Source organism: Glycine max, chromosome 13, assembly GCF_000004515.6.
Source record: "Glycine max cultivar Williams 82 chromosome 13, Glycine_max_v4.0, whole genome shotgun sequence".
NCBI classification, from domain to species: Eukaryota; Viridiplantae; Streptophyta; class Magnoliopsida; order Fabales; family Fabaceae; genus Glycine; species Glycine max.
The window spans coordinates 41,723,692-41,795,426 of record NC_038249.2 but is presented as its reverse complement, the minus strand read 5'-3'; the positions used below and the strand labels follow the sequence as shown (position 1 = coordinate 41,795,426).

General features: G+C 33.0%; 5 protein-coding genes and 1 long non-coding RNA gene across 15 annotated transcripts; 3 read left to right on the top strand and 3 right to left on the bottom strand.

Annotated features, from left to right (window-relative positions):
• The first annotated feature begins 141 nt into the window (after positions 1-141).
• Positions 142-4,600, top strand: LOC100777102 (ethylene-responsive transcription factor RAP2-7). 3 transcript variants are annotated; one of them, XM_003541960.4, is made up of 11 exons: positions 171-520; positions 636-1,369; positions 1,540-1,565; positions 1,677-1,707; positions 1,839-1,926; positions 2,012-2,157; positions 2,479-2,523; positions 2,639-2,742; positions 2,856-2,980; positions 3,275-3,388; positions 4,008-4,600. In XM_003541960.4, exons 2-11 carry the CDS (start codon positions 906-908, stop codon positions 4,293-4,295), a joined length of 1,431 nt encoding a protein of 476 aa, XP_003542008.1. In that variant the 5' UTR covers positions 171-520; positions 636-905; the 3' UTR covers positions 4,296-4,600. The 3 variants fall into 3 exon arrangements, with proteins under 3 accessions (XP_040864445.1, XP_003542008.1, XP_006595001.1); XM_041008511.1 differs by having other exon boundaries at positions 142-1,369; XM_006594938.3 differs by lacking the exon at positions 2,479-2,523 and having other exon boundaries at positions 172-520.
• Positions 4,601-13,338: 8,738 nt separating this feature from the next.
• LOC100805811 (uncharacterized) lies at positions 13,339-24,333 on the bottom strand. Of its 6 annotated transcripts, none has more exons than XM_006594934.4 (13): positions 23,459-24,333; positions 20,677-20,776; positions 20,060-20,187; positions 19,548-19,701; positions 19,291-19,400; positions 18,766-18,849; positions 18,617-18,665; positions 18,441-18,532; positions 16,556-16,685; positions 16,299-16,375; positions 14,733-16,207; positions 14,076-14,189; positions 13,339-14,000 (listed from the first exon to the last, which is right to left on the bottom strand). In XM_006594934.4, the coding sequence occupies exons 1-13, from the start codon at positions 23,557-23,559 to the stop codon at positions 13,495-13,497; spliced, it is 3,120 nt and encodes a 1,039-aa protein (XP_006594997.1). In that variant the 5' UTR covers positions 23,560-24,333; the 3' UTR covers positions 13,339-13,494. The 6 variants fall into 6 exon arrangements, with proteins under 6 accessions (XP_006594997.1, XP_040864444.1, XP_006594998.1 ...); XM_041008510.1 differs by having other exon boundaries at positions 13,345-14,000; positions 20,035-20,187; XM_006594935.4 differs by having other exon boundaries at positions 13,345-14,000; positions 16,556-16,682.
• Positions 24,334-25,872: 1,539 nt separating this feature from the next.
• Positions 25,873-32,428, top strand: LOC100812765 (protein NRT1/ PTR FAMILY 2.6). 2 transcript variants are annotated; one of them, XM_006594933.4, is made up of 6 exons: positions 25,873-26,267; positions 26,413-26,597; positions 28,903-29,030; positions 29,126-29,343; positions 29,812-30,359; positions 31,205-32,428. In XM_006594933.4, exons 3-6 carry the CDS (start codon positions 28,955-28,957, stop codon positions 31,986-31,988), a joined length of 1,626 nt encoding a protein of 541 aa, XP_006594996.1. In that variant the 5' UTR covers positions 25,873-26,267; positions 26,413-26,597; positions 28,903-28,954; the 3' UTR covers positions 31,989-32,428. The 2 variants fall into 2 exon arrangements, with proteins under 2 accessions (XP_006594996.1, XP_003543478.1); XM_003543430.5 differs by having other exon boundaries at positions 25,873-26,271.
• Positions 32,429-38,606: 6,178 nt separating this feature from the next.
• LOC100776572 (DDB1- and CUL4-associated factor 8) lies at positions 38,607-41,987 on the bottom strand. Of its 2 annotated transcripts, XM_014766066.3 has the most exons (5): positions 41,601-41,987; positions 41,051-41,302; positions 40,127-40,270; positions 39,352-40,041; positions 38,607-39,140 (listed from the first exon to the last, which is right to left on the bottom strand). In XM_014766066.3, exons 1-5 carry the CDS (start codon positions 41,733-41,735, stop codon positions 38,895-38,897), a joined length of 1,467 nt encoding a protein of 488 aa, XP_014621552.1. In that variant the 5' UTR covers positions 41,736-41,987; the 3' UTR covers positions 38,607-38,894. The 2 variants fall into 2 exon arrangements, with proteins under 2 accessions (XP_014621552.1, XP_014621553.1); XM_014766067.3 differs by lacking the exon at positions 40,127-40,270.
• On the top strand, positions 41,938-43,577 carry LOC102664666 (uncharacterized). The gene is made up of 3 exons (XR_417757.4): positions 41,938-42,076; positions 42,254-42,378; positions 42,805-43,577. It is a non-coding gene; the product is annotated as an uncharacterized lncRNA (long non-coding RNA).
• A 1,212-nt stretch (positions 43,578-44,789) lies between these two features.
• On the bottom strand, positions 44,790-60,560 carry LOC100776037 (V-type proton ATPase subunit a1). The gene is made up of 19 exons (XM_006594931.4): positions 60,471-60,560; positions 60,115-60,384; positions 58,751-58,795; positions 53,243-53,365; positions 52,961-53,068; positions 52,529-52,642; positions 52,247-52,420; positions 51,932-52,069; positions 51,198-51,305; positions 50,941-51,048; positions 50,701-50,849; positions 49,856-50,009; positions 48,817-48,977; positions 47,655-47,861; positions 47,383-47,566; positions 47,205-47,288; positions 46,645-46,841; positions 46,498-46,557; positions 44,790-45,629 (listed from the first exon to the last, which is right to left on the bottom strand). The coding sequence occupies exons 2-19, from the start codon at positions 60,256-60,258 to the stop codon at positions 45,425-45,427; spliced, it is 2,463 nt and encodes an 820-aa protein (XP_006594994.1). The 5' UTR covers positions 60,259-60,384; positions 60,471-60,560; the 3' UTR covers positions 44,790-45,424.
• Between the last annotated feature and the right edge of the window lie 11,175 nt (positions 60,561-71,735).

The window sequence follows — 71,735 nt, the reverse complement described above, 5'->3', positions numbered from 1 at the left end:
GCTTGCATCTTTATAATATATATTCACTCTCTTTCTCTAAATGTAACTATTGCGGTATTTTAATTTTAATTTTTTCTGATCCTCTCTTCTATGTACTTGTTTTTAGTACATTTGTCTCGTTTGTAAAAATATCAGCATATCATCATTCATTCCTACCAAAAACGCCCTTATAGCTCCCTCCCCATAACAAGAAACTCAGCGGTTAATGGTGGACGGCTGTTTCCGTCGATGAGACCACAACTCCACTGTGTAACAAAATAAAATAATAAACTCCTTCCCTTGACCGGTGACCGTACCAACCGGTTCGAAGTTGGAACCATGAGAGAGAAAATGTTTATATATTCCATCATCTCATAAATTGGGTCTGCACTTTATGTTCCTTTTGGATCCTCTCACATCTCTCTTTCTTTCTCCGGTGTCATGGAATCCGGTAGTGCCCGATGTTTATATTCCCTCCGGTTCTGAAATCATCAAATGCAACTACCAAACCTCGAGAAGCTTCCTTCACACACTTCCTTCTGTGAGTTTCCTTCTCTTCTTCCTTCTCGGTCGCCGGACAACTTCTCCGGCGTAACCACGGTTACCGGAGTATCTTCTAATTATTTTTTCCCTCTCTTTGCTTCTATTCCGCGCAGTTTCCTTGTTCTTCGAACAAGCTCTTTCTCATTCCATCACCACAACTTCCGATATTGCATCTTCAACTGTTTTGGTTACATTTTACGCGTAATAACTGATTGTTTCTTTCGATTGGAACCATCGCTCGAAGAGAATCTCCGGTGACGTCGAAGCAATATTAGTTTACTGTATGTATTAGTTCGGATTAATAATAATAAAGCGCATAAGTGATAACAACAACAAAAAAAGAATATCTGAGTTGAAAAATTGCTAGAAGAAGATTAAACGCGATGTTGGATCTTAATCTGACTGCCGAGTCGACTCAGAACGACGAGTTGCTGGTGCTGTTGGACAAGTTTCCTGAAGCTTCGTCGGGAACTTCGAATTCCTCCATCGTGAATGCGGAGGGGTCGAGCAACGAGGACTCGTGCTCCACACGCGCCGGCGACGTGTTCACCTTCAATTTCGGAATCCTTAAGGTGGAAGCCGCGAATGACGTCGTTGCCGCGGCGACGAAGGAGCTGTTTCCGGTGAGCTCGGAGAATTGGCAGGGGCAGAGTTCGACGTCGTTGTTTCAGGCGAGGAAGAGTTTGATGGATCTCTCACTAGATCAACAACACGGGGAGGTGAAGGTGGTACAGGTTCAGCCACAGCCTAAGGTGAAGAAGAGTAGGAGAGGTCCACGGTCTCGGAGCTCTCAGTACAGAGGAGTCACCTTCTACCGAAGAACCGGAAGATGGGAATCGCATATCTGGTTTGTTCACTTCACATTGTTCAATCAAGCGTTTCTTGTATATTTCACTATTTTGCCTTTTTTTATTAGGTTTTTGTTGGAAGGAATTTTAATTTTCTGTGGAATTTGCATTTGGTTAATCATATGGTTGAATTGAATTGCATCTGACCTTAATTTGTTGTTTGGTGTAGGGATTGCGGGAAACAAGTCTATTTGGGTATGGATTTGTATTTTTGACTAATTATTGTTTCCATTTATATTTGAATTTATTATTCTGCGATTTGCTATTTTTAGCGTTTTTTTATTAGATTGGTATTGGGCATTGTAGGTGGATTTGACACCGCTCATGCTGCTGCTAGGTAAAACTTTTTGGACATATTTTAAATATTCTTTATCGTAGTTTTATTTTATTTTTTTACCAATTAAACCTGTTACCTGTCCTTCGTTTGATTGGTATCTTCCTTAATTGACTTGGAAATTTCAAATTTAGGGCCTATGATCGAGCTGCTATTAAATTCAGGGGACTTGATGCTGACATCAATTTTAATCTCGTTGATTATGAGGAGGATCTAAAACAGGTTGGAACACGAATAAGCTTTTGGTGAATTTGAATCTAGATGGAGCTTGTGATTGGTTTTTTACTGGTTTGTTAATGATGGGCAGATGAAGAATCTTTCCAAGGAGGAGTTCGTGCACATACTCCGCCGCCACAGTTCCGGTTTCTCAAGGGGGAGTTCGAAATACCGGGGAGTGACACTTCACAAATGTGGCCGTTGGGAAGCTCGAATGGGACAATTCCTTGGGAAAAAGTGAGGACCTACTTTTTTTTATGTTAACTATAACTGATGTTATGGTTTGTCATGTTTATAGGATTAGATATTAGTACGAATTATTAGAGATATTAGATATTAGTACGAATTCAAGTACCTATTGATTTCAGTTGTACCAATACCTATTGGTACAACTGAAGTACGAATTCAAAGCGAATTGTTTTCGGTTTGGTAGTCAAATGGGTCTTTACTCTTCTGGCTTTTTCCATGTTTGGAGGAACATGTCTAGGATGCCTGTTTCACAGAAACAGTTGGCAGAGGTGTTTTTGTTGTTATAGAGATTGCAATGCTTTCGTGCAGGTATATATATCTTGGGCTATTCGACAGCGAAGTAGAAGCTGCAAGGTCCTAATTATACATGAATTTCATTCTACCTGCACTGAATTTTTTACCCTGAATTATCAAAGCTCTTTACGGTTCCAACCAACATATGTCTCCCTTTTGATTTTCTGGAAATCAGGGCTTATGACAAGGCAGCTATCAAGTGCAATGGAAGAGAGGCTGTGACTAACTTTGAGCCAAGTACATATGAGAGCGAGATGAAACCCGAAGCTATTAATGAAGGTAGTACTTCATGGCATGATACTCTAGAGATATATTTTATTTACAATTGATTGTCAGTGTTAAAAAGAAATATGTTCAATGTGAAATGAGGTTTGTATTTGTCTTCAACACAGGTGGCAGTCACGACCTTGACCTCAGTCTGGGCATAGCGACCCCAGGACATGGTCCCAAAGAAAACAGGGGGCATCTTCAGTTCCAGTCCATCCCTTACAACATGCATCCTGGAAGAAGTTCAATGGTATATAATTAAACTTTACATCTTCATTTACTTTAAGCACGGAAGCAAAGGTTTATATCACATTATAACTCTTCATAGGTCATGGATGATAGTTATTGGACATATTTTTTAATGGAAGCAGTGTTCTTTTGTCCTTTGTGGGTTCACTTGTAGCTAATTACCGCCTACTTACTTTACTTTGACATTGTTGATCTTTATGAAACATGTGGATTTTGGAATTGTTTTGTAATTGTAACTACCTCACATTGATGTCTTAATAGTGGTCATGATAGGTTGGGTTCTCTTTGTTTGCAGATGGAGACTAATATTAATTCCGTTATTGGTGATCCTTCTTTGAAAAGACTGGTTGTAACTGAAGAGCGTCCTTCTGTGTGGAATGCCGCATATTCCACTTTCTTTCCCAATCTGGTTAGTTTCAAATGCCTGTTACAACTGATTACTTATTTTTTTTACTAAATGCTTCAAATAAACATTCAAGATAATTTCCGTTTTTACTAAATGCTTCATATAATGCGTCCTTCTGTATGAAGCATTCATGATAATTTGCTTTTGATTTTGACATAACATTCGAAGTTGAGTTTTATGCTCTGCGAATCCTCTTTACATACTGATCTTTATCAACTTTTGGTGCAATCTAAGTTATCGGGGAATTTGTCTCCATTTAGTATATATTTGATGTTCCATGTCACTTACTCTTTTTTGACATGATGAGTTGTTCCCAAATATGTTAAAAAAATAGATCTTAAAGTGGTGAGTCTATAAATAGGTCCTTCTAATACATAGATATATTCTTGGTAATGAGCTGAATTTGGAATATGGCTAATAATTCATTGACAAAGACCACGAGTCCATGACAGAATTAGGATAATATTTCGGTCAACATTCCTTTTCAAGTTCGTGTGGAGGTGATTCTGGGGGATGATGTAGCATTAACATTAACATTGTGCATCAATACAACTTGATACCACCATTGGCGTGTTTTCTTGTATAGGAAGATATTTAATTATATTGTTGAAATATTTGACAGGAAAGAGCAGAGAGAATGGGCACAGATCCTTCAAAAGGAGTCCCAAACCCCAACTGGGCGTGGCAAACACATGGCCAGGTTACTGACACCCCAGTACCACCGTTCTCTACTGCAGCATCATCAGGATTCTCAATTTCAGCCACTTTTCCATCAACTGCCATCTTTCCAACAAAATCCATCAACTCAGTTCCCCATAGCCTCTGTTTCACTTCACCCAGCACACCAGGTAGCAACGCACCTCAATTCTATAACTATTACGAGGTGAAGTCCCCGCAGCCACCGTCCTAGCCTATCTTGTAATACAAGTACAAATGGTTAATCGAAACAACCTTTTGCGCTTAAAACTCATCGTATAATTCTGTTACTGATTGATGTATACTTAGATACGACATCTGATTGCACTTCTTGGTTTAACAAACCATTATGCACAAATGATGTATGAAGGAAAAAGCTCTTTTTGAGTGCTCCAGTTCTCTTAGGATTATTTTTTCATCAAAATTAGTATCAAGTTGTCAGAATTCGTGTATTCACCCACCAATTTTGTGAATATATGCCTTTGTGTATGCAACCCTGAAAATGGGAGGAAACCAAAATATGTTGCATTTTTCATTGAATATTTCACAACTTGATTTGACTAAGTCTTACATATTGCTACGATATTTGGGAGTGTAAGTGGTAATCCCACCACACAAGTTCTGAAGTTCAATTCTCAAAACGACAGTAAAACTTTTTTTTTTCTTTCCTGTTTGCATGCTTTAGGGCTCGGTACTTTGTTGTTGCTCGTGGAATGTTTGGATGTGATAAAAGAAAACAGAGGAGAAAAGAAAAAATACAGATAATTCTTTTATTCTACAGAGAAAGTGAAAAGAAAAAAGAGATGTCTTTCAAAAGAACAATCCGACTCAATTTCTTTCTACTATATTCGTTATGACTTCACTCCCACTAAATTTAGTTTTTATATTTTTTTAATATCAATTTTTTTACCTGGTGGTCATTTAGATTTTGGTTACTACCATTAAGTGTATTGCTAGATTTTTTTATACTCATTATATTTTAGAATTTTTACTAATCTAGATAATCATTTTTTACTAAAGATTAGCAGTGTGTTTAGTGCATACTTTTTTTAAAAACTAGTATTTTTTAAATAGCTGTTTTTTAAAATTACATCTTATATATTCAGTAAAAATATTGAAGTGATGAAAATACTTATATGGTAATTTTTTTCCATCATAATTCAAAAGTAGAATTTTGAAAATTATGATTAATTTACCAAATTCTTTTAGCTTTTCCCCCTAATTAAAATTTACTATAAAAATATTTTTTTTAAATAATTAACATGAAATATGTTACCCTAAAATCACTTTTTACTTAATATATCCAAACAGAAAATTTATTTTAAATAATTAACTATAACCATAATTAATTGTAATTTAAATATTTTTCGACAATTACTTTATACACTCATTATACATTAATTCTTATGATTTTCAACATTTTTTTAAACAGAAAGTAGATAAAAGAAGATTGAATTGTGTTTATGTGGAGTGAGAACGAGCAGTGGGTGACAGAAGTCATTGCAGATCACATAACATACTTGATATTGGTCAGAGAGCAGCATTATAATTATTATTCAAGTAATGAACGCTATAAAAAAAAAAGTAGATGAATGGATCAGAGCAGAGCAATGCATTCCAATTACTGTTGATGTGCTATCTCTGTTTTTATTGTACCATCGGAACAGAGAATCAATCAGAACAGAACAGGCTCTATCATTGTGTAGGCGATAGTAGTGAAGTGAGAGGGAGTGGGGACCAACCTTTTTCTTGTCTTTTTCCTCCTATTAACTACCAAGTACGTGTTCTTTTTTAGTAATTTTCACAAATAAACATCAAGTATCCTGCAAAGGTTTCAATTTCCAGTACTATAATAATAACAGCTACAACCCTATCCCTATAACATACTAGGTGGTAGGAACATACTATAGTTGAACGGGATTTTCTTTCTTAACGTACTTCTTGCATGGCGTAATTATCATTGGTGACCGTCTCAGTCCTCTGTCACGCAAGTCAAACGCATTTTTTTTTCAACTAGAAGATTTCAAAAGAGAAACATTATTATTACTATTTTTTTTTTTACTTTCACTTTACTTTTTTATTTCTTTTATTTCTCATTATACTATCCTCCATATTATATTTATTATTTCTCTCTTTTCTTTTCAGTTAACTATATTCCAAAAATGCGTGTAAGTTGAGCATTTTCCAAAAAGAACCCCTCTATGAAAAGTATTATTCCGGTCATGTCAAGTTTGGCAATGAGTCTTGTCAAGTTAAGAATGAGAAGAGAAGAAGAGAAAGCTACTGGGGCAATCCTACGTTAACCATGATCCATCATCTGCATAACAATTAGTGCTACCTGTTCCTTTTCTGTTTTTTCACCATATTCCACGAGACAAACTTTTCCAACACCAATCTTTACTTTTACAATATATATATATATATATATATATATATATATATATATATATATATATATATATATATATATATATATATGTATATTCACAATCATAGTCTGTCCTCTGCCGCCCATCGGGTATTTTTAATTAAAGTAATATTTAAAAATTAAAAAGGAAAAAGTAATAGTACATAATTAAATTGAATAAATATAAGTGATTATATTTAAGTATGAAGAATAAATTGTAAAAATAGAAATTAATAAAATAATATAAATAACTGAGATTTAAGATAAACAATTAAATATAAAATAATACAACTAATTAAAACTGTTTTTTTTTAATATATGGGCTTTAAGTTCAATATATTCCAAGTAATCACGATCCCCCACAATCAGTAATGAGAAATAAGTAGGTATTTCTCTCGTAGCTCTACAATTTGAACTCTAAATAAAAAAAATTATCAAAGTGAAAGAATAACAAAAAAAATTTGTTGGGAGAAAATGTCACCTATCCTGGACAATCCGGTTTGGGTACCCTTATGGCCTTATCCAAAAAAAATCACATATGGTCCAATGAACAGAGAGATAACGTTGAATACCATATTTGTGAAAAATGATCGGACTGACAATTGAATAAAAAACCCGTTTAGTAATAATAAAAAATAACCAGTTTTGTAATAAGTCTGAATAGGTTATCCGTTAACAGTTAAAGAGAGAATGGACTAAAATAGGGTAAAAACTAGTGGTAAAGAACAACAGTTCAAATCGTCACTTTATTTTTACTTTCTAAAACATTAGATTTTCTTAAAAATGTATTTAAAAATGAAAAGAAAGACTAATATACGAATTTTTTACTCGAATTACTATCATTTAATACTAATTATGAATTTTATAGTTTATAATTAAAACATAAAATATAATTATTTTATAATAGTTTATTGGGGTACTATTTAATAATTTGTGGAATGCTAAAATAAGTTTAATTATTAGCAATTTGATCACGAGTTAACTATAATTAAATGAATCAATTTAAAATGAATGTAAATTATGTAATGTTCGAAGCAATTAACAGTTTGGTGTTAGAAATATAATAAGGATTTATTTTTAGTCGGGGGTTAGATAAGTGTTGGGGGGAGTTGTTTAACACCGACACAAAATGAATAGGGTCTTTGGACTTTGATATCAATGTATAATTTGTTCACAAATATATCACAAAAAGAAATATAAAAATATAAAATTTAATCTTTAAAAGTGTAAAAAATATAATAAATATATCTCATTATTTTATTCGTTACCATTAATAAAATAATTTATGTGGTATATAGAAACAAATTTATCTCTAAATTACACATGACACTAATAACTCTTTATCCTTAAAAAAAACTGGTGGCTCCAAAGAGGACAACCCGATTTGTGGGATTGGAGGACCAAAGCAAAGCAAAGGTTTTCTGATTGTTTTTATTTTCATCTCTCTTTGGGTGGGTGGTACAGGTGATGGTAGGCCTTTGTTTCCTCACATTTGTTTGGTTGCTTTCTGCTTTGTCTTATAGTTGATGCACATGTCATAAAGAGTGAGGGAGATGGAATATAACATGAAATAAATTAAATGGCATATGCATAACAAGATGGAATAATAAATGATGATATTATTGAAGTAGTTCACGGTGAAAAAAAAAATAAATTAATCACATTCTTTATATGATCGGTTAAAATTAATTGAAAAACCACTCATTTTAATGAATTTTACTTTTTAATCAATAACCATATTTTATGATTTATAAGTATGATTCGTTAAAATTATTATTTTTTAATAAATTATAATGAATCATAAACAAAATGTTTGAGAGAATATTGATATCATTTTAAAAAAATAGGTTTATTTAATCAGTTGTTTGGATAATCAACATGATAATAAGGGTATCTTTGTAGCTAATATAATTATTGGATGTTTCCATTAAGTACCAGCTCTTAATAAGATATAACTGTTGAAGTGCAATCTTGATAAGCACATGCTGCTTCTATAAGCACTGAATTCTTATTTATTTTTGTGTGTCATATGTTATGGTAGCATATGTCAGTTTTTCTGATAAAAAAATTGAAAATTATGATATGTAAGGATGTGGGACCAATTTAATAAAGTTTTTAGAGTTGGATAAAAAACTGTGTTACTTAAATCATAAAAAGTATATATATATATATATATATATATATATATATATATATATATATATATATATATATATATATATATATATAAAGTGATTTGTAATGGTGAGACTCATTTGAAAATCTTCAGAAATAAAAAATAAGTCTTTTGTATGGAGAATGACCCAAATAGAAAAAAAATTGTCCCATATTCCAAATTTAAAAAACAAAGGTATATATACATATAAGATGAAAAAACTGGAATAAAATTCAAATAATAATTGTTTAAAATAAGTTTTTATAAAACATTTTTTCCTGCAGGATAATCTCTTTGTTGTTAGTCTTTTTTTGTATTTTTTATTTTATTTATCGATAAATGTTAATTGTTAGTAAGATGGATTCAACATGCAATTTTTTCATTTTTTTACTTTTTCTTAATCTCTCAACAAACCTATATGATCTCCATGTATTTTTTATTTGTTCTCTTTATACTAGAGTTGACAATAGACTTAATGAACTACACTTATAAATATACACGTCAAATGAGTTTGAATCCAAGTATAAACGGGTAATTACCCATTCTAGGCATTTGCTTCTCACGTATGCACATGGATGCGATTAAGGACCACTTTCCTAAAATGTGGATATGGATATGATAACTCTAATATCCTGTCCAAATCTTATTTATTATCATCTTTGCTTTGAAAGTCACTACTTTTCTATTTTAGAGGGATTGACCGTAAAACTTGTGATGTTTGGAGTAACTAAAGCAAAAATTGTGACATTTAGAAGGGGAAAAAATAACAAAGAAACGGTTCTTGATAGGAAAATAAATAAATAAAAATTTATAAGAGGAATGAAAAAAATATTTCATGAGATAATTTATTTTGAAAAAAGAGGCTAAATGAAAAAGTAAGAATTATTTAAAAAATTAGAAAATTTAAAGTAATTATGGTGTTGCCAGTGTTATGTTAAATATTTCATGAGATCTTCTATTCTCTCTCATTTTTTAGTAGGAAAAACAACTAATAGTTATACATCATTAGTTCATTATATTATCACTACGCCAACAGTCGAAGCCAATAAAGTCAATCCAACATTACTCGATCCGTAACGTTGTTATGACAACCGAACAACAACATGCCCCTTGCTAAAAATCTACTACACAAAAAAGGAAAGCATGGACCATGGTAATTGGTAGGTGAAACATTCAATGCCCAACTTAACAAAATGGACACTAAAACTCATCAGAGAGTGAGAGAAGGAAGAGGACGGCACAATTTGCATCATGCAGCATTCCGAATCCATAATTTCCTCAAAATTATGAACCTATACTCAGTTTAATCCATATAGTTATACTTATTTGTTAGTTAATATTTCACAATTTTAAATTATACTAAATACATTAACCCAATTTTGAGAACAAATAGGAACATAGATATGATATAGAGATATTTTAATATTTGAGACTACCTAACCTAATTTCTAATAGTTGAGATATTATATATTATTCCTACTGAATTCCGACGAGTTGTGACTGAGTTATGATCGAGTGTGATCAAGTTCTGACTGAGTTGTGGCCGAATTAAGGTGAATTGTGACTGAACGGAATCTTCGACATCCTAACCCGGTATCGGGGAAAGTACCTGTAAAAATACTTCGATGATCAAGTTAGTTAAGTTTAAAATACTTATGTATCAGTATATGAAATGATTGAAACGTATCTTGCTGTGTTTTCTTTGGATGTGTGTGTGTGTCCTACTTTATTAGAGATCCATTGAAAAGTGAGAACTTCAAGCTATTAAGACGGATTTTTTCAGTGTGACACTTAATAATTTGTAAATTTGTTCTAAGATTTGTATTAAATTTTAATTCTTATTGTATTGGATTTTTTTTGGAAATTAGCAGATATGGTATTAAGCTTTTTGAAATTTCACTTATTATTTATTTTTTATTATTTTCTCTTTATTTTTTTAGTCTTTTTATCTCTCTTACTTTCACCTAGGTTATTTTATACAACCTGAAAAAAATCAATGAAATAAAATAATATTTTTATAAAATTAACTTTATTATCATTATTTTTTTATGATTTTGCCACCCATATCATTAAATTATAAAGGATATAAGTGAAAAAAATTAATACTTCATTAAAAAATTAAAATAATAATTATTTTAGTATAATTTTTTTTTCTTACTAACGATTATTATTAAATGAAGGGAATAGTAGTATCATGGCCATTTACTTTCTTAGGAGAGACAAAGTTAGTTGAGAATCGACACAATTAAAATGTTAGTTAGAGGTGATCTGTTAGTTAAATAAATAAAGAGGGTAGGAGAAAGGTAGATTCATTCCATCTTGTATCATTCTATTTATAAGCATTTACTCTGTGAAAGGAAAACCTTTGTGAAGGATATTCATTCAAAACTTTTGCATCTATCAATTTCACTCCTCTCTTTCCCTAGTTCGTAAATAAAAATTAAAAAAAAAAATCAACACGGTGACTGGAAGCCACACCTACAGTCTACAGATATGCAGAGTGTTATTTGCTTTAATCCATCGTCCCTTAGTCTAATAGTCTTGTAGCCGGTAGTTATAATTTTTTCCCGTGGCAACTTCCCTTCTAATTGTCTTCTATCATTCTATGTGCTACCCGAAAAGAAAAAAAAACAGACATCTGTTAAAGAGTAGCTGCAGCTTTATTCTCTTATGCATCTGTCAAACCAAGGAGAAAAAAAATGTCAAACTGAAAATTTATACGTTTTTCCTTTATTTCCTTTTTAAACAATTCTTACATTCGCTATTTTAAACGAACATACAAATGTCTTACTGTTTTATTATTTCAATTATCACCGTTGAATTGTGTCAAATTTCTAGCAATTCTAGGTCTTTAATATTGACTAAGTAACTTTACCCCCCTAAAAAAACAATAGATTCTCTCTCATTTCCTTGTGCTTACTAAAATCGACCCTTTGCAAAATTATAGTTAGAAACACCATACTTGCAGTTGTTGGAGTATTACAGTAGAGGCTATAAAAAAAAATTACACAGTAAGAATGGAAGATACTCGACTCAAGGTCAATTTGACAAGACAAGAATACCCGACCTTTCCATTAAGTAACCTACCAAGCGTCACGACTACAGCAATAGGCATAGGTGACCGTTGACAAAAAAAAAAGAGAAAAACATTGGTGTCCTTTCCCATTTCTAATTTTAACTATTGTCTTATAAATAGTGAAATATCCCTACACTTCATAGTTTTAGCTAATATACACAGAATACCACGATCTCGGATTTGGCTGAACTACACCGGGCACACTAAACTCAGTTATCAAAAGCAGTATCTATCATTACGAGAACTTCCTGATTGCATTGCAATACAACACAAGAAAATACTAACAACGTTAGACCAAGTTTGCATAAAAATTGATACTTTATACCCAAATGTAAGATCTAAATTGACAGCAAATTAATGACCCTATGCACAAAACAAATGTAAACTTCGTGCAGCATAAATAGAGCTGTTGCTTCTTGCACCTCAAAGTTACTTCCAGCATAAACAAAGGGATGTAGGAAACAACCCATAAATAGTTGTCAGGAAAAGTAACGGGGTATTACCTTAGAAACAGGATTTTAATAGAATCGCATTGTTTAGACCGCATACGAATAAATTTAATATCCTACCTACCATAATATTATTGCAATGAAGTGTAATCAGAGGCCGTGAAAGTGAAATTGTTTTTTAAAAAAGGCGCCAAAATATTAGTACGAAATATACTCATCCCACGACACGTGAGTTTGTACTAGTTTGTAAAAATAAACAAACCTTCAAACATATAACACCTTAATACATTAACCACCCGAAATCAATCCTTGGGAAAATACTAATATTTATCACCAAACTCAACATTACGTAAAAGTATAGTTGCGAAAAATAAAACATGCATTAACAGAGCCATGTAAGAAGTCATTCATCAAGTGGCATGAGTCACACTCCAGCCATGCTGTTATAAATCGCCTGATAACCAGTTGCAAGATCACAAGACAGGACAATGCAAGGGAGATAAACAAAGCAGCGGGACAATTAGCAGAAACCATAAATGAAACCATATATATATAATATAACCGGCATTATAAAAATTATGCACAAAGAACCAACATTAGTAAAAGATCTCTTTCATACACATATCAGAAGGGATTTCCAACTTTAAAAAGTGACGTATTTCATACAAAATATACATATTAAAAAATAATCAAACCTCTATCTATATCCACAATATCGGTAAAAGAAAAAATATCATTAACAAAATAGGAGAGATTATTTGATAGTCGATCGATCAACAGGTTTCCATGTTCTGTACTAAGAGAAACCACTCAACTAAGATCTACCTGCCAAATACTTTCCGATCCATGATTGATTTCTTAAATCTCAACGCAGCTTGCTTCTGCAAATCAAGAACTACAAGAAGAAGGGATGGAGATTGAGAGCTTTACATTTCAAAAACCGAACAGCAAAGTCTAGAACAAGTAGTTGAAGACAATATTTCACATATGATAAGATAGAGTCTAGAACCCTATGGAGGACGATATTTTTTAATCTAGTATTGGAGGACAAGTAGTTGAAGACATTTTCGTACACAATGTACAATGCCTTTTAGGAGGAAGAGTAAAATCAAGAACTAGACCATAAAAATTAAAGCAAGAAAAGAGAAAGCTTGAGATTTGAATGATTACCAGTAACCAGCTGCAGCTATAAGCGAGAGTTTCATCCTTTCGTAGCCCAATAGACAGGTTATGTCATGAGCCATCCCCATCACCTTTGGCAATGCAGAAAAATTCTGTTTGTTTATTTCTGACTTGGCTTTACCATGGCCAATATACCCAACAATCTCAAATCCCAAATGTCCTGTTGAACACATCCATAGAATTAGGCATCCGATATTTTGAATCATCATATCCTCTATAAAACTTGTTAAATCCAAGTCTTTCATTTCTCAAAAGCTCTGCCACACCCAGACCATTTCCATTCCGCCCATCCAATTGGCCATTTGACAAGACTGCATTTCTAGACTGCTGCAGAGATAACTGAGGAAATGAAGCCAGATTACTAACTTGTGATTGATTTAACCTTGAAGAAATGCCATAAGAATCACCAAACTGAGAAAAGGAATTCCCAATTTCAGAAAATCGAAGGTCTTGCTGTGGTGAGGGAGATCTTTGCATCAATAATTGAACTCTGGCCTCATTTTCAAAGTAGTTAAACTGTTCAGGGCCTTTACTAACTGCCAAAATAGCAGGATCCATAAATTCAACGTCACCTGGACCACCAATATTTCCATTTGAGGGTGTTTGATAAGAATTTCTCAGTAAGAAAGAAGGGTCCAGCAATGAATTCCCTGTAACGGGCATAACATTAAAATGAAACCAATATGCAGAAAGACATGTAAAAGTAGAAAGAAACAATAACTAACCAGAGAGGGAGTCAAAAGCCTGCCCCATTCTCTCAACTGAAGAGAAACCAGGAGGTGGTGCCCTGTTCGGAACAGAGAATCCTGGCGGTGCTGAAATTTGTGCTCTTGAAACAGCTGAAAGTACATGATAAAGGAATGTCATTACATCTCTAAACGAAGAAAAGACACTTCTATAAGCTGTCATGCCACTTTAACTTGGTGACTTAACTCTCAAAGTCAGTGATCTACAATAAACCACCACAAAAATTGAAAAAGGTATGTTATCCAAACATTTAACTTGAGTAAAACCTGAGAAGTGGACCTTTCATGGGTTTTTTGGGCAATACAAGTGTACTTAAGCAAATTTTTATTCTCCCAAACGTGATAAAAACTCAATTTTTGTTAATCTACACACAAGTTTAATATTGAAATTTTGTGCAGAGTACCATTAGTTAAGTCAGCTCTTGACTATAGACTTTTCCCTAGTTATTTCTGGCAAATCTCACCAAAAGTAAGACATTTTTCAAAATACAGGTTACTTAAGAAGAATATTCAACAAGAATAGCACAAAATAAGACAAGCATGGCTATGAAAAGAGCAGCAAAAGTACCAATGATAAGAAATGCTTCTATAAAAGCTACAATAGCCAGTTTAAGTAAGCTATTAATACTAACTAACCTGAAAGCTTATTGTTTGAAGCAATGAAATGACCACTGCCAAGATTTCCAGATTCCTTGAGGTTATTGGAGGGGAAGCCATTTGCAAAACCCAGCTTGTTCAAAGAAAAGTCTCTTTCCACAAAATCCTGGATGAGTGAGCCATTCTTTGGAAATGGCTGGGTAGCACCAGAAGATGGAGGTACATTGGCTTGGAATTTGGATTCCTCCTGCCATGCAAAAGAAAATCTTGATTGATTGTTACTTTGAACTTTCCTAGAACTAGATTTTTTTAACGGACCATTCTGGCTGTCAGTGTTGTCACCCAACAACTTGGTCAAACTCTCATGTGATGCCAGCGAGTCATCCCAGGCATCAAACTCCATCGATAATATATTTGAAATTATACTACTCTCACCCTTGTCCATAACAGCATCACTTCCAATATTAACTGCATCACTAACTAATCTTCCAATGTGGTGCTCATTGCTTGCATCATGGCGGAACCAATAAGAACTGGTACTGATCTCATCAGAATATCCATTGCATATGTTATGTGCATGTAATAGTGAGTTATCCTCAACTTTATCATTGGCATCTAAAAAACCAGCATTTACAACATTACATGGGTCACCACGCTGCAGAAGAAGAGGACTAGAATGATTTGAGACATGAAGGAAACTGGCTGACTCGGGCAAATAAGAACCAATAACTTCTGGATCCTTAAGTCTCTGATTATCAAAAGTTGTTACATCATCTTCCACTTCAGTATTAGCTGATACTACTTGAGATTGAGAATCCAATGACAAATCACACTGTTCCTTTAAATTACAAACCTCATTATATAATGCAGCAGCTTTACTGTCTGCATTTTTAATCATTAAATCTTTCAATTTGTCAGTATTATACTGCAATTCTTGAGATTGCATAGATTTAACCAACACATTATCAGGTGAGCTGCTAGGTATGGATAGGCTGTAGTGTTTATTTTGGGCATTTCTATCAATGTAAACAGAAGAAAACTCGCAGGACAAATTCTCAATCTCTTCACAGGTAGATATAACTGCTTCCTCAGGACCAAAGCTTAATGGTTGTCGAGTGATGTCAATTGAACTAGTTGTGTTAGTTGCAGTAAAGCTGCCTCTACCACTATCTCCGGCTAATGGTAGAGAAGACAACTGGTTGTTCAATTTAACAGCTGAAAGAGAAACATCAGAAACCAAAGTTCTTTCACCAGCACTATCCAGGATATCCATGCTTCTATTTTGTTCAACAGGTTTCAATAATTCATTTTTTATTTGAGGTGTCATACTACGACTCCCATCACTCAACAGTGGCCTCTTTGTCACATCACTATTTAATGAAGCCTGAATTGTGCATGCAACAGCAGAGGAAAAGGGTAGGCTGCTGCTGATTGTATCAGGTTTAGGCCTGGACAGTCCATTTGGACATAATAAACCATCAGCAGCTGGCTGACAATTTGTAGCCCGTGTACCCCTAGCAAACACATTGATTGGAAATTTTTAAATTATAAATTTAAATTACTTCAACCTTCATTGCTGAATACAATTATACAAATATAAATTACCATGCAACCGCAGAAAGAGCTATAGGTCTCCCAGAAGTTCCATTAGGAGGTGAACTTCTTACAATGCTAACAGAGGTCTGCATATGATAAAAATAGAAAGTTAGTGCCTACATATTCAGATGCAGAATGCACAAACTAAAATTTCCATGCACAAACTAAATATCAAATTAGCACACAATAAAGACATGGTAAAAAAAAACACTAAAAAAAGGAGGCATTATGCAAGAGTTAAAGAAAGCATGAAAAAAAGGCCCTACACTTGATGAATTTTTCACAATTGGTTTTCCTGATGAATTATCCATGCAATCATCCAATGGAGGAGGCAATACATTCCCTGCTTGTCGTTGTATATTGTTTGCAGCACCAGTAATTTGTTGAACATGACTTCTTCAAAACAACAAAGCAAGTGACTAGACCATTGTATGAAAAGCACTACATGCATTTCACAGTAATTTGTTGAACATGACTTCTTCAAAACAACAAAGCAAGTGACTAGACCATTGTATGAAAAGCACTACATGCATTTCACAAGAAGAGATAATATGCAACAAAAAAAAGACAAATTAGGGAAATCTAATTTGAAATGGCTCATGTATAGTGAAGCCCATTAGAATTCATCTACTCCTATATTATAAATTTTTTACACTCTCTTCTCTCCTTGGGAAGTGCATTTCACACACATTTGCAACTAACCAAAAAATATCTCCTTTTATCTTGATTTATACTTAATTTTATTATCCTTTCAATTTAAAAATGACAATCTATTAAAATCTAATTACTTATTATAACTCCAAAATATTATTTCAAATATTTGCTTAATATGAATTTTAACAACAATAGATTTATAAATTTTAACAATTTATTATGAATTATAATTATATAAAAACAAATACATATCCTGCACAAAGCACAAGCTAAAATACTAATTTCAAAAGCAAACGAAACCTTTAATTAGATAGGGTAAAAAAGAAGAAACTATATGCAATCAATCAGAGCAATCTAGAATTTAACGATTCCTATGAACGGATTCATCCCTTTAAACACCATATATTAAAATCTAATTACTTATTATAACTCAAAAATATAATTTCAAAATTTAAAATATTTACTTATTATGAATTTTAATAATAATATAATTTATAAATTTTAATTTTTTATTTATTATGAATTATAATTATATAAAAACAAATAAATATCCTGCACAAAGCGCAAGCTAAAATACTAATTTCAAAAGCAAATGAAACCTTTAATTAGATAGGGGAAAAAAAATTATATGTAATAAATCAGGGCAATCTAGAATTTAATGATTCCTATGAACGAATTCATCCCTTTAAACACCATATATTAAAATTTAATTACTTATTATAACTCCAAAAGATAATTTCAAATATTTACTTGTTATGAATTTTATAATAACATGATTTACAAATTTTAATTATTTATTATGAATTATAATTATATAAAAATAAATATATATCCTGTGCAAAGCGCAAGCTAAAATATTAATTTCAAAAGCAATTGAAACCTTTAATTAGATAGGGAAAAAAAAAAGAAATTATATGTAATAAATCAGAGCAATCTAGAATTTAATGATTCCTATGAACAATATAGAATAGGGGGGAAAAATGAATGGTCCAATCATGTATCAACTGCCAAGCAAAACCCATTTGAATCAATTTAAAAAATACATGCAGCCTTTAACAAACTGCAGGAAAAAAAAAAGTTAGCCAATTGCCCTTGAAAAAGATAATGCTTGGGGAGTTTCAATTATTTCAAGGAACGGTTTTATCATTTATTACTTCCTCAATTTAGAGCGTTGAGGCATAAGGTTTCATGTTCTTATAAATATTTAACTAGAGTCAACATGATTAAGCAAATAAAAGTTTCAGCTATGAAACTCATAATTTAGTATCATAAAAAAGGTATGGCAGATAACAGATCCATCAATGTTAATTTAAAACTGAAAGCTAATATGTAATGCTAACATGACCAGGACAAGAAACATTCTTCTTAACAAGATAAGGTAAAGTACTCTCCTTTACTTTATCCAATTATGGCTGGATCATATAAGCAATAGATTCTATCTTTCAACAGAATCATAACAGGCCTTGCATGAAAGCTCATTTAAGATTAGAAAAATACCTAGTGTATGCTGAAATTATTTCATCTTTTGTGAAACTATCCTCTTGAGAGCCAATCTCATGAAGATATAGACAATCTGGATTGCTGCAAGGCTGGTCATCAAGATCTATCCCCAATCAAGCTTTAACTAGTGAAAGAACAAGTTATAATTCATAAGGAATTAGTAATTTTCAAACCATGTTTCTGAGCCATGCATGACAATATTTAGTGGTTCCAAAACAAGCCCTGCAAATGCATAAACCAAAAGCATTGAGAACTGATAAGATAGAATTGGATTACCACAGGCTAATCACCCTGAATAGCTTCAGTAAATCCAGATAGGTACCTTAAAGGTCTACCCTCCAAAACGAATCCATGCACATTTTGAATGCATCGAATTGCTTCTTCTTCCTTCGAGTAAGTAATATATCTGAGGCAAAAAAAAATTCAGGAACTGCTACAGTTTTATATTATAAAGAAAGGTAAGCAGACATAACAGTCATGGAGAGGGTGAAGGCCAGAAATCCTGTTTAGGTCTTCTTTTAACAATTGAACTTTAGAATGTAAGTGGCTTTTTTTATTTCTTTTACTCAAGAAAAGATATTGGCTTTGGTGAAGTCTTTTGCTCGTCATTTCCTTCCATCCAGTATAGATCTTAAGGGGTCAGAACAAGGAATTTGACTCCTGATAGAGTAGCAGTCAGCCGGCCACTATGGACCACAACAGTGAAGTGCTCCACTACAAGCAATTAGAATTGGCCACGAGTCACTCTGCTATGCCACTATGGGGGCTACCACTGCTGCTACTAATAATCCTGCACAATACCACTAAGAAAAAAAGCTAAGCTGCATTGAAGACAACATAAACTTACACACTACATGTATTGTTTGGAAACTGCTGAACAACACCAGCTGTAGTCCGAGACATTGACACTTTTAAGACCTTTCCATACTGACCAAAATATTCTCGCTGCTGGAGGAACTGCACAGAGATAAAATAAAATATTAGTAAATTTACACTGAGAATAAGAAAAAATGAGAAGGCAAGGGAGGGGATGGTGGCCTGAAAACAAAACAGATACAGAAGACGGCAACTATTGTATTTGAAAGCATGAGGTAAAAAATTTACATCTTCGTCTGCCAGATTGAGAGGCAATCCCACTATGTAAACCAGATTCCGCTGAATTACTCGCACACTACTGAGCTGCTTCCGTGCTTCAGAAGATTTTGACTTTGCTTTCTGGTTCTTCACCTTTTTTTCCATATGAACTTCAGCCACCAATCTAAGTAAAGACATAATTAACAAGAGAAACACACCAATAAGGCCTAGTTTGGCAGATTAAACAAGTTTCTAAGTAAGATAAAGATCTAAGAAACAAAAATCATAAGACTTTTGTTCCATCATAAATAAGGCCTAGCTTAAACAAGTTTCTAAGTAGCTTATAACTGGTATTTTCTTTTGTTCTATCATAAAGACAGATAATATAGCATAATATGATAGCTTATTTAGAGTGTAGTTTGAAGATATGGTTATGCAAAATTGCAAATGCATGCATGCATGCTTAATTTAAAAACAAAGAAAGGGCCTATGAAAGCAACACAACACTTCAACCTACAGAAATGTACTGTTAACAGAATAACCTCTCACAGTTTGCAGCCATCCCAACAATCTTTTCCTTATCATATGGAGAACGACATGCAGGGCATCGTCCCTCTGTGTCATCCTTCTCAGCCATTTCCAGTATGTGATGCCAACACCAGACACATATCTACAGTCAAGTAGAGATAAAAAATATTATTCACCATTAGTGTTTATGATATAAAAATTTTCCACAGAAAACCCAAAATAAATAACAGCACCTGTATCTTAAACACATGTTGATTTACAAAAGATGAAGTAGCACTTTATTCTAAACAGGAAAAAGAAACACTGCTACTAAATAGTTTAGAGAGTAACCCGCACAATTCGGTCAGTATGCAATAATCAGTAACATATTGTAGAATTCACTAATAAATGCCACCTGGCAGAATTACAAGCTGCATAAAATACAACTAAGGATGGAACAAGACAGGGAGAGAATAAACAGTGAAGAATGCCAAATGTTAAAAAAGATCAACTGAGAAGAAAATCTATATGGACCAAAAAACCAAAGCAGCCAGAGTGGCAAAAAATTAACTTTAAAAAACACAACATATTGTATAAAAACCTTCAGACTTTGCCTGATAACAAAAAAAAGAACATAGAAATAGAATCAAACCTGATAACCACATTTGCATGGTTTCAACTGCTGATCTGTCAAATCCATCTCTTCAGCACAGAGAGGACAAGTCCTTTCTCCTTCGTCACTCATGATTGCCCTGGATAAAAATTCAGTAACCAGGAAACACATGTCACCGACACAACAGCCAAGCAAACACCGCTACAAGAGGAAAAAGTCTACTTTTAAGTGAAACCAAATACTATTTTGCCTCAGGAACAACAACTTTGATAGTGCAAATTATCATCTACCCCTTGACGCAACAACTTAATAACAACGTTTTGCACTGTCACACAGTCACTTTAGGATACTATAACAACAAAAAAACAGGAAAAGAATTCATGCATTAGACAATATGCGAAATTCGAAATACGATTAACAATTACACAAGAGAAGTGGACTACAACCATAAAACACAGCTTCAATTCTTATACTTAAATCCAAATAAAAATAAATAAATAGATTGAAGCACGTCCCTGAGAAACCTCAGATCAATTAAACACTAATCGGAGCATAAAATCACACAAGCACAAAGGGAATAATAGGCAATCAAAGACCTAACCACGATTGTTCAAAGCTAACAAAATCGAAATCCGACAAAATCCGAAAGCCAAAGCTGGATTGTGAATTTAAATATTAAAAAACAACAACGAAACAACAAATTGACGAGCGATAACAATGATCGGTGAAATTAATCCGCGAATGCATTAGGGATCTATACGAAGAAATTGATTCGAATATTCGAAGTTAGGGCGATGGATTGGAGCTCCATAACTTACAGTGATGAGATCGTCGGTAAGAGGAAGAGATTGTTCGAGAAGAAACGCAAGCACGATAAGGAAGACGCACAGGGGGAGAGCGAGAGGCCGAGAGTGAGCAAAGTGTAAAGAAAACCATTTTAAAGACAGAGAGAGAGAGAGAATAAGGCTTTGTTTGGATCGGACGTTTTGGCTGCTGCTTCTCTCCTTCACGCGTCGCTGTCGTTCTATTTTCTAACTCCGTTTCATGCCCTTCTGTTTTGTTTTATTTACTGCAACGTGCCCTTTTTGTCCTGTTGACTCCCTCCTTTTATTGATTCTATCCGTTGCAATTTGTCCAACTCGAGTTCACTGTTTCAGTATTTAGATTCTCTACGATGTGTGCGTTCCTAAGTCCTCGTTTGTATATGTGACACGTGATTCACTTTTTTTTTTTCACACGGCTGTGTTTGGTGAAAAGCTCCTTTCTTCGTCATCAAAAGAGACACGGATATCTTTTTGATTTAGAATATCATAATTTTGTTCATGGATAAGAAATTTTAGTTAACTTTTTAGTTTTATTTATTAGTTGAAAATTTTATTTTAGTATTGGGTAAATAATTTTTTTCAACAATTCTTAATGTTTATTGAGACGTGTTATTTTAGTACTATTTTTAAAAATGTTAGTTTTTAGTTTCTAGTATTTTTTACTTTTATTTTTAATATATTTATTCATTTTTTTGTTATTTTTTTAAAATAAATCATAATTTTTTTTTGTCATTTTATATTTTTTAATTTTTTTATAATTAATTTCATCAAACATTTATAATTTAATAGATTATTTTTTTTCTTCCAACTGCTCATTTTTTAATTTTCAAGCTAATTTGAGCAAAATTAGCCTTTGTAACCTTGATTATAAAAGTCCCAATTGAATTATTTATCTATTTTTTTAACTAAAGTATTTTTGACCGAATGATCATTGGATTTTAGCTGACGTGGCATTAGAGGGTATGGATTCTTTAAACACCACCAAGAGCATTGCATGAAGGCTTTTTTACAGGATTCTTGACAGTAAAAATTGATGGTTATGTTTATTTGATTTGAATGAAGTGGTTAATAAACAAGGGGGGGAAAAGAGAGATTGGTGTTAATGTAATATACTTATCACAAGTCAATGATTTTAGGGATGTTTTGCACTTGCGTAACTTGCATGTAAGTAAGGATAACACTTTCACATGGCATAACAAAAATGAAGGAATGACTAACATACAAACATAGAAAATCTACTATTTCAATGACTCATCAAGTAAGGTATGCATCAAATCATTACCTAACTTTTGTTAATAGTTTTTCCCCGATTTATGGTACAAGAGATTTCTAAGAAAGATCATAAACTTAGAAGAATCATGGACACAAATAAAGAAGATGGTACATATCAAATAATAATACTATAAGCAAGAAATTGTCCAGGATCGACCCTGCTGTGAGTAAGTAAGACTTAAAACAAATTTTATGATTTTTTTTTTACTTTAAATGATATAACTATATAATAAATATCTTGTCAATTATATTATGTGCTTTTGCTTTATAAAAACTAACAACAAATAGTTAGTGTTGCTTGTGCTTTATCGTCAAATATAGTCAATTGGTTTGAAAACTGAAGACAAATGGGGGTGATAAAAAAATGGACGTATTTTAATACTCTTCTTAAATATATAAAAGTTTTTACTCAGTATGTTACGTATTTATAACATATAATTTTCATAAATTAATTAACTATTGTAAATGGATCCTTTTATATATAAAATGGACAACATTTATCCAACTAGCTGTAAATAAAAAAAATAACAACTTGAAAAAATGTAATAAATGTTTTAGCCAAAAGCATAAAATTAATTTTGTTGGTGTAAAAATTTTGTGTGTGTGCACAGTTTCGAAAAAAATATCACACGTGATAATAATTTAAGAAGACTCTTGCTAAATAAACCTCTCTGTTTGGTAAGTTAACCCCTCTCTCCCCAATAAAATTTTATTACCAATCATACCCTTTTAAGCATGTTTCTACACACCCCAAGTTGGGTCTTCTTCCCTTCAAGGGACATGCCACCATCGAAAGCCACGTTGATCTCCATTCCATCGCCAACATCGATTCTCAAGCGATAAAATTGGCTACGTTCAACCCCAAAATTGAGGTCAATCATTGCCCGCTAGAGATCGAAGGAGGGTCTCCAAATGTTTGAACCCTGTTGATCTCAAGATGGTAAAGAATCACTTTTAACGGAAAAAAAAAATCAGATCCACAAAAAAGGAAACCAAATACGCAAAAAATGAAACTAGATCTGTACAAAATGAAATCAAATATGCACAAAACGAAACCAAATATGCACAAATTGAAACCAAATCTTTACAAAATGAAACCATATCCAAACATGAAAATGATTTCTCTCTCCTCATTTTAATGGCAGTTCATGGTAGGTGTGGGCACAACGTCGATGGTGGCTGCCATTTGCCATATGTCGACGATGGAAACCAGCGCATGACGGTCTTGCTTGATGGGTGCATGGCGGCCATCACTTTCCGAACCAAACAACCGACAACCATTCTTCTTTCTCTCAACACCCTCTGACTTTGCTTCTTTGAAACAGATCATGATGACAAAGTTGTGTTTTCTGTTTTAAGGGTTTCAAATTAATTTGGATCTAATTTGTTGTTGTTTGGGTTTTGGGTCTGTTTGCAGGTATGATGGAGATTGCAAAAGGGAGGAAAGACAAAGAATAATAAGGGATTCATAGTGGTTTTGAGGTGGGGCAATTTTGTGGAGGTTCATGATGTGTGGTTACGAGATTTTGCGGAGGTTCACGATGGAGGTTGTTTGTGGAGACAAAATGAAGAACACAAACACAAGGTTAAAAGGATACAAATGGTAATAAAAAATTTAATGAGAAGAAAGGGGGTTAAGGTGTATTTAGCATGAGCCTTCAAAAATATCACAAGCTATTGCCCAAACTTTTTTGACATGGACTATGTAATACGCAAACAAGCCCACAGTTCAAGTTTGAGTCCAGCGATAGAATGGTATTATCGTTTGGGCTTTGTTAGTCTCACTATTGATGGGCTTTCTTTTCACTCTTCAACTTTTTTTAATTTTTTTTTTTTACAAAAATAATTTGGGCAGAAATTAGTTTCTACTTTCTATAGTGTATTATATAATGTATGTGGAACAAATATATAACGAAAATTTACTCCTACCGAAGATATTTTTTTAACCCTAATAAAATTAAGCACTCAAGGTTTGTAATTACGCCATGATATTTTCAAGAACTACTGCATTTCTATTATACTCAGAGATAGTAGGAGTATGGGTGTTTAGAATGTAGTTAGGTTCCCTAAAAAAAAGAATGTAGTTAGGTTTTATCAATAAAAAAAATCTTGTTAGGTTTGGTTTTTTGGCAAAAAAAATATTCAAACCAAGCATACCGATTATATGCGGTTTAATTTATTTTGTTTTAAAAGCAATATCAATTTAAAATCTAATCAAACCAATTCTGATTTTTATGGATTTTTTAAAATTAATATCAATTCCAAAACAAATTATATGCGATTTCTTATATTTTGTTTTGGATGAATTAAAGAAAAATGATTTTATTATAATTTTAATTATTAACTTTTAAATAGAAATTATAAATTTATAATTTTACACATAAATGTTATGAAAGAGAAATCAAAGATAAATCATAAAATGTAATAATCATAACATTAATGATTAAATTCAAATAGGACAATGGTCTAAATTCTAGATTATTTAATTTTATTTTTACTTAGAGTGAAAACAACTTCATCTTATCATAGAATAAAGTAAATGACTAAATTATAAACCATATACAGTAAGATATATGGTACATGGCACTATGTCTCGGAGCAAATATAGAAGTTCAACTCTATTCTCTAACCTAACTTTGCAAACCTTGAGTTGAGGAATGATGTATGGCAAAGCTGTTGCACTGGAGAGTGTGCTTATAGTTGGCGGTGAAGATCGAAGACCACGGCAACTGCAACTGTGGCTAACTAGTTCACAAGAAGTTCATTATTTTTTACTATTAATTGGTTTAAAATATAATCGAGTCTTAATCGTTTTTGGTTTAAAAAGACTAACTTTATAATCAAAATTTCATATCGAGTAGGGACATAAATAAGTCAGTACTCTCAAGTCTCAACCTATTGGTGACTGGTCGTGTGAAATGTGAATGGAAGCATTCGGTCGAGGTGTCAAAGTCAATGAAAGGAGATATACATGAATTCATGATAAAAGATGAAAACAGTTGGTGGCTGGAGTGACAAATGATCAACTCAGTTTAATTATATATAAAAAAATGTGGTAATATTGTCTCACTAGATATTAGAGGGATCATATATAATCCAGTAGCATGTAATAATTTGCTGTGAACAATTCTTTTTTAGCATTATTGTTGACCACACATTTTATTTTATAATAAATAAAAGAATAATAAATATAAAAGAAAACTAAGAAAAATGTAAAAAAGAAAAGTAGAATCATCTCGATCGGAAGGCAGATGTATGTGCTAATTGTTTAGTTATTTTAAAAGTTAGCAAAAACGTCATGGCCAGTTTCCTTGCTATAGTTTTTTTATGTTTTCCAACCTCACTTGAAAAAATAGAAAGAAAACAAAACGTGCAAGACAAACATTTCCTATATATAAAAAAGAGCATACGAGTATTGAAGCATGATGAAGTGGAGCTAGCTAGCTAGGTGCAAAAATGGATGACACAGCCACTTGCCGCGGGGAAGCACAGAACATGAACAAGCGAGGCGGTTGGATAAGTGTGCCCTTCATTGTTGGTCTCTTTCTCCCTCTCTTTATATGATGAAGCACCTAATGACATTCACTCACTCAAAGCCAAAGCATGCTCACGAATCATAATTAATATTTGATATATATTGATGATTTGTGTATCAATTAATCGTTAAACGTACATGCAGGTTCAGTGGCAGGGATGCCAGTTGATACGTGAATTCAAAGAGCATCACTACTGTTGCTCCGGTTGCAAACGTGGCTAATGGAAGCTCCTCTCTATTTCCATTTGTTGCAGCAATAATCGCTGACTCTTTCTTTGGCTCTTTCCCTGTTGTTGTGGTTTCTTCTTGTGTTTCTTTCCTTCTAAGGGGTAACTAATACTCCTCTTTCATGATATATAAGCAATCATTTTGTTTTTCTCATATATGCTGTTTACTTTCTTCCTGTCTGTTACAATATTCTCCCTTATTTTTTTCTTTGAAAACCCTTCCTGAACTCTCCCTTATTTTATATTTTTTTAATCTTTTTGAAACATGATCATCATTAGCATACTTAACTTAAGAAGTAACACTCATCTACCCACAGCACAAGTGTGCCACAAGTCACAGGTAATTTAGATTTTTAATTATATGATAGGTGATGCCTAGCTAACTATGCCCATATAGAGCAATTATTGTAGGTTGAAAATTTGCCCCTAAATTGGTCCAATCCGGTAAAAAAAAAAAAGAAAAAAAAGAGACTTATATCTTACTTAAGCTTCAACAAATTACTTAGCCACGGACAGCTGATTTAGATGGGCTGACCCGTTGTGGTTAGGGAGCTTTGTTCTATTATTTTATTTTAATTAAGAAGTGATAAGAAGATATTTTTTAATATACTTTTTATTAGTTAAAATTTATTAAATCATAAGTTTTAATTGATTTAAAAGTGGGATTTTGTAATTTTTAATAAGTTTTAATTAATATTCTCAAAAAAATAAATTTTAATTAATAAAGAGAATATTTAAAAAAAATATATTAGTATGTTAATTAATTAGAGAGTAAGATGCTGACTAGTATTTTTTTTCTTTCTTTTTAGTTGTTGCTCATGAAAGAGTCCAAATTTTTATTTCTTGATTTTTACTCTTATTTAATTACATTTCATCTCTATTTCTTGCCATTTTTAGAATTTTATTATTATTTAAAAATTAATTTGCTAATCTGTTAGCAAAAAAGATTGACGGAAATTTCCAACCCATTTTTAAAAATGAATCACCTATAGCTATCCTACATACTTCGTTTTCTGATGGATTGGAGGTGAGATAGATTGAGCTATTTTATCACTTCTAGCACTGCTAAATTTAAAGTAAACAGATATGAATCAGTGTTCATAGTTTAAATATCATTGATTAAGTTTGGAGAATGACACAAAAGTTTCTAACACCTCACTTTCGGTAAACTTGACACCATAATAACATTGTACATAATTTCTTTTTTTGATTAAGTTGAAATAAAAGGAACATGAATTTGAGGGGAGAACATTATACATAATTTCTAATACACTGTGCATATACTATTTTATGGTTTTTTTTATCAAAAAAAGAATAAGCATATCATTGATCAAAAGAATTTATTTCTTGAAGAACTTTTATATATATATATATATATATATATATATATATATATATATATATATATATATATATATATATATATATATATATAATGGTGCTAATATATATCGGCATGATGAGTATATATCGTATATATCCGCGTGATCCACTCAATTTTTAAAAAAAGTGCTAATATTGTGTCAGTAGAGAATAGTCTGATGAAGCACATACTCCTATATAGTAAATTTTCATAAACAACCCTTCTCTGGCATTATTGTTGAGAACAACTTTATTTTATAATAAATAAATAAACTATATATCAAAAGAGGGTATAACTTGGATGAGTGAATAAGATGTCTGAGTGTTTTAAATCTTTGATATTATTTTTTATTCATATGCATCAAAATAAATAAATAAATTATGTATTACTACAAAAACTAAAAAAAATGTAAAAAATAAAAGCAAAAGCGCACTAATCATATGGAGGTGGGAGTTTCAAATTGTTCATGTTTGTCGTTAGACCCTTATTAGATGCACTTACTCTGATTGTTTAGTTATTCATCAAGATTGTTCAAGATCTGGAGGGTAGGTAGCACTAGCACATTAGCATTCGTGGCATATCCACAGATGAATCAAAGACTATATTTGTATCTCCATCTTTTAAATATCTTAGTATATTTTATATTTCTTAATTTTATATATTTGAATCTTTTATCTTTAACTTTTTTTAGTTATTTCACGATAATAATTATTAATTTTATTTTTTTAAATAGATTGTTTTTTGACTTAGGATACTAGATTTGTCGCTGAAAGCACATATTTTAATGTTATCTTTTACGTTAGCATAGAACGCCATGGTCAGTTTCCTTTACCAATTAGATTTATATATATATATATATATATATATATATATATATATATATATATATATATATATATATATATATATATATATATATATATATATATATATATATATATATATATATATATATATATATATATATATCTTGTTTTTCTACCTCACTTAAAAAATAGAAAAAAAGAAAACGTGCAAGATAAACATTTCCTATATAAAAAACAGCACACAATTATTGAAGCATCAAGTGGAGTTAGCTAGGTGCAACTGAGCAAGAATGGAAGACACACTCACATGCTGCGGAGAAGCACAGAATAAGCGAGGCGGTTGGATAAGTTTTCCCTTCACCATTGGTCTCTCTCTCTCCCTCTATCTGCAACACCTAATCAAAGCATGATGTTAATTATTATTTGTGTATTGATTAATTGTTAAACGTACATGCATGCAGGTTCCACGGCGGGGATATCAGTTGCTTCTGCAGGAATAATTGGGAACTTGATTGTATATCTGATACGTGAATTCAATATAAAGAGCATCGATGCTGCTCAAGTTGCGAACGTGGCTAATGGAAGCTCCTCTCTATTTCCCATTGTTGCAGCAATAATGGCTGACTCTTTCTTTGGCTCTTTCCCTGTTGCCTTGGTTTCTTCTTGTGTTTCTTTCTTGGTAATTATTAATACTCCTGTTTCTATATATCAATGATACGCAACCATTTTGTTTTGCCCTCTTGCTTACTTTCTTCTTATCTTAAACAGTATTCTTACTTATTTTGTTTGAAATTCCTAGCCAGTGAAAAATTATTAGATACTTTAAAATTATTGGTTTATTACTAACTATTATCTCGATCAACATTTATATGATATAAGCTTACCATTTTTTTCCTTAAAAAAATTTATCATTTTTCTGTCAAATTCGTTAATTTAATCAAGTTCTCCAATTATTTAAAAACATTACAATTAAACTAACGGAATTAATGGAAAATGATACCATCATAATAGTTTTCGATAATTGAGGATTCAATTAAATGTTTTTAAACAAATTTTTTAATTATAATTAAACTTTTTTTCTATCACCTTAGATATCATATTTGTCACTCTTATAATATTTTCTTGCTCCTTCCTTTGCCATTTGCAGGGTACAGTTATTATAGTCTTGACGACAATTATCAAGTCGTTGAAGCCTGACCCCTGCAACAATACTGGACCAAACCTATGCAACCCTCCATCCAAATTCCAACATGCAGTCTTATATGGGGGCATAACACTATGTGCAATTGGTTTTGGGGGTGCACGCTTCACAACGGCATCGTTGGGAGCAAATCAATTTAATGAGGCAAAGCATCAGGACGTATTCTTCAACTGGTTCTTTTTGACTTGGTACATTACTTCTATTGCATCCTTTACTGGGATTTTCTATGTCCAAGATAATGTGAGTTGGGCTTGGGGCTTTGGCATATGTAGTGCTGGTAATTTTATTGGCCTAGTCATTTTCTTACTTGGTTATCGATTTTATCGCCCTGATAACCCCAAAGGAAGTGCATTCTTGGATCTTGCACGTGTTCTTGTTGCATCTATCCGTAAGTGGAAATCTCAACTCTCTTCCGCAAACAAGCATTACTATAGTGACCATGATGGGATACTTACAGTGCAATTACCTGCTGCAACCCCAGGAAAAAGATTAAGGTACTATAAGTTGTGATTATTGTTATTAATGAAGTTAATTAATTAATTAATTACCTTTATTAGTGCCTTTAGTAAAATAGTAATTTAATGTAAAACTGCTTTTCCAAGTTTGCTTCCTCAAAAGATTCATATAAGACAGAAAACAGCGATGTTAATAGATTTGTGTCACAAACAGTAGAGTGCTGTTTTGCTGTGTTGGACCCCAATGTGGTGTTTGGAAATATTGTCCCATAGACTAAGGAGAGAACAAAAATCTTATAGTGTCTATATCTTTTTATTCTAAACTAAAAACCTTAATTAAAGATATCTGAATCATTGCCGCTCAAATAGTCAAACCAACAGTGTGGTGCACCGTGCTGTTATTGTTTTTTATATGGACAGAAGTCACTTCCTAATGGGAGACATATTTCGTGAACAAATGTGATCTATGGTTCATAATTGAGTCCAGTTGTAGTTAAGATAAGCTAACTAGTGGTAGTGGACCACGGTCGTATATATAAAGGTGTAAGAGCCGTTTTGCCTTGCTTTTTCATATCATAGTAGTAGTGCTAAATGCTAATAAAGTTAGTGAGACTTCGTATTTATGGGTCCAAAATTTTATTCGTAGTTCTTTAAGAAAATAGTTATAATTAAATTAGCTTCGAACTTATATATCAGAAATTTTCATTTTTAAACCTCTACTGCTAAGATTTTTTATGGCAAAAAGTAAAGTTTCTGGGTGCTTAATTACAAATAAACTTTCTAGTTGCTCAAGTAAGGAACTTCTACTTTAGTAAAATGAATAAATAAACAGAAATATGTGTTCAACCACTAACCTAACGATACTTCCCTACATGCAAATGTAGATTCTTCAATCGTGCAGCTCTAATAACTGATGGAGACCTTCAATCAGATGGCTCAATTGAGAAACCATGGAGGCTATGCACAGTTCAACAAGTGGAAGATTTCAAAGCTATCATTGGAATCTTACCACTGTGGAGTACAAGCATATTCCTATCCACTCCAATAGGAATCCAAGGCAGCATGACAGTCCTTCAAGCTTTGGCCATGGATCGTCAAATAGGACCCCATTTTAAATTCCCAGCGGGCTCTATTACTGTCATACCCTTAATTTCCACATCAATTTTCCTCACATTTCTTGATAGGGTGGTTTGGCCTGCATGGCAAAAGTTGAATGGTAATTCTCCTACTACTCTCCAACGAATTGGAGTAGGCCACGTATTCAATGTGCTTGGAATAGCTGTCTCAGCTCTTGTTGAATCAAAGAGGCTCAAGATGGTTCATTCTGATCCCTCAGTGGCCATGTCCATTCTGTGGTTGTTTCCACAATTGGTGTTAGTTGGAATAGGAGAATCGTTTCATTTTCCAGCACAAGTTGCATTCTACTACCAACAACTTCCTCAGTCACTTCGGAGCACATCCACTGCTATGATTTCCATGATTCTAGGGATATCTTATTATCTAAGTACCGCATTAATTGACCAAGTGCGTAGGAGTACTAATTGGTTACCTGCTGACATAAATCAGGGGAGGCTAGATAATTTTTACTGGATGTTCGTCCTAGTGGGGGGTATCAACTTTGTATATTACTTGGTATGTTCAACTTTGTACAAGCATACCAAAGTGTAAGAAGAGTTGGGATATGACATTTCTTGAGTGTAGACAGCCAAAGAGAGTCCAGAAGAGAAGAAAGATAAATTATGGATATGGTTGATGATGTAACGTGAGAAGAGATATAAAAAAAAAAATTAAGAATGTCAATGAAATGTCCCTAATGTTTGAGTGTCCAAAAATAAAAATAAAAATCTAACTAATAAATAATAAGTTGATCTCTTTCATAGTTTCATTTCAAGTTACAATTGCTGCTATGCTGGGGTGTATATTAAAATGTTGATGAGCAGTTGTGTGTCTCTTCATTTGAAAGGGAAATATTTAAAAATTGTATATTAATAGCCATTGCCGTTAAAAAAATTTAAAAAAACAAGACAATTTTTTAATTAAAAAGATAATACTACCTCCTATTTGTTAATAATTTGTATTAATACTTTATGATGGTTAACAAAATTGTTCAAAAAAAAAATCCATACCCACCTCCAACATACACCTATATCAACTTTTTTTTTTGCTGCATATACACTTATAACAACTAATCATCAAACATAAAAAGTAACAAACAAAAATAATTGTTGTCTCCAACCGATATCAATTTTCATACGCCACTTTGTCATTTAAATTTGTCTTGTATACTAAAATAGAGTGCTAAAAACTTTTCGAAAACAAATCAAAAACAGAGTGCTAAATTTAATACTCTTGCAGTATAATGACTAATGCTGCCTCCATTTCTATTATATGGAATAAAAAAGAGACAGTGGTGCAAGATTGACATAATGTATGCGGGAATGGCCACAGTTGTCTCCCTAGTGATTATGATTGGATGATTAATAGCTTTATTATGGATTGAAGATCTTCTGTCTCTTGTTTTTGCAATTGCTCTGAAAGCAAGGATCTCAAAATCTGCTAATTTGGCACTTAGTATATTAATATATTGTATGTAAATGGGTGTCACTCAAATGCTTGTAATTTTAAGTTATTCCCATCTCGTTCGTTGACTCTTCTTTTGTCTTCGTGAATGAGGAGAAAGGTGCTGCCCTTTTTTCATTGGAGTTTCTTCTTCATGGAAGAAAATAAAATATAAAGGATTGTATAAGTGGCCTGGAAAACTTGTCTTCCTCACCAGTGTGTTCTTTAAGCGGGAAAAAAGAAAAGAAGAAATGTTCCCTACCACCATGTATATATTTATACCTTTAAAATTACGTTACATTTTTGTACGGAAAATAATCAATGGACACTCCATTATTATATGATATAACTTCTATCAAAATACATGTAAGATAGTGATACAATGCCATTAAGAGTAAATAAGCATGGTACTGACTACTTAATATCCGTCATGTTGTAGTCCACATGGTGCTCAAGGAACAAATGTATATTCAAAAGTATTTTTGACATTAGAGCATCGATGGTGTAATTTTTTTTAGTTATTTCTAATGGGACTCGTGTGTACAAATCACTTATTTTTATTTTTCCTCAGTATAAACAATAAATTTTTATAGTGAAACAATTGTCTTTAGTTGCTTCTAATAGATCTCACCAATAATGTTTTTATTTCAAAGTAATGTTTTTAACGATGACAAGCTATTTAAAACAATTATGTGTTCTTTTTAATAATGTAAAGCAAGGTTCTGAATCCTACACTCCCTGGAGTGTACCCTGCACCTTCTCTTTCTTTCTGAAAAGTCAAAAATACCCTTAACGAGATGCACCTCCCTTGCCAACCAGTCATTTTGGAAGTATAAATTATGTTTACAGAACAACCATTCCAAAATATAAATTGATTTCTAGAATATGCTTTTTGGAAAACCATAAATTATATTTCTGAATTAGGGATTCCATTAAATGCTTTTAACATTATGGACTACGGAATATGGAGTCAATAAACATGTTTCTGGAATAGGCATTCTGGAAGCACATTTTATATGTTCTAAAGCACCTATTCGAGAAGCCAATTTGCGTTCGGGAATGATCATTCCGTAAGTACAAATTTGGGCTTCCATAATACCTATTCTGGATACAGTTTCCATTATTTCTCTCTCGAAATAGGTAGTCCATAAATCAAAAAGCTTCACAAAAAAGGGGAGAAGACAACAGATCTGCACGTGGACTACCTCACCAAAGATTGGCTGCACAAATCCTCTCATGGCGGAGTTGTGGGATTTGCTAACTGCTATGGAAATAGCTTGGGCGAGGAATATGGAGAATGTGATTCTAGAGTGACGGTCAATTTTGCTAAAAATGGCTGCCCACAGCATCATCCTTTATGGAGTATGATGCATCTATTCAATCTTGGCATATATGTTTTACACATGTATATAGGGAGGCAAATATAGTAGTTGATACCATGGCCAATTTAGCCCATGGTACTGATTTTGGGGTGCTTCTTTTTACTAATCCTCCTGTTTCTGTTTCAAGCTAGCATTTTACGCCCCCCACCCCGGTCCTTTTGATGTACTTTCTCTTTGTTTCTCTTGCTTTTCCTTTATTTCCTCTTGTAACAAAAACAAAATACCCTTGTATTTATAAAATTATCCTTGTATTAAATTAAGGACAAAACTCATTTTCAGATTGGCCACCAGCAAGCATAGCACCCAAGGTTCTATATAAGTTTTCTACTTAAAATAATTCATATACACAGTTTACTTGTTGTTTTCTCTCTATAAAAAAAAAAACAAAAAAAAACTGTATCTACATTGCAAAACAAAAGAACACAGTTCAAATGACATAACGAGGTAGGAGTTTTTGTTTTATGAGAAAGGAGAAAAAGTACTCTGCAGCATCAATGAGGTTAGCAACATAGGGGATCATATATTTATCTGGCACGTAATGCTTGATGTTCACCCTTCCTCTTTCATCATGCTCACCTTATCACCCGCACCATAGGGGAACAAATTAAATCAAAATAGAAATAGGGTTTTGGGTTAATCGGAATATCAGATGCTACCTGAATCCAAGAGACAACGAGGGAGAGGATCGCGTCGATGGCTGCCTTTAAAAAGCTTCAACAACAACAACAACAACAACAACGCCTTATCCCACTAGGTGAGGTTGGCTACATGGATCAACTTCTGCCATAATGTTCTATCAAGTACCATACTTCTATCCAAATCATTAAGTTCGAGATCCTTTTTGATAACTTCTCTTATAGTCTTTTTGGGTCTTCCTCTGCCTCGAATTGTTTGTCTTCTCTCCATCTGGTCTACTCTCCTCACTACAGAGTCTACCGGTCTTCTCTCTACATGTCCAAACCACCTAAGTCTATTTTCCACCATCTTCTCTACAATAGGCGCTACTCCAACCCTCTCTCTAATAGCTTCGTTTCTAATTTTATCCTGTCGAGTCTTACCACACATCCACCGCAACATCCTCATCTCCGCTACCCCTACTTTATTCTCATGTTGGCTCTTGACCGCCCAACATTCTGTTCCGTACAAAATCGCCGGTCTTACCACAGTCCGATAAAACTTTCCCTTTAGCTTGATCGGTACCTTTGCATCACATAACATCCCCGATGCTTTTCTCCATTTCATCCATCCTGCTTGAATGCGATGATTCACATCCCCTTCAATTTCCCCATCATCCTGTATTACAGACCCAAGATATTTAAACCGTGTGACTTGAGGGATAATATGGTCTCATATTTTCACCTCTGAGTTAGAAACTCTCCTTCTTTTGTTGAACTTACATTCCATATACTCCGATTTGCTTCTGCTTAGGCGAAAGCCATGTGTTTCTAGAGCTCGTCTCCAAGTTTCCAACCTCTCATTCAACTCCTCCCTCGACTCTCCAAGGAGGACTATGTCATCTGCAAAAAGCATGCATCTCGGCGCTATCTCTTGGATTTGTTCCGTGAGGACATCCAGAATTAAGGTAAAAAGGTAGGGGCTAAGGGTTGACCCTTGATGTAAACCAATTGTGATGGGAAAATCGTCTGACTCTCCACCCTGTGTCCTAACACTAGTGGATACCCTATCATACATATCTTGGATAGCTCGAATATATGTAACCCTAACCCCTTTCTTCTCTAGAGCTTTCCACAAAATCTCTCTAGGCACTCTATCATACGCTTTCTCCAAGTCAATAAAAATCAAGTGCAAGTCTTGTTGGGCCATACGATATTGCTCCATCACCCGCCGTAATAAATAAATCGCTTTCATGGTTGACCTTCCCGGCATGAAACCAAATTGATTCTCAGTAACTTGAGTCTCCTTTCTTAATCTCCGTTCGATCACTCTTTTCCATAATTTCATGGTATGACTCATGAGCTTGATTCCCCTATAATTTGCATAATTTTGTATATCCCCCTTGTTCTTATAGATTGGCACTAACGTGCTTCTCCTCCATTCCTCCGGCATGCGTTTTGACCTCATAATTTCGTTAAAGAGTTCGGTGAGTCACTCAAGACCTCTATCTCCAAGAGTTTTCCACACTTCAATAGGTATGTTGTCTGGCCCCACCACCTTACCATTACTCATTCTTTTCAACGCTTCATTTACTTCCTGTTTCTGAATCCGACGATAGTACTTATAGTTCCGGTCCTCTTCTCTTATGTCTAGACTGCTAGAGTCATATCCATATCCATCATTAAATAAGTTGTGGAAATACGCCTTCCACCTTTCCTTGATATCTTTTTCATGCACTAAGACTTTGCCTTCTTCATCCTTAACACACTTTACTTGATCCAAATCTCTAGTCTTCCTCTCTCTACCCTTAGCAAGCCTATATATAGATCTTTCTCCGTCCCTGGTTCCTAGAGCTTGGTATAGTCCGTCAAAAGCTTGGGCTCTTGCCTCACTCACCGCCTTTTTGGTTTCATTTCTAGCTATCTTATACTTATCCCAAGTTTCAGAATTTCTACACCTAGACCACTCCTTGAAACACTCTTTTTTTACTCTAACTTTGCTCTGAACATTTTCATTCCACCACCACGATTCTTTACCCCTAGGTCCAAAACCTCTAGATTCACCCAACGTCTCTTTAGCCACTTTAATAATCTCTTGGGACATCTTGTTCCACATATCATTTGCACTTCCTTGTGATTGTCCACACCAACCCTCCCATATCTTTTGTTGGAAGATTCCTTGTTTCTCACCCTTCAAGTGTCACCATTTGATCCTTGGTGCTACCATAGGACTTCTTCTCTTTGCCCTATCTCTAATTCTTACATCCATAACCAAAACTCTATGTTGGGTAGTCAAGCTCTCTCCCGGGATAACTTTACAGTTCAAGCAATACTTCCTATCAGACTTCCTGATAAGGAAGAAATCTATCTGAGAACATGTCCCTCCACTTTTGTAAGTGATAAGATGTTCCTCTCTTTTCTTAAACCATGTATTGACTATAGAAAGATCCAAAGCCTCCGAAAACTCCAAGATGGATTTACCCTCCCCATTCATCTCCCCTAGGCCAAAACCCCCATGCACCCCCTCAAAACCTCTAGTCACGCTACCTACATGTCCATTGAGATCCCCTCCTAGGAAAACTTTCTCTCCTTGGGGTATATCCTGAAGTACCCCTTCTAGATCCTCCCAAAATTTTACCTTAAAGTGTTCTGCTAACCCAACCTGAGGTGCGTACCCACTAATAACATTAAAGGTGTCCTGTCCCACTACCAATTTTAAGACTATGATACGATCTCCTACTCTTCTTACATCCACGACATCCTTCTTCCACTCCTTGTCCACAATAATCCCTACCCCATTTCTTGATCTGATTTTTCCCGTATACCACAGCTTAAATATGAAGAAAAGCCCTAGCTCCCAGATCGGACCAAAGCGTCTGGGCTTCACATATCTTTTGGGCTTTAAGCCTGTTTTAAAAGCCCTTAGTAATTCTCTAGCTAAGTTATTAATCATAAATATTATAGGGGGGGGAATATGAATAGTGTACTCCTCCATTGTCCAGATGAAGTTCCAATAGTATTTAGCAACTCTTAAATAATTCAATCACGGATGTAAATGAACCCTATTAAAGATAATTGGCATATACACCACCAAAGCATCGCCACTTGAAATACCTTATCATAACATTGTCTATTGCCGTTCGGTAAATGCTGGTGCTTAAGATTATTTTTTATAAACTAGAACTGTCAAGCTCCAAAGTATCAATAGAACCTCAACATTATTCCTCACATAATATAGCATGAAAGCTTATCAGAATAAGAAACTGTATAAATCCTAAACCAGAAGCCTTCTATCATATGGTGATTAAAATGAACACAACAAATTTCATATAGATGCACATGAAGGCTGAAGCAACAAATTTCAAGCACCAAGATTTGGCGAAGTTCTTCACTTCCAATGCCTCAAAAATCATCTTGAAGGCTACGTTATAGGTACGTTAGAATGTCAAAATAAGTTAAAAAATTGATTTACATAATGTGATAAAAAGAGGGAATTAGACCGATCTTTTCTGTGGCGAGTGAACTAGATCAATATTAGTGTGTCTGGAGGCACATTGTCAATGTAAGTTTACTGTTATTTTCATGACGAAATAGATTAAAAACGCAGAAGCTGGTTTATGGCTTCTTCGTGGATCAAATATTTTTAAACGTGTAATCAAAGCAGAAAATTGATGACTTCATTCATAAAGAAAAAGATTATTGATGAAAAACACCATTAACATTCAACATTCTAAAATAAAGAACAGGGTTATTCACTTATTTGTACAATATGAAATTTACACTAGTTTCAGTTACCAATCACATTTATACTTACTTTATACCTGTACACATCATAATATCTGAATTTTAACTAGAACAATCCAGATTTTACACCTCTGCACACTGTTTCCCCAATGGTGTTTATTAGCGCACGTTTCAAACATGTATGGTACTGCTTAGTGAAAAACAGTGAAGCCAACATCATTTACTGTTTCTATGGAATTAGTCAGGCAAAGCAACCAAACCCGCTTCTTTAAGCTTTAGCTAATGTTGCAATCTCTGGAATTTCCAGGATAATCCTCTTCAGAAGAGGCATCACCATCTAAGAATCCTAAAAGGTAGCCCTCTGCATCTTCTTCATCACTCACAATATCTGCCCTATTATGTCTTCTTTCAATATATGCCAATGTCTGCCGCCTCTGCAGGCGAAGAACATGCATTATAACATCAGGAGTAAGGGTTACCTGTGATCGGTCTTCTCTGCCCTGTCTGTTTGTCTCCATTATCTGGTCATACTTGCAACAATCAGAAAACTTGCAATCAAGAATGCAAAGCAGGTTTTATGAACAAAAGCAGCATATCAATTATGAAGCACTAAACATATCCTATGGCAAGAACAAAAAGCATTGAACATATCCTTTGTAACTTGTAAGTAAAGAAAGCAGTTGAGGAATGGAAAGAGGATGAGGGAAAAAACAAAGACAGCAGAGCAAGCACCTCTTTCACATTTCCTGGAAGTGGAGGTATATCATTCCCTAGAGGAGCCCAGATTTTCACATTTTTTTCTATACCACAAGTAGCAAGAATAGGTATATGCGGATGGGCCTCATGTTGATTTACAACATGTTGATCACCTACCATTAATCTCACCAGCTTAGCTTCCTTCTTCTTCCAGATGAATATATGGCCACAATCTGAACCACTCAAGACATATTCATCATTTGGGCCAAAAAAATTCACTCCTTTAATTGTCTGTGCATTTCTGTGGCCTGAGTAAACTTGTGCCTCATGAATATTCTTCGAATCCTCAGATGTAGCAGATGAAGGTGAAGAATCCGAGTGCATATTCTTTTCAAACAGATAGATGAGCTCATCATTATAAGAAACAAGGAGTTCACCAAAGCTTGAGTAAGCCAATCCAGTGATATGGACATTATTTGAACCAATTAAGTGACGAGGGCAAAATGTGTTAACAGGTCGATCTGAATTTCTTGCTGAATCCCACTGGCATTTTCTCATGTCATAAACACGTGCATATTCATCAGATCCACCGATAGCAAAGTAATATGGATTTCTACAGTCAATCACAATGGAATTCAACCCTACTTTGCTTAGAGTCTGTTTATTGTTTCCTATTGATGAGGAACAACAGAAAAGTTTCGTAGCAGAATTACTTCGCAAATCAAACTGCAAAAGAAACAAAGCTTATAACTGTTTGGGTATAGCATAAAGGGGAGCTTCAACGTGCAACATGCTATAATACTTGACTAACATGTTGAATAAATCCATCTTCACCGGAACTGTAAAATATGTGGGCACTTCCAGGCTCCACAGCAAGCTTGTATACACAACCATGGTGCTTCCCCAACATTGTAGTGTCAACTCTACCATCCTCCCAGAGAAGGCCAAGCCTTATCTGCAAAGGAAATATCAGTTTCCAATGGAGGAGACTCAAGCAGACACTTTAGAAAAAGCATAAGTTGGGTTGAGCTTAAATGAAGAGTCTAGACTATCAGTATGGGAATTTTTTAATATCATTTGGATAACAGACAAAGAGGCATCATATCTTGATAAAATTAATCAATAGAAGGAGAAAACTCATACAAACAGTTTTGATTTGTTATGCTTGATTATGGTGGCATTCTATTTATGTTTGGCAGCATTTAGTAACTTGTGGCATATTGGCTACTTGAACAGGAAAAGAAGCTATACATTGCACATAAAATACAAAGTACAGCTTTTTGCTAGATTCTACTTCCACATGATAAATTTTAATGATAAAAGAAACAAATTAGTCAGCCAGTTTCCTTTCTAGTTCCAAAGATAGAAAATATATCACTTTTTTTGTTTTGTTTCCCACATGTATTTGAGACAATCTTGTTCGAGATGCAATCAGATATTAAATGTGAGCACCTCTCCTAGTAGCCAGTAGGGATTCAAATCTTGATTCACCATGTTCTATGAGACTAGTCCATTCTGCTAGACTCGACCCCTCCATCTGATGTTCTTCTAGCATAATAAATATATTAAGCTAAAGAGTATCATAATAAGAATAAAATAAACAGACATAGAGTACATGATCAAATGACACCTGTTTAATTATTGCTAAAAAGAGGAAGCAGAGGGAATTCAAGCCTGCTAATTTGGAGCTAAACAGAATATTTGATTAGATGCACACTATCACAAATTTATTTACCTGGCCATCACCAGCAGAAGTCACAATTCGGCAGTCATCGGTGAATGGCATAATCTTTGTCTGGAATATGTTGTCTGTGTGGCCAGAAGGGTATGCAAACAATTTAGTTTTGGATTCCCAATTCCAAAACATAATTTGTCGGTCATCAGAACCAGAAACAAGAATGTCACCGGTGGAGTTAAATTCCACTGCATTCACACACCCTTCATGACCATCCAACTTCCCATATAAATCCAAGCTCTTCACAAGGACCTTCAAGTGGAAACAAAATAACCCTCATAAGACAAATTCCATAACATTGAATTTCTTAGTCACAATACAACATAATAACATTAACTTTTACACATGATAAAACACAAATCATAGTTGATTCATGGCATAGGTTTTTTACTTTCCTTGTATCGTACCACAGAAATGCAAACACGAGGTTTTTTATTTTTTTCAAATTCTAATTTCCACTGGAATTATATGCCAGTTGGCGGTGATTAATTAGATAAAATGGGAGACAAAAATGAAAAGCAAATTGCAGAGAGAAATTGATTGGCAAAACCTCGGAAGCTGAAAAACGACGCGCGAAACTGTTGGGATGAGACAAACCTAACTCTCTTCTGAAAATATCTGTAAAGCCATGTGGAGGACTAGTGGTAGCATTAGTAATGCCCCTATGGCTATGGAGATTTTCCATTTCGATGAAATTTTCAGAGTGTGTTGCGTCTACTTGTTGAAGTTACAGAAGTAGATGATTCCTTTGGTGCAACAAACGAGCGTGGAAGACGCTAAATTTGGGTGGTTAATGCTTTTCGCAAACGACGACGTGTCGTCATATGCAATTGCGTAGACAGAGATTGTGATTTTTTATTATTTTTAGCCCTGCCTCATTCATATCCCTTTCGGCGGTGATTGCTGCGTTGCGTCTGTGCGTGTAATATCTATAATCTCATGAAAACAAAGGCCTATAATATGTTAGGCTGGAGATTCGATCCAATCTGGAATTAATCCGAAGATATTTTCAGAGTAGTGCTTTAGGTAATTTTCTAATTTTGTCAGATATAATTTAAAATTTAATTTTGGCACACATGCTTCTTCTTCTTCTTTTTTTGCTGAATTGGCACACATGCTTTATTGTTAGTTAAATACTGCATTTATTCTTTTTTTTTTTTTGGTAATGAATACTACATTTATTCTTGTCCGTCATTTTTTTAGGTTGAGAGAGGTTTAGACCTAAAAAATCCCCACCAATTTCAGCGGAAAAATTTATAGTGGAATTACATATCTCTTACCTACCAATTACCTAAAAACTGGCTTGGCAGGAGTGGAAGGCCGATCAGGTGAGGCAATAACCTATTTTTTATTGATGTATGCATGCACATTAAGCTTAAAATAATATAGTAACATGAATGTGATTTAATTATGTTGTTCTTTCTGTTCATGTTATATATCTGGTTTTTATCTGGTGCAATTTTTAATTCTTTGGAAACAAGTGAAAGACAATAACCCGATAGCCGTTTTACAGTTGTTATTAACTTATCATTAACGAAAGACAATATCTTGTGCTTTTTTAGAACTTGGTGTGTTGTCTAATGAATTGCATTGATGATCATCATACTGAAACACCAAACCCAGAAATAGAGCCATTTTAATGTAAACACTGCAGAAAGATCATGTGTTTGCAGAGTTTTCGTCTGACTATTTGTTTTAAAATCCTTATTTTAGTCTTGGAGATTAGATTTAACAGATGTTATTGTTTTTTTCAGCTCACTCACGTGATTATCGTTCCATCCGTGAAGGAATATGGATCGGGGGTTCACTATACTTCATACCTGTTCCTAGATCAGATTCATATCCTCATCCATCCATATGTGTAAAGTAGTGCAGAACAGTCACAGGTGAATTCCAGACTATGTCGACATCATAACAGTTGTTTTGGAATTCGGTTCTGCATTTGTCAATGCAATGTCTTTAGCTACGAAACAACATGATATCCAGAGGTTGATGAGGATGATCTATGTGGTGCCACAACTTCTATTATGTTTGTGCTTTCCATGGTACAAGCACAAGGTTTCAGTTCCCTAGCAAGCTTCAACAACATGGTAGATCATGATGTGGTGGAAAGCATTGGGAACAAGGCAAATGCTCCAAGCTGGTTTGCCGTCACATTTGCCACCGTGGGTGTTGCTTGCTCATGCCTCAGTTTTATCATTCTCCATCATGCCATGATACAGAAGCTGGAGAAATTGCTCGTCAACGTTCATTCTCAGCCACCTCAGTCATCTCTTGAAATTGTCACTGTTGAAGCTGTTTTGATGTTATAGTTAAGGAAGTACTTTATGATATTCTGAGGTCTAAACTTAATGCATATGGAACTTAATAGCGATATGAACTTGTAGGGGTAATTTATATTGAACCAAAATTTCTCACTGACAAGTGAGTATTTCACACACACGCAGGGAAGGGAATATGGCTGCCGACTGGCAGAAGTACCAAAGTTCTTCTACTTTTTTTTTTATTTTTTTTATACTAACTAGTACTTTTTTACAAGGTTATATATTAATTGCTCATTTTAAAAGCTCTAGCAATTTGTTCATTTAAACGGTTGATTTTTCTATGTTTAAAGATATACCAGTTTGTTGGTTTTTTTCTGAATATACCAATTTGTTAATTTTAAACATTCCTCTTATAAGGAGTGTTAATATAATATTTTTAGACGTTAAGAGAATATTAGTGTAACATATAAGATGTTTGTTTAATGTTTTCTAGCATAAAACGGATTAGTGCAAGAATAAAAAATAAGTATTGTTACGTGAAATTTGAAAAAAAAAAACTTAGAGTGCAAGTGTATTTTGTTCTATTTTTAACTAATGGCAATTTCTTTTCAAAAATATTAAATTTCAATTAAAAATAGGGATAAAAGAGGATAAATAGAAAGAGGTAGACAATTAAATAAATGAAGTGCACAAATAAAGATAAAAGGATTATAATTTGATATGGTTGAGTAAGAAATATGTTGGCAAGTTGTGAAAATAATATGTAAATTACAATTTTAGGAAAATAATAGAAAGTTTTTTTTTTCTTAGGCACTTTAGACGTGGTTAATATTTTCTTTCTTCTATCAAAAAGAAAAAAAGAAAAAACTTTCTCATCTTCTCCTTCACACCCACCTCGTCTTGATTATCATATCAATTATATTCATGCACCATCTGATACTACTGCAATTTTGTGATTTACGAGCCAAAAGTAAAAGATGTGTAGTTCAATAAATTCAAAAGCAACCGGAAGCACATCTATCCATTTCCATTACATTTGTTGGTTTGGCCATGTCGATTCTATTCTGGTTGTGACCTCTCTTACAGAGGTTACCTGAATGGTAATTTTTTCAAGTTAAAAAATCATTATAAGATAAATCATTAAGTATGCGTTGATATTTCTTTTAGTAAATCAACGTATCTAGTAGAAAGCAATTCATTATTATTTTTCCGTTTACATATTAAACATCCATGCCATTGAAAAACGACACACTAAACCAAGAAGTTAAAATATTTTGGGAGGCATTTGAAAGACCCTATAAAAAAACTTATCTAGACACAAAAATAATTTATGACTTTTAGAAGCTCTTTTTAACTTATTTTGATAAATTTCTTTAAAAAAACTATCAAAATAAGTTATTTACAATCTATTCCAATAAATTTCATAATCAAATCATGACATAAATCCTAACTTATGGAATAAACACTTAACTAAGTTAACTAAACAAATGTCTCTGCATTTTATTCAACTTGGGATGGTGGAAGTAACATTTCAATTGTAAGTTGCCAACTAGGCATTACACAAGCATCATACAGATGGCATTATTCAACTTCAGATGTCTGTATTTTACTTTGATCAATCCTTACAAAAAAAATTGGGGCTCTATAACTTGTCATCTATCAATACAAGAAAATTTCAGAAAATTGGTTATTTCCCAGTAAAACCTGCCCTACATCATGTATATATGTATGTAACCCCAAAGAACCGAAATCCAATAGCTACACTCTGATGGATCCCAGCTCTTGTTTACAAAAATTACTCTAAGCAGTCCCTTCCCTTAGCTCTTCCGTTTCCTATTCTAAGAAAAAGAAAAATAATAAAAAACTATAAAGCAAATATTCGGTTAGAGATACCTTCCATGACCATCGGCAGTGCGATCTTGTTACAACCCCGAAGCCATGGGGAAATGAGCAGGAAATTTTTGTTGCTAGGTCAATATCAAGAAGAATATCATCAAGCAAGCCTAACAACCATAGCCGCCAAATTTGGTTCCGACACTACAAATTCTCATTTTATGCTCCCTTGTGGAAATATCCTTGTATATATTTGCCATGAAACCAGACATGAATATCAATCGTCATCCTCTGTTAAGGAGGCAAATGAAAAAGGCCTGAACTTGTAGCCATCACCATGGTAGAATTTATTTTGAAATTCTACCCAGTGAAGCCGAAGGGCATGAAGAAAAGCACTAAGACTCTCCATCATTAGTAGTATAAAGGCAGTTGCAAAGGCAAAAACGGTTAGCCCCACCAACCGAATGACAAGATTGTCATACCTGTTTAACATGAAACCAGCAACGACATTAATGATTAAAGAATAAGATTAATAAAAAATATAAACGCAACAATGGAATACAAACATTACAGATATAGATAATTTCATCCATGCAGCTCTCAATATATCTAAAATTTCTACGAACTCCAAGTGAAGTAAAAATAAAATATACATAACACGTGGACAATAGTTATACTCCAAATCTTAACAAGGTACCAATCAGAAGCCACTCATCCAAACTAGCTGGTGGCTGATGCAGTATGCATTAAAGGTAGAACCAGTATTTATTACAATTATTCCATCAGCCAGAATTTTCATGATGATTACATTATAAAATAAAGGTTTAAACTTTAAATATACTTTTGGTTCTTGTATTATACCCTTTTTTTGGTTTTGGTCCTTATATTTTAAAATGGTCCTTGTAATTTTTTATTATTATTTTGAAGTCCTTGTCATTTTTGTCCTTATAATATATCTATTTTTTGGTTTTAGTCCTTAAAACATTTTGTTCATTTTGAGTTAGGCCCTTCGGAAAAAAATGGTAGGGACAAAAAGCAAATTATTCACATATTATAAGGACAAAAACAAAAAACGAGTATTTTACAAAGACAAACAAAATAGCAAGGATAAAAAAAATTACAAGGACCATTTTAAAAACATAACTTTATAAGGACCAACTTTTTTTAAAAAAAATGGTATATTACAAGGACCAAAAGTTTATTTAAGCCTAAAGAAAATCACAAACACGTTATCTTCTACTAAGGGAAGCACATTTATTTGTTAAATATTCCAATAATGCTAAACAATACTGAAAAATCTCAATAAAAAGGTTGAAAGTAATAAAAACACATTTTATAAATCAAACTTACCCCCAAGCAAGAAGCAGGACTTTTTCATAGAAAACAGTAGAAAGTTCTGAGTGAGCCAAACTGCAATTGGTAACAAAATCAGCCAAGGAACAAAAATCCATAATATAGGAATTCATTGCGATGAAAGAGAATCATGACTGAGCAAACCTTAATGCCCAAAGACGAAGATATGATGCTGTATTAGAAACTGAACCTAGAACAAATTCAATGGCATGGATCATTTGATGAACAAAGACCTCACTGAAATTGAATTCTTCATGATGATGTTGTCTGGCAGAATCAGGCTCAGCCTCAAGATCCACCTCAGAGGTATTCAGTATACCATAACTACGACCTTGAAACCTCTGTACAATGTCATCAGGATAATAGATTAATAATCTTGATAAACTCCTTATCATCACCTCCTTAATTATTAACTGCAATAAAAGTATGGAACAAAGACAACTATAGCCAGAAAAGCTGTCCACGTAACTGACAGGAGTTATAAGTAGTTTAGCACTAAAGCATATTCATTCCAAAGAAAATCAATCTTATAATGGTTCTCAAGAAGAGTTGATTTTTAAAAACCTTATGCAGTATTCACAGTCAAAAAGAGGAAACTCAAACCACAAGCACATGTACACATAGGTCCAATAAAGTGGTCTGGCTGAATAAAATTATAAACTTTCAAGCAAGAAAACCATACACAAGACAGGTGAAAGTGGCACCTCAGTATGAAGCTTCTTTAGTATAAAAGGTTTTGGAAAGAGCATCCATGGAACTGCAATTACAGCCAAAAGCAATAACACAATCTGCACATCAAAAGCAGTAATTCGGAATGATGAAAAAACAGGAAACATAATTTGTAGTATTAAGCAACAATGTATAAAAGAACCAGATTCATACTTGAAGAGGTCTTTGGCCCCAGAACAACTGATTCTCGCCAAGATTGTCTGTGGGGCTTAAAAACATGTATATCATTACATGATAAAGGTCTGCTTGAGAGCCAGTACACCACTTGATAACAATGAGAAGGGAAAGATACCCAAATAGACTGTTAAGGAAAATCATCTGTGGCACAAACTGGTACCTAATAGCAACATAAAGAATAAGTTAAATCAATTACCAAAAGCATAGCATAATAATAACTTCACAGGTCAGACAGAAGAGTGGGACACCTTATATCCAGTGAGTTTCGAAAGAAATGAGCATTAAAATAACTCAATACAATCCCCAAGTTCATATGTGCCACACCAAACAGAATGGACATCTTCATCTTCAAAGAGTTTAGGAAAGGCAATTCTGATCGACTTCCACGCCAGCTGGGATCTACACCAAACGGGTATGGATCTTGGTATTTGATTAAGCCAATAGTATGTGCATCCCTGATAAAAGGTGAAGAATGATGAAACATCACACAGCACCAATGTTAAAACCTTGTTGCTTACCAAAAAAACAAGAACTTGCAAAATAGGTTCCAAAATGTTAATTCTTAGCCAATACAAATACTCAAATACACCTAACTTAAGTAAAAAAAAAAAACTTCAATCTTTTTCAAACTAGTTTAATCTCTTGTTGCATGTGCTATGCACAGTTTGATAAGTTATCAAATATCTATTAAAATAAAACATCATCAAGAATTTTTTTCAGAGAATTCCAGCAAAAATTTCAATCTCAAAATGCATTTCATATGTTAAAGTTTACATCAATTCTATGTACAAAAAGAGTAAATTAATACAAACAAATTAAATATTAAAGAAATAATACTAAAAAAAATTGTTTAACTAAATATCACATGATATAACCCCAATCCAATGACATGTATTTCATAAACCCACAAAATCATCATCAACACAGAAACTTTGATGTGAATGATCACATACAAAATGAGCATGGAAAAACCATCCAAATGTATGGAAAAACTGGCAGGAAAAAATCATTTAAATGGCTGGAAAAACATAGCAAGAAAAAATATTCAGATGGAAGAAAACATGCAAATAGACAGAAAAAAAAGGTGGAAAAAATGGTAGGAAAAAACCATTCAAATGGGTGGAAAATAGGCAAAAAAAAATGGAAATGAGTGAAAAAGATGGCAGGAAACAATCATTAAATTATAGGAAAGATAGTCATGCAAAAGAGCAGGAAAAATGGGAGAGGGGGGGGGGGATGAGCAAGAAAATGAATGAACCGTCAATTATATATATGTGTGTTTGTGTGTGTATCATGAAAGGAAAGGGAAATGTATTGCATCAATATGTAAGCCATTATATAACTAGATATTAAGACAAAAAACATTTAACCAACACCAAAATCATAGACTCAAAGAGACAAATAGAACACCTGCATGAACTATCGCGGCATTTGTAAGCTGATGCACCAAATATGTGAAAAGGAACAGAAAAAAATTCATTGTAGATTAAGCCACAATAGATTGAAAATAGTGCCATTAGAAGAAGCACATAGCGGCCACCAAATAGCATCTCCATAAAGCTTCCAAGTTTCTGGCAGAAAATAAAAAAAAATAAAAATTGTTAGGTATTAAATGCAATGCCAAGAACAGAATAAAAGTAAAGATATTTTGACTCTCTACTTGCACCTGTATGGACTATTTTAGAATTATTTCAATTTTCAAGATATTTAAGGGTAAAGAAATACCTAGCATCCAAAAAAACAAAATCCACCTTGTAGCTAAATCATACTGATAGAACCTGGTATTCACACTGGAATAACAGGGAAATCATAGAGTAGTTCTCTACATACAGTAACAGACACAAGATGAATAACAGAGTAATGGAAAAACAGAGATAAAATCAGATAAGTAATGCTACTCTGCCCCATGCCAAACCCTCCCAGAATCCCCTTACACATTTTATGCCTATTCTGATTGTACTCCCTCCCTCCCTGCCTCATATTCCCTCCACTCGCAATAATTTCCACACTCCTTTCACCACTGATTTGCCACCGCCTGTCCATTCTGCTAGGCTGCTCCTCTCTAACAAACTCCACCATAATTACCATCCTGCCCTTATGATTGCTGCTCCTCTTTTTTCTTTGGTACACCAAAACTGGAGGCTTACTGGGCCCAAAAATGGGGATTTGATCGCCATACTAAACACTAAATACTCAGCAGCTAACATATAAAGCTTCATTAACATTATTCTTTGAACACCAACCACAACGATGCAAGTTAAAGTTAGAAGGAAAAGGAACATTCAAATGTGATATATCTCAACTAAATTTTTTTATCAACAAAGATGAACCACAATATATCGCATTCCCCTTATATATGTTTGGCTTGATCCTTCCATCATCATCATCAACATTACTTTGGGTGCATTTCCATTATTATTTTATTGTAATACAGTTGGACTGAATTTACCTGTGTGCTGAGCTTGTTTTCACGTGCTATAAGAACCAATGCTCCTAGCAACAGGCAAATTCCATGACCCCAGTCCCCAAACATCAAAGCAAACAGGAAAGGGAATATAACAGTTGTGTAAACTGCAGGATTTGCTTCTTGGTATCTTGCAACACTGCCAAGTAAAAGGGCCAATTAGGAATCTAATCAGTTGTCATGAATTTATTATATAGCGAGAATAAATAGCTAGTAAGCTAGATAATTTGTATCCACCATGGTACAACCCTAGAATCAATCCAGAATTTTTTTTTAAAAAAAAAAAACCTTCAACCAATATAAACATACCATAGTAATACCACATGATTTAACTGCTAAGGAAGTTTTGAAACCCCTTGGACAGAAATTCAGATCCACAAACAAGTTTAAACTTTAAAAACAGAAAAAGGGTGGAGAAAGGAGACAACTCTCACACTTTCCTGTCTGCAAATGTTATTTTTGTACAGTACAGAGATGAGTTAATATACAAAGCTTTGTTATCCTTCTTCACTTATCTAAATGCACTCAAATACCCACCTATAAGACAATTCTAATTTGTTGACTTCATTGGGAGATTAGTAAAACAAACTTCATTAGAAATATACTATCAAGAACTCAGAGATATAGGTTTATTTCACTGAAAGTTAATCTATTCAAGAAATAAGCACTACATGTTAGAGGTAGAACACACACTAGCATATCACACAATTTTCTAACTTCAGGTAAAACAATGCACTATAAAGCACTCCTAAAAATTACTTCAAGACATTTAATAATTCATGTTGTTGCTAGTAAAGTAACTAAACACTGCCAATATTAATTAGGCTCACCCGTATGCATCAACAATTTCTTGATAAGGATTTGTGAAAGTGTTGGTCCTAAAATATGTAGGTGGTGATTCCACTGCATCCATTGGATGGAGGATTATGCCAACTTGAGAATTGCTATCGAAAGTTGCACGTTGCAGTGCCTCCTGCATCTGGGAAATCATTAAATGCAGGCTCTTTATTAGATAATGTTACATTGAAGATGTTTTCAATTCCTCAAAAATTTGGGAAATAAAAAAATACCTGTGTTTTTGCAAACAGAGGACACCAGCCCTCTCCAACAAGACATTTTTTTGTGACATCAAAGTTTAACATGTTCAGCGTATCATACACAGCCTTCTCTCTTCTTACCTAGGACAAGGTGATAAGGATAAGATCTATTGGTTCAAAATAGATATCCATTACTTCTACATGTTGATCAGATATTAGGATTGATATGTAGTTAAAACACAGTCAGAATAAATATCTCACACAACAAGACACAAGAAGCAAAATCTTACCATGTTCATCCATTTTGCTAGATGGTCTGCAACAGAAGCTAGAGCCTTGTTTCGGTGCCTAATCCCAGCTTCCAAAGTTGCCTCTAAGTCCGTAAGACGTGATGAAACCTGTACCCAAAAATAAACTTTTCAACCATAAGCCACATATTTCCAACTCTCCATATTTGTAGTCACAAAAGGTGAAACATAAATCCTCATCGGGAACATAAAGCATAAGGTACAGTTGAATTCAATTGAATATAAAAACTACTTTTATCACACACATACTATCTGATAATCCTGAATGGTATATTGCTTGAAAAGATCCCTTGAAAAAAATTGATGGCAAAACATACCAAAAAACTAAAGAGTATCTAAACAAAACTTCTTGGATTGCAAAACAAGATCCCTGGATAATTAGGTACAAGTATGCCACTAATAAAAAAACAAGGCTGTAGTTCAAGAGCAATGCTATAAGTTCCAAAGTATTTAGCTTAACAACAACAAAGTCTTATCCAACTAATGAGGTCGGCTACATGGATCACACGACGGCATTCGGCACGGCTAAAAACCAAAATTTCAAAATTATTATTGAAGTGTTTAGCTTAAACAACAGCAAAAATATTCTCTTGTCAAACCTGTAGCAATAAAAAACCCAAATTTATTTTGAGTACACTTTGCCCATATGTCATAATGAAAAAATAAACATAATTGATGAGACCAGAAATAACATCTTGCTAAGCAAGCACACTCACCTCTCTAGTTATTTGCCTCTGCTTACTAATATCTTCAGGAACAGGATAACAATTTGCACCAAATGCCTCACAAATTTTCAGAATCTTGGTTCTTGCTTGTTCCCCAGAGAAAAACACAACGAACACTGTTTTTTCAATCTGAAAAAGGAAATCACTGGGGTCTGAGTCATTGTGCAGATAAAGAATACATCAATGGGAATATAAACCAACAGGGAACATGATAGCTCAAAATGATAAATGCAGATTGAAAATGGAAAAAAGGAAAAAAAGATCCCAATTATCAATATTCTTAGAAGTAATAAGAAGGAAGAAAACCATATCAGCTGAAACAGGATCCATGATTTGTTCATCAGCCGGTGCCAGATTGAAAAGCATATTGCCTCTCGTAGCACGAAACAACATCCTTTCAAACCTAAGAACCTTGGATTTACAAATAATCCCACTGATAAATCTTAAACCAGACGAGTTTGATGACTGAGGCCTCATTTCCTGTCATATAAACAATTTAGAATAGTGCACTTACTGGATGAAATAAATTTTAAAAACTAGTAACAGTATATGCACTTATGAAGGGTGATAAAGGATGCTACAACAAACCTGTTCAAGCAAAGATACTGTCTCAACATAGGCATCATTTGAATATACATTCTCTCGTAGTTCTCTTTCATCTAAAACCACACGGCTATGATTGGAAACAAGAAAACCACATGCCTGAAATTTACCCAAAAAAACAATATGGTGAATACATGGCAGAAGGCATAGAGGAAACATTTTATTCATTAAAAGAACAGGGTGCATTCATGAACTAAAAACAAATACAGAATTGGAATTTGATGGAAACATTAAAAATTAAAACAGATAAAATAATATAAAAATAAATAACTAATGCTAAATTATGATCAGAAAGACCATTTTTTACTAACTGAACTTTAAAGGGGACATTAATGTAACCAAAATAACAGGAAACACAGAGACACCTTCAGTACTTTAAAATTAACCTGGCTGGAATATGCTTAACAAAAAATATACCTTTTGTAATACAATTTTGAATTCTAGGAGTTCATTATAGGATTGCCGAAGTTTGTCACTATTAGAGTTCATTTCAATCAGCTCATGTTCATGTTCAGCAAGTTGTATCTGGCAAAAAGAAAGCCAACAAAAAACTATATTGTCAGATTTAAGAGTTAAAATCCTCAAGCAAACTGGCAACCGCTGAGTGTTATTGTTGATAACTTGACAGCATGTAACTTGAATTCTAACCCTAAGACAATAATCATATCTGAGAAAAAAAAATGAAAAATAGAAAGAGACCTCTAAATCCTCCAAGTCTATATCGGGTTGCAATTCAGTACGAGAAGAAGACATTAGACCAGCTTTACTGATTTGATCCTTGAAGAATCGTAGCTTTCTTGACATTTCTCCACATCGCTTTACCTGCCAAAAGAGAAATGCAGTTAATATTAGTAATAAGGGTAAAAAGAAAAAAATATTATCCCAATTATTGAAGAGACTAGAGGTTGTGAAATGTTTGAGGGCTTAACCCACTCAGCTGATCTATATTTATATAGACTTAAAGAATAAATACAATGTGAAATTTACAAGAATATTAATGAAGTTCTAGTACCTATGTACATGCATGTGAATTCCTAGATACATGAATATGTGACTACTTAGGTACATTAATAACTATTCTTTGTTGGAACAACTCCCCATACAATGTATGTAATTCCAACACTCCCCCTCAAGTTGGAGCATATAAGTCAAATGCTCCAAGCTTGGAACAAATATTTTGAATTCTTAGTCCCCTTAGAGATTTTGTAAAGATGTCTGCTAGTTGATCATTAGAACTAACGAATTCAGTAATAACTTCCTTAGAAAGGACTTTCTCCCAGACAAAATGACAATCAATCTCAATATGTTTAGTTCTCTCATGGAATACTGGATTAGAAGCTATATGTAGGGCTGCCTGATTATCACAACATAGCTTCATTTGTTGAATAATTCCAAACTTCAATTCTTGAAGAAGTTGTTTAATCCAAATGAGCTCACATGTGGCTCCATCCATAGCTCTATATTCAGCCTCTGCACTAGACCTTGCAACAACATTTTGCTTCTTACTCTTCCATGAGACAAGATTTCCTCCAATAGACACACAATATCCTGAAGTGGAACGCCTATCAAAATGGGTGATCCTGTCCAATCTGCATCGCAAAATCCAACTATTTGAGTGTTTCCTTTGTCTTCATAGTGTAGTCCTTGTCCTAGGGTCCTTTTAATGTATCTCAAAATTCGAATTACTGCATCCCAATGATCATTATGAGGAGATTGCATGAATTGACTCACCACTCCAACTGCAACGGAAATATCTGGCCTTGTAATAGTGAGGTAGATAAGCTTCCCAACCAATCTCCAATATCTTTTAGGATCAGAATAAGGCTCCCCCTAATTGGGTAGCAATTTTTGATTTGGATCCATGAGACTATCAATTGGTCTACAATCTGACATACCAGTTTCTTTAAGTATGTCTAACGCATACTTCCTTTGAGAGATGATAATCCCATCTTTTGACTGAGCAACTTCATTTCCAAGAAAATATTTAAGTTTTTCCAAATCCTTAGTCTGAAAATGACTAAATAAATGTTCCTTCAGTTGAGCAATTTTTTCTTAGTCATTTCCTATGATGACTATATCATCTACATAGACCACCAAGTAAACACATCTACTTGATGAGGTATGACAATAAAAAAACTGAATGGTCTGCTTCACTTCGTTTCATCCCAAAAGCCTGAACAACTGAGCTGAATTTTTCAAACCAAGCTCGTGGGGATTGTTTGAGTCCATAAAGAGACCTCCGAAGTTTGCAAACCAAGCTAGACTCCCCCTGAGCAACAAATCCTGGTGGTTGCTCCATATAAATCTCCTCTTCTGATTTCCCATGTAGAAATGCATTTTTAATATCTAACTGATACAGTGGCCAATGACGAATAACAGCTATGGCAAGAAAGAGTCGAACAGAAGTAATTTTAGCCACAGGGGAGAAAGTATCTCCATAATCTAGGCCATAAATCTGGGTATAACCTTTGGCTACCAATCGAGCTTTGAGGCGATCAATCTGTCCATTGGCCCCAACTTTTATAGCATATACCCATCGACAGCCCACAGGTTTCTTGCCTGGGAAAGAGGAACTAGCTCCCAAGTACCATTATACTCCAAAGCCTGCATTTCATCAATCATGGCTTGTCGCCATCCTGGATGATCAAGTGCTTTACAAAGATTTTTTGGAAGAGAAACAGAAGATAAAGAGGAAACAAAAGAATGGTACGAAGAAGAGAAACGATGATAACTTAAGAAGTTATAAATAGGATAAGGATTACGTGTAGACCGAATACCTTTCCTAAGAGCAATGGGCAAATTAAGATTCTCTTCGGGTAGGTCCATGGTCGGGTTGTCTGTTGGAGTAAGACATGATTCAGCTGGTCTTTCATTACCTTCAAGTTCTGCGTCAGGAATTCGAGGACAACGTCGATATACGATGGGTGATCTTTGAGTCTGCTCAAGTGGAGGATTGTCAGGAATATCTATGGTAGAATCTACAGTTGACTCTGATTCTTGCAAAGAAGGTGATGGACCAAGATAGGGAATAGGAAAAACTTCTTGAAGAGTATTGGACTCAACCATGGAGGGAGCAAAGTATGGTTTTTCTTCAAAAAAAAATTACATCTGCAGAGATATAATAACGATTGTGAACAGGAGAGTAACATCGGTAACCTTTCTGTAATCTGGAATATCATAGGAAAACACATTTGATGGCTCGAGCAGCAAGCTTATCAAGACTTGGAGACAAGTTATGAACAAAACAGGTGCATCCAAAAATACGTGGATCAACATGAAACAATGGTTCTTTAGGAAACAAAATAGAATGTGGTATTTTATTTTTAATAGAGGAAGAAGGCATCCGATTTATCAAAAAACAGGCTGTCAAAACTGCATCACCCCAATGCCGGACAGGTACATTGGCATGAAGTAATAATGTCCGAGCAGTCTCAACAAGATGTCTATTCTTCCTTTCGGCAATGTCATTCTGTTGAGGAGTATGAGAACAAGAGAACTGATGGAGAATGTCCTGCGCTGACAAAAAAGAAGAAATAGCAGAAGAAAAATATTCCTTCGCATTATCACTCCTAAGGATCTTAATTGTCTTACCAAACTGAGTTTTAATTTCATTAATAAAAGAAGTGAGAATGGACAAAATTTCATATTGCTCTTTCATTAAGAAAACCCAGGTGCATCGAGAAAATTCATCAATGAAAGTAACAAAATATCTATAACCTATAGACGTAACATGATTAGAACCCCATATATCAGAGTGAATAACCGAAAAAGGGGAATCAACACGACTTTCAACATGCCTAAAAGAAGAACGGACATGCTTTCCTAGTTGACATGACTCACAAAATAGGTCCTTTATTTTTTCAAGGCTTGGAACCATTATTTTTAATTTAGATAAATGTGGGTGTTCCAAACGTTCATGAAGGAGCTTTGGTGATGTGGCAGCACTGCAAACCCAAGAAAGATTAGGCTTGAGGTAGTAAAGACCATGAGATTCATGTCCTACACCAATCGTTCGACCCATACCACGTTCCTGTATGACAAAGGAGTTAGCATCAAATGTTACTGAACAATTACAAGAACGAGTAAGCTAACTAAGAGATATTATATTGAAAAGACAACCAGGTATGAGGAAAACAGAGTTTAAAGACAAAGAAGAAGTGGGTGATACATGGCCAATTCCTGTTGTTGCAACTCTAGAACCATTGGCTAAAGTAATGAAATGAGGAATTTTAGGAGGAAAGAGGGATAAAAATAAAGAACTATTACCAACAATGTGATCAGAAGCACCTGAATCAATTATCCATGGACTTTGATTATTACCAGATTGGGAAATGCAGGCAGTGGAGTTATGACTACTTATAGAAGATGATGTTTGAGATTCCTTGGCAGCTTTTAGCTGGAGATACTCTTGATAGTCTGCCTTCGAAAACTTTATCTCAGATGTTTCAGACTTTGAAATATTCACCGATTTTCCGGGGAATCCGTGAATAGAATAACAAGTGTCTTGTGTGTGACCCACTCTCTTACAGTAAGAACATTGAAGGCAACCTCCTCTTCCAGCTCGTCCTCCTCGGTTTCCACGACCACCTCGTCCCCCTCGATTAGATACCCTGGTAGAAGTTTCAATACTATCAACTGAATTTCCTCCTATTTTTGGTGAGGGACTTGAAGGAGCCGGGTAATTAAATTCTTTAGAGAAGGAACTTCTTGGCCAGTTAAGACTTGGTCACGAATATGATCAAAATCGGGATGCATCCCACGTAGTACCAACACCATATATAGATTATCAAGTTCCGTCTTTATGTCTTCAAGTTTATCGGCTTCCAATGATAATTTTAACTCCTCCACTACAGATTGGGCTTTCAAAGCATAGACAACCATGTCATGATCAGTTTGTTTAAGAGTGGTCAATTTCTGAGCAGCATCATACAATTGTTGAATGTCATTAGCAAAAACACTTTGTGTCTTTTTCCAAAAAGAATAACAAGTTTTGAAGGCTCTGAAATTTGTCAATATAGTTGGCTCAACAGACTGCCACAAGAGAGCACAAAGTTGATAATCAAATTTCTTCCACTGCTCGCGTTTGTCTTCTGAAATCTTTTCTGAGGATTGCTCTAGATGTTCATGATAACCTTGGTCAAGAAACCAAAGTTCAATAGAGGCTGACCATGCTAAATAATTTTTTCCATTCAATTTTTTTGAAGTGATTGTTGGTGTTCCAGAGATAGAGAAGGCAAGACTATCAATTTTCTGAGAGTCTGAAGCCATTTCAGCACTTGTCAAAGAGTTGTCTAATCGAAGAATTGATCACTTAGGAAGGAAGAGGAGAGGCCAGCGATTTTTGGTGAGGGTGACCAAGGCGGCCTTGGATAGTGGGCAGGTCAGTGGAAAGGACTTTTGGATATTGAGGCTGTTGTTTGGACAAAGGGACAAAGAGGGGACTTTAGGTTCTACTGACCAGATGCAGAAACCTTTAAAGAACAAACAAGGTGGCTCTGATACCATATTGAAGAGACTAGAGGTTGTGAAATGCTTGAGTGTTTAACCCACTCAGTTGATCTATATTTATATAGACTTAGGGAATAAATACAATGTGAAATTTACAAGAATATTAATGAAGTTCTAGTACCTATGTACATGCATATGAATTCCTAAATACATGAATATGTGACTATCTAGGTACATTAATAACTATTCTTTTTTGGAACAATTACCCATACAATGCGAGGAACAACTCCCCATACAATGTGTGTAATTCCAACACCAATCATGATTGTAACAGTAAATCCAATCCAAATATAAATTAAAATAGGCAACAAGCTCTGCACCTCTGCACAATTTCTATAAAAGATAGCCCACCAGAAAAAAGAAAATCTAACTCTTCCCCCAAAGTTGAACATACTTCTTCAGTATTTTAAAATCAAAATTTGACGATTGAGGTATTATAATCTGATTCACGTGAAGTAACCTACTATATTAATTATGCCTTTTTAATTATATTTTTTCAAAACAAATCAAGTTATAAATTCAGTCATAGAAGGACATGGTATAACAACTTAAAAAAATTGCCTGCATAATAGAGAACTCTCAAATCCCAACTGCAGACTAATATACACATTATACGAATAAGCTACAGTTTCAAAAAATTGTGAAGATTCAAGGTATTCAGAATGCGACAGGAATTCTCATTTGTGCAATGAAGATTACCTGATTAACAAATGTTCTCTGAAAGGGGCTTTTATCAGCATTTAACTGCAAACAAGAAAACAGTGCCCATAAGAACTGCAATCATGACAGACCATAGAAAACATTTACACCCGCAACATCCAATCAATAAAATTTAGAAGGCCAAAAAGTATTTCTACTATACAAGGAGGGAAAAAATTTAGTTTGAACTTTGAATATTTCTTAAATGGCCATCAAAATTGCACCCAAAATATCTTTATAAATAGGAACACAGAATTGTATATGATATATGATATTACAAAGATGCAGCATTGAAAAGTCAAAAAATATCCCCAAGCGTTTGAGAGAATAGAAAAGAATTGGAAAACTAACATAATTCCTTTTTTAAATCCAGCATATCCAATAATGCACAGCCTAGATCTTGAACTCAAAAGTGCTACAACTCTCAAGACATATACCAATTCTCACATGTTGCGTGGACAGATCTCTACCAGTTTTAAACCAACTACTGAACGAGAGTCCTCTTATAACATTCTAAAACAGATGCTAATGACATATACTAATAACAACAACAACAATTCTAAACAAAAATAGTCCCTAACACAATAAGACGTGAGTAATGAACATAGTCAACCATAAGTGAAACCATTATGTTCTGAATTAAATTACTACAGGAATTCAGAGTTAACTACAGCATTTGAATACGCATTGACATGATCTAACTTAACAGGGAAGCCAATTAAGAAGGTTTCAAAAGAGAGTAGTGATCTACTAGGTGGATGCAAGTTGGAACCCGAACTGCAGTCATCATATCTGAACCAAATTATACAAGAATTAACTGCCTTCAACAAGGAAGAAGAAACATCATAGCTTCAGAACCTAATTATCAAAAACTTATCTAAGTTATCTTATCCACATTTTACGTGTTCCATAATCCATATAACCGGCATTAGACTCAAGAAGCCTGCAATGCAACTAAATTCACACCTCCTAAGTTTCAAACCATAATTACATTCAACATTTCAAGCCACACGTCATAAGATCATTTAGCACGAACAGCTCAGCACGAAGGATCCAACATCCGAATCAACAACACTAGCTCGTCAACAAATCCGCGCAGCAGCAATGGATTTCTTCAAATCTGCATTCAATATTGAATCCTGCAGTGCTGCATTTTCGTCATTCCTAGACGCACGCCCTCAATTCAACAAACACTCGAACAAAATAACCAACTAATACAAGCTACGCAGTAACGCAGGCAAGCACAAACACAAAAACTGCACACTCAGCTCAAAGAACACCTCGAACACGAAATCAAAGAAGAAAAGAAGCGAAGGAAAATCGGAATCTAGAAGAAGCGAGGTTGGATCAGGAAGAGAACTTACGTCGCGGAATTGGAGAAGGCCGAGTTCGCCTAAATAGGAGATGGCGCGGTGCGCGGACTCGGCGGGGATGATGAGCTGAACGAAGGTCATCTTCTCCGACCGCATCAGATCCATCGGCGGCAAGTTATCGATGAACTGCTCCATTTTCTCCAGAAAATGGATCTGAACCGCGTTTAATTTCGAGAAAAGAAGAAGAAGAAGAATACTCTGCTTTCAGTTTCCCCTCCACGACTGCAATTAGAATCGGAACATTTCGGTGTCTCGCAAAGTCTGTCGAAAATATTAAAAAAAATAAGTGGGACAAATATTTATATATATATATAAGCGGTCGTTGTTCTCAGTAAAAATTCCCCAACCTTGTCCGGTACGAATGCACAGGGTGACGGTGCGGTCATATATCATAATTTAATGGCTCTGTAAATGTGATTTTGGCCGTCAATGGCGTAATGCGTAAATGTAAAGGATGACTTTCATTTTATTAATTTGAAAAAAAAAAACATGTTATGTATGTTAATTTTTAAAATTTGAAAATAATTATGACTATGAATTTTATTATGTATTGTATTTAAAAATGTGTTTGGTTATATTTTAATAATATTTTTTAAAAATTTTAAATAATGATTAATTGCATATATTCAAAATTTAAAACAGACGTCAATATGTGTGTGAAAATGACTAAGATGTTTTGGTGTGGATTCAAAGCTAAGTCACTTTTGTTTTTAGTTTATTTAGAACTCTGTACTAGTTTTATGTTTATGTATTGAATGAAAATGTAAAGTTGAAACAAGCAATTCAGTTATATGTAGTCCATTATATAGCCCATATCAACGCATCAAAAAATATTAGCCCATATCAAGTACCATAGCGAAATTATATTACTGGGGTTCATAAGTTTCATTTTTTTTTATGGGAAACAAATAACAATATAAGAAGAGGGTAGAAAAAGAGGATGCAAATGATCTCTAGACTTATTAGTCTTTTTTTATACTGAAGACTTTTTCTTTTTCCTGAAAGACTTATTAGGTATATACATAAGAATTATCACATTTATAAATACGTACACTTTACCATAAAAAATTTTAAAAATACATCTACTCACTCTCAAGTACTAATATGAAAATAGTTTTGTGTAAAAATTAAACCACCTATTACTAAAATTAATACCATTGTATGAAAGACCATGTTCCACTTAGAACAATTTTACTAATAAATCTCAAATTAAGATTTTAGATCACTTTTTGATAAACTTTATAGCGTCATGTAAAATTGAAGATCTTGTCAGATTTGTTTCATTTTTTTCTTTAATAATAAATCTCACATTAAGATCTTAAATAATTTTTTATAAGTTCCGCATAGACCTCACTCTTAAATATATTTTTTTCTCTCTCCTATTTTCATTTATGTCCTTCAATCTCTCTCCTCTTCTTTTTTCTCTTTTTTTTTTCTCCTCCCTCTCTCCTAAGCCCTTCTTTTTCTTCCTTCTTCCTGTGGCCCCCTTCTTCCTTCTCCTCCGCCGCGGACACAACCTCCATCCCCCTTCCCCTTCGTCGTGAGTCTCCCTTTTCCCTTTCGAAACTTCGTCCCAGCCTCTTTCCCCCATGCTTGGTTCCTCCCCCGGCTGATTTCTTCTTTATCATTATTTTATCTCCTCTTCTTGGTCTCTCCCGCGTTTTGTTGTTAGGGAGAGAGTAAAAAAATTATTTTTTTTAATAATGTATATATCTTAATGATTCTTTTACAATAACTCATTTTCCATGCTAGAGATGTCCAACTCTTTTATTGGGAGATCTTATGAATCTTAAGCTAAAAATCCTTATTTAAGATCTAATATTAAAGTTATTCTTAGGTCCATGTTCTTTTCCAACAGTTACTATGTAATGTTACAATCTATCTTTTGAATTAGAATCCGCAAATTGCTCTAACAAAAAAAAAAAGAATTGGACACATATTACTATTAGATTGATAACGATTATAATTGACTACTATATTATATTAAATTTAGATTGTAAAAACCAAAACAACATTAATTTTAGATAGTATATTAATATTAGAAATAATGACTATTGATTGGTTTCTTTCAGATTTTAAATGTCAATGTATGCATGCATTATATTAAGAAAGTCAAAAGGAAAATTTACTTATTTTAAGTGCCTATAAAATTGCATCCAAAAGAATAAAATTAACTGAAATTATATCTGTTTGATTTTTACTTATAACGAATATAATATTTTAAAATTATATACACAGAATTGTTAGTTTATTTTTTTTTAGTTCTATCCTCTTTAAATTCCAAAAAAAAAACTTTAGTTCTATCCTCTTATTTCTCTTTTTCATGTCATCTTTGCATTCTTTTGAAGACTTTAAGTGATTTTTCAGAGTGAATAGTTGACGCCAAATTACTGAAGTAATAGTAGATAATTAATATTGTCGTGCAATTCTTTTCGTTTCCAAGTTCTATTATTTTTTATTATGTTTTATTTACTTTGCAAAATTATTTCATTAAAAAAATTGTTGCTTTTTATTTTATTTTATTCTTATACTTTGTAGCGATGAAAAATGTTAAATAAGAAGCATGAATCTGGTTTTAAAAAATTAAGAAAAAAGAAAAAAGTTGATAATTTATATTATATTAAATCTCAATATTTTTTTTTGTCCTTAGGCCTCAAAATTTCTAAACACAATCGTGATTGTATGCATCATGCATGAGTTGGTAGATTATATATTTTCCGCGTCATTGTACACCAAACCCTATTACTGAAATGGGATATACAATTCATTAATCAAATTAAAATATCAAAGACGTCCATGTAAGCATGTATGACACTTTAACTTCCGTCGCTGAAAAGACCTAGTCAACTTCATTCTAATTTAATGTCACCCATTCAACAGGACACGATTTGTTATTGGGTTAGTTTCATGGAAGATTGGAAGAACAATGATGCGTGCGTGAATATAAGACCATTAGTGCAAGTTAAAGATGCATGATGAAAATTATGAGCTATCGCTATAAGGACATAAGTGAAGGAAAAGAGAAAGGGAAGGGGGATTATATTGTGAGTTGTAGCATAATATTTGTGAATATTTTGGAAGAAAAAAAAGTTTATTATCCATGATCAGATCAATGTCAATCTTTAATTTCTTTTTCTTTTTTTGCTTTAAGTGCTCCAACGATTCAGATCACCCGTCATGTTACTTAAAACTACCAATAAACTTTGTGTCCACCTATGAACTACCTAAAAGAAAGCTTTTGAGAAAATTAAACGCTCTTTTCTTTGTCACAACTCAGTAATATTTGAATTATCTATCCAAACATGACGTATTTAAAAAAATATGTTTAGCTTGTAAAAGAATTTTTCTAAATAATTTAGCAAAACCAAAACATGAATACTTATTACGTTGTTTTCAATTTGATTGGTTGAAAATATTGTTAAATATATAATATTAAAATTATTTATGTATCTTTGTACATTTTTTTAGATTATTGATTCGTGGTATAGTTTTTATTAATAAAAACTCCTTAGCACGAGATAGCTGAATTCGTGTTTTTTTTTTTGCGAGAGAAAACCATCTTTGTATGTTTACTTAATTATATCAGGATTCTTTATTTTGAGAAGTTGTTTTTTATTTTAATTTTATGTTTTCATTTTTTTAATTATAAATTATTACTTTTTTTTTCAATATGTTTCATGTTTTCAAATATTTATACTAGAAATTAAAAAAAAAAACGTTTCTTAAAAGACAAAAAACATAGTCATAAAATAAAATATGTTTCATTTTTTTTTCGAAACCAAAAAATCTAAAGCCCAAATCGGTTACTAAAATAAGCATGGGCCTGTTTTTAGAGGCCTGATACGAAAAGCCCATGAGACAACGAACATGCTTTAGGCCTGGCTAGGTCTTCTCAATACGTTTTCACCGTATCCCAGCCAATCCAAAAGAAATGGAGGACAACATTTTATGTTATTTAAAATTATAATAAAATTTAGGCTAAAATACTTTCCTTATCCTGTTTTTTCAAATTTTGTGATTTTAGTCATCTTATTTTTTAAATTCATACATTTTATCTTTCATTTTTAAAAAATTCACAATTTTAAACTCTTTTTAATTTAAACATTTCATTTCTCACTTTTTTAAAAATTATATGATTTTAGTTTATTTTTAAATTTCAGAATTAATTATGTATTTTTCTAATAAATTAAAATAATTAGTAATTAAATAATTAAAAAATATTTGTTAAATGAATAAAAAATAAAGACATGTTAGATAATTTTACATAATATATAAATCAATATTTAAAATTAATCATAAGGACTAAAATTGTAAAATTTTTAAAAATAAAAGATAAAATGTCCCAACTAAAAATTAGGAAAATTAAAATCACAAATTTAAGAAAATAGAAAAATAAAAATTATATTTTAGCCTAAAATTTTATGAAATTATTACCTTATTAGTTTTTAAGATGATATTTTTTGAAATAAATTTTAATATAAAACAATAATTATTTAAAAATATATACAGTTACCAAATTTTTGAGTTATGGGCAAGTAATTAAATATATCATTTTATATTATTTTACGCTTATCACCTAATTTAATTAACAGTAGTTTTACTAGGCACTTTTAGTTTATTTAGCTAGCTTATTAGCTGTAAGTTTTAAGATTTCAGTCAGTTCATTTCCTAGTTTTATGGAACGTATCTTTCACGCAGCGATCGAATTTATAAGCTCCTAACTTTTTTTTTTTTTAATCTCGTTATCTTTATTATAAAAAAATATCTTTAAAACTCTTAACACTTTTTTCACTCTTACCCTCACACTCATCACATGCCTTTTTTTTTCATAATATAAGATCATCAAACTTTATAATATAAACCGATCTATATCATCTTACTACATTTAATAAAATCGTTATAATATTATCCTATTTTTTTAGGTGACAAATTATTTAGAGTACATTAAAATATAAAATATATAATTATCAAGTTTTAACTTAAAATGAAAAAATTAAATATACTCTTTCACATATATCATTTTATTCTTATTAGTTACTTTAGCAATTAAATTTAACAAATATTTTCAATTAAATTAACTAGCAAATACACTTTCAACTTTCAACTCCTAATTTATAACCTTTTTTTAAAATGAACTTCTAACTTGTAACAATTTATCAACAAATTTTACCAAACACACATAAAATCAAATGAACAAAACCCACATCGCATTATGATTTGCATTCGATAAAGTTGCCGCTTGAATAAATAGCAAATAGTCAATAAATCACAACCCAGTTGTTCTTAAATTAGAATGCAATTTCACGTTGCGGCATGAGTGCATTTTATGTTAGAAAATGATATCGCTAGAACATAGTGGAGCTAGCATAACATTTTTTGAATGAGCTAGGATTTTAAAAACGAATTGAGACAAGTGCGTGAAATTAAGCACTTCTGTAATATCTGTATTCTGTAAGCATTATATATTTCACTTAACATTTCACAACCTTTTCAAAATTCTTATGAATAAAATATTGTGAAACGAACAACATACGAACGCATGCACGGCTTACGAATTTTGAACTGACGCAAACAAAATCCCATAAGAAAATAACGATGAAAACAACTTGCACCGACACACATCAATATCCGTTTTCTTAAGACTCGTCGCATATCAACAATAATATATTCTAAATTCTCTGTTGAAATAATTGGTGTATGTAAAATTGTTGGATTCGTGGCATTATCACGACCGCGTTGATAGGGAAAACTTGCTGATGAAGACTAGCCCCCCAAGGACCCAACCCCACCCCACCTTTATTTCTTTTCCCATTGAAAACTTCTCCATTTGTCTTCTTTACTTTGCATTATCGCATAATGAATTTAGTGCGGTTTGTCTAAGTTAAAAATATATTAATATAATACACTTTTTAAAACAGTATTACTATATTTATCTTTAAGTATTAAAATATTTTAAAGTTTGAAGTTTTCTTGGTATTTGAGGTTTCAGCAAATGAACAGATTATTATTTTGGAGAAAAAAAGGGTACTTGGTGTCGAGTGACATGTCTTGCATGGCGAGCATTTTCTCTTTTACGTGTGCGTGCACCAGCCAGTATGGCAGTAGCCACGTTGAAAATATGGGATAAGTAATTACCAAAAGGAAACGAGTTTGGAGGTTGTAATTGGAAGTTAACAATAATGATCAATAACGGAGATGATTATAACACCGCTTTGTTTTCGTGATCATGACTATGAGAGTATTCAACTATTTATTCATCATTTCATCACCTAACTCCTGAAGCATGATGTGTACTCTCTTTGGGAGGAATAATCTAAAACGTAAAATAATTAAATCTTATATTTTAGGTTTATTAATAAAAATATATTTTATTAGTATTTCTAAAGTAAAAAATACCATATATTAATAAAAATATTAAATATGTCAATAAAAAAGTTCACATATTTAATGTAAAAAATTTCTTTTAAAATTTTCTTTAAATCTTCCTTATCGTTAGGTCATCCCTGCCCCTAAGCCTTGATGCGCGTGTATTGCCTCCATCATTTTGTTCACGTGGCAATTATCATCATTCACCAAACAACCCTACTATCTTTTCTGATAATACTACGTGGTTTTGTTTCATTGGAAGATTGGTTTAAGTTTGTTTTAAACAAACAAATGTTCATCTTTACTCATCATTAAGAATTTTTTTAAAAATAAATATACTTTTTTTTTAATTTATGGTTAATTCTAATTAGGAGTGAGTCAAAGAAGTTTAACTCATTTTTGAGAAAAAAAAATATAAATTATTATATCATCAAAATCAATCATATTTTCATGACTCACACAAATATTAATTATTCGTCTCAGATTTAATTTTCATGCATATGACGACCAGGTCATATCGAACATGCATATATAAAGGATCTAATTAATTATTTTTATATAAGTAAAATAAGGATAAAATGTTACATAAAAGTAATTAAAACTAAAAATTAACTGAAGCAGCTTGAAATTATCAAAAAAGAAAAATACGCATAGATCTCTCAGTTATGTAATAAGTATGGAATATATCTTAATATATATTTCCAACATTATTTGTTTAATACTCTCAACACATTAAATACATTTATATTTTTATAAAGAAAAAATATAGAAAACAATTATAGGGGAATATACATCATGTCCATTTTTTTTTCACCAATAATATTTTTCAACCGATAGATGGAGACTATTTTTTTTTATAATGTAAAAATTATTAAAGTAAAATTTGCCATATGTTGTTCTATGTTCTTTCCTCGTAATATAAACTGTGATACATTGGATAGCCGTAGTTTTGGTGGCACGTGTTGGGTACACATTTTCTATCATCTTGACCAACCCGCCTCTCGCCGACAAACCAAATCTCCTCGCCGATATCATGCCTCCCACTCCCACCTCCACTCTCAATACAGGTTCCTATTGGATCGTATCAGCAAGGAGGAAAAAACGTACCTTTTATTAAATACCATATAAATATATCATTTTTATTTAATCGCCGATAAACATAACTATATTTTATTCAATACAAGAGGATTTAAATTCTTTCTTTTTACATTATTATTAGATTTCAACGAGAATATGACAGCATAAATGAACTAAATTCATATTTAAACATGCTAATGATTATCTTTCCAAGCTAGTTAACATTAAACAATTAAATACTTACTAAAATATTATTTTATAAGTACTTTTATGGATAATTAATAACTCTAATTATGCTGGGTGAAAAACTACTACGTACTACTACTACTACTACAAAATCGTCAATCCCGTCTCATCCTCACCCATTGGTATTGACTCTGTCCGTTACAGTTTTTTTTTGTTCCCAAATTTAGTTTCAAGCATACACTGTTCTACTTCCACTTCCACACTCATTAGAGCGTGGATATAATAAAATGTTCAAATTTGGTCGTGTTAGTAACTTAGTACAGTTATATTAAAAGTTCCTATCGGTGTAAGTAAGAAAAATGATGCACTACTGCACTAACAATTGAATTTATTAGAATATTTAAGTAATATATTTGATGATGATTTTGGTTTTCAATTGGAAGTGTTAAGATTTCTAGTTTATATTCACACACGTAGATTTTGTAGATTTAAGAAGTAGCATAATTAACTTAAAAGAAGAAGTGGTATAATTATTTTATTTTTATAAAATTACATTATTATTTTACAATAAAATATTTTACACAACTACACATTAATGATTCAAACTCAAAATTATCAATTTGTGCCATAGTCAATCTAAACATTAATAGCAGAAGTGCTAGGAAGTAAGAATGCCATATTTAGTTCTCAACGAAAATGCCAATACAAACAACATTACCGTGTGTATCGTGCCTTGAGATGTTGGGCACAGTTTCCATCACCTAGTCACTTACTTTTACTTTTTCTATATGTGTTTCCTGGACTGAAATAAATTTGACTAGTCAACCAACATATCTGACCCACCATATTTATAATTAATCTTTGATTAACTTGGTTATTTATTTATATTCAACATTAATTGTCGTTATCCATGCAATTACAAACAAATGTTTATGTCAATCAAGCTATTAAAACAACAAACAGACATGGCAACGGAACTCACCCCATATTTGTCTCGATTTTGACAAAAAAAATCTGAGTTGATTGGGATTGGGTCAGAGTCGGATTTTCCCCGATAATTAAAGTTGAGTTGGGGGTTGGAGTTGGGATGAGATTATTAATATTCATCCCGAATCCATCCCGCTAATAATTAATTTACAAAAATATCATTACATATATATATAACACATTAAAACATGAAACTATTAGATTGAATTTTAGGTTAGTGTTGAATTGAATTTTATGTTGTCATGTATAATCTAAAAATATGTTATGATTGTTACTTAAAATTATATTTTTCGTTTTATGAAAAATTATATTTTTAAATAAAATTTTATAAATATGTCAAAAACGGAACGGGACGAAAAAAATCTAATCCCATCGAAAATAAAAATAAGGTAAATATATACCTTCATTATCAAGGACAAGAACGGGAAGTCGGGGCAGGAGTGGAGCAAACAAGACTCGACTCCGCCCCGTCCCATTGCCATGCCTAATAACAAAGGCCGGGTACAAGATTAAATTTTCACGATAAAGCACATTATTAAGAGTGCGAGGTCCAAGCATTTGCTAAGTTACACTAGCAATCTTCAAATGATAATAAAAGCATGAAATCATATTAACAATATTTTTTTTAAAATAAAATAGTATTTATTATTTAATCTCTAGAAATATATGATGCAGATCGTATTAGTCACTATTACTAACCGCTATAAAATAGCCAATTATATTCGGGCTCAAAGTCTTATTATTGTAAAATATATAAATGAAGATAATGAAATTTGAACTTAAAACTTAATACATGCATGTTACTTAAACTTCTTTTTACTAACTCGACTCTAACAGGTTCTCTGAATATGTGTTTTGGACAAATGAATCCTTGCAACAAATATTTTAGACTTGAATTCAGTTATTACAATATAAATTCAAGGATTAAATTAACGGACGAAATGTCTATAAATAATTTAAGAATAATTTTTATTATTTAAGGACTAATTAATATGATTTAAATTATCTTTTAGGAGTTATACTTTATTTAGGTAGTTTTTAGTTAGGAATTTTTTTTCTCATTAAGAGAAAAAGTCAAGTCAGACATTGTTTTAGATGAAGTCTAAAAATTAAGGAAAAAATTTCAAAATATAAGTTTTATAAAAATTAATTAGAACAAAATAACTTAAAAACTGTTAAAAACTCATATCAAATGCTACTAGCTAGTACCTTATTTGAATTTTTCATTATCCATTCCAAGATTCCTGACCCGCAAATATTAGGAGAGGCATAACACCCAATTCAAGAACAATTAAAAAAATAAAATGTAGTGCGGTTTCCTATATAAAAAATTAATATAGGTTCTTCCTTTTATTTTTTCGAGGGTTGAAACCTAAAATCCCCTTTGATGTTTATTTTAGTTAATTGAATTTCTGACCATCTATCACATGCCATGCATATTTGCTTCTCCTTTTATATATTTAAGCCAATTTTCGGGATTTGGAAGTAAAAGCTAAAATTACTCCTTATATTATGTTACTGAATACGCATTGGGTGGATTGCGTGTTCATATCTTCTATGTTGTTTTACAAAAACATACTCTATATGTTGCATGCATTTGAACAATTGAGGGGTTTCCGAGTATTTTTCAAGTATGCTCCAGTGAGCTAAAATTAACATTTTCTTATCAGTTACGTACTTGTTAAGGAATGGATGAATTCAGATATGGCAATTATTTGTTCCGGCTCAAACTTAACTTGTAAGTTGCAACTACTATATATATGCTACGAGATTGACAGATTGTTTTAGCCATCATATCAACAATATTGGACATCATTTATAAAACCCAACGTACTGTACAAATTTTTGAACTAGGGGAGAGCCAGAGAGGCAGCATCATAAACAATAAATAACCCTTAGCTTATCTATGATAGTAAAAAGAATTTATTAGTATTTCGTTATCCTTTAAAAAGAATACATAGGTTTTGGTGTGAACTGACTGCAATGGGAAATTATGTCTCTTGAGTTCCAATTGAATAAGTGGGAGTTAAGACACGTCATTTGCTTGGGCAGATTATAAATATTCAGGGTATGAGGGACCACCAACACCCAAATTAAAGGGCCAAAAGACCCAAACCAAGTAAAGCAAAATTGACTGATCAATCGAGAGGTAGTGATGACTAATTGGTGAGGTGGCTAGCATACCTATTATGAATATATGTATGTGTATGTTATGTACTGGGCACAACGTGTTTCATGCAACAAATTAAAACGATAAAAGAAGCAAATGGGGGCGAACAATACCTGGTTAGTGTGTGAACAAATGAATGATTGATTATGAATACACAAAAAAAAAAATGAAAGATATGAGACGACGAATATGAAGATCATCTTTCACAGTCACCGGTATCTCCAACATCATTACGCGTCCACACCATCCAGACATTCAACAAACAACGACAAGGATAATTAATAATCTAATTGCATGTTATTTCGGCCCCACCTCATCACACACACCCAAAAACATCTACATTCTTGCCCCCTTCTTAGACCAAATCTCTGTTTTTCTTCATGTCCGATAATGATACCTTTTAATTTTATTATTAATTAAATATACGGTCGGGATATTTTTTATTATAAAATGAGGGGTTCAAATGTTAGTTAGGAAATATGGGAATCCATGATGCACGAGGTTTAGATTTGGAGGCTGAGAAAATCGGCTGTGCATGGAAAAATTATTGTATGAGATGGGACAATCACATATTTATGATTTGGGCTCATTTTTATGCAAAATATAATCAAGTTTTTAATTTGAAAATTAAGATTAATTATCCATTTAATCTTTATAGTTTTAAAATTTATTTTTTTAATCTTTATAGTTAATGAGTGAATTTTTTAATTTTTGAAATTTATATTTTAATTTTTAAAAGATTTTTATCATTAAAATTCTTTAACTAACAGAATTAGAAAATTTAACGATTTTGAGAATTAAAATATAAACTTTTAGGATATTAACA

Excerpts from the sequence above, each read along its gene's own strand:
- LOC100812765 (XM_006594933.4), top strand. The coding sequence starts at position 28,955 with ATGGAAGACACACTCACATGCTGCGGAGAAGCACAGAATAAGCGAGGC. Across the intron at positions 29,031-29,125 it reads AAGTTTTCCCTTCACCATTG|GTTCCACGGCGGGGATATCA; the intron begins GTCTCTCTCTCT and ends ACATGCATGCAG. Across the intron at positions 29,344-29,811 it reads CTTCTTGTGTTTCTTTCTTG|GGTACAGTTATTATAGTCTT; the intron begins GTAATTATTAAT and ends TGCCATTTGCAG.
- LOC100777102 (XM_041008511.1), top strand. The coding sequence starts at position 906 with ATGTTGGATCTTAATCTGACTGCCGAGTCGACTCAGAACGACGAGTTG. Across the intron at positions 1,708-1,838 it reads ACCGCTCATGCTGCTGCTAG|GGCCTATGATCGAGCTGCTA; the intron begins GTAAAACTTTTT and ends TTTCAAATTTAG. Across the intron at positions 2,981-3,274 it reads ATCCTGGAAGAAGTTCAATG|ATGGAGACTAATATTAATTC; the intron begins GTATATAATTAA and ends CTTTGTTTGCAG.
- LOC100776572 (XM_014766066.3), bottom strand. The coding sequence starts at position 41,735 with ATGGAAAATCTCCATAGCCATAGGGGCATTACTAATGCTACCACTAGT. Across the intron at positions 40,042-40,126 it reads AAGATGGATTTATTCAACAT|TTTGATTTGCGAAGTAATTC; the intron begins GTTAGTCAAGTA and ends TTTCTTTTGCAG. Across the intron at positions 39,141-39,351 it reads TTCCAGGAAATGTGAAAGAG|ATAATGGAGACAAACAGACA; the intron begins GTGCTTGCTCTG and ends AAGTATGACCAG.
- LOC100805811 (XM_006594934.4), bottom strand. The coding sequence starts at position 23,559 with ATGTTGGCGATGGAATGGAGATCAACGTGGCTTTCGATGGTGGCATGT. Across the intron at positions 18,533-18,616 it reads ATGCATGGCTCAGAAACATG|CCTTGCAGCAATCCAGATTG; the intron begins GTTTGAAAATTA and ends CTTGATGACCAG. Across the intron at positions 16,376-16,555 it reads TTGTGAAAAATTCATCAAGT|ACCTCTGTTAGCATTGTAAG; the intron begins GTAGGGCCTTTT and ends TATCATATGCAG.
- LOC100776037 (XM_006594931.4), bottom strand. The coding sequence starts at position 60,258 with ATGGAGCAGTTCATCGATAACTTGCCGCCGATGGATCTGATGCGGTCG. Across the intron at positions 51,306-51,931 it reads AGAGGCAAATAACTAGAGAG|GTTTCATCACGTCTTACGGA; the intron begins GTGAGTGTGCTT and ends TTTTGGGTACAG. Across the intron at positions 50,850-50,940 it reads CTCTGTTTGCAAAAACACAG|ATGCAGGAGGCACTGCAACG; the intron begins GTATTTTTTTAT and ends ATGATTTCCCAG.